A 51,113-nucleotide genomic window follows, 5' to 3' on the forward strand; every position below is an offset into this window, starting at 1 on the left:
TCCACCCCAGTGCCTGCTGCAGGTCCTGGCCCGATGAAGCCATCAGGACAACATCATCTGCAAACTGCAGAAAACATTTAAAAACATAAAATATATGCTGCTGCTTTTACTGATTTAAAAGAGAAATTACAATCAGAATTGAACCTGGGTTGCTAATTCCTTAACCTGCAGGTATAGGACATTCAACTTTTCATCATTCCAAGTATTTAGACATGTTTGAAATGTGAAAGCTCAGAACCTCCAGATTTCACTCGCTGAGCTGCAGAGGCTGCACTAGCATAATGATTGGCTACAGATGCTGGGGTTTAGATAATGAGGATTTTACCAAAAGTTAAAAAAAAATACCAATACCAATACCCAAATTGAATGGATGCATTTTTAATATTCCTTCAAATCCCACCTGCTGTGCCAAATAGCCTAAATCAAGTGGTTTTGGGCAATTTCTGGGTAAATCTTTGGGTAAATTCAAGGAGTTATTTTCAATGAGAACAGAAAGGAAAATATAAAGTATAGCACAACAGGGAAAAATCTTTGTTTACACTGTGGGGCAGCAATAATGAGCTTATCACAATAATCACAAAACTAACACAAAACAACACCAGATTAAGCAGTATATTAAATGAATTAAAGAAAGAAGTATCTTAATTAAATTATGAACAATTGCAGTTAGAAAATATTGTTTTTATTTTGGACAGGAAGTATGTAACGAATGACGTGAGGTTGGAGGAAACAGATCTGGCAAGCTAAGATGGCGGAGGAGCAGCAAGAATCATCACAGGGGGAGATGGAAGGTGAGACAAACTGTTCTCGCACAATCTACTCATCATTTAATCCCATTTTCCCCATGCATTTGTTCAGTCATCCATGCCCTTGGTTCAGAAATACCCCGAATCCCGTTTTATATAGTTTTAAACCTTGACATGCACCGATTAGGCAGCTGCATTTTGGCTAGTGCTCGTTAGCAAACAGGGCTACACAAAGGGAAACAACGTCAGTGAGGTTATTAAAATGAAAACAGCAGGTGACAGTCGTAGGTTTATACATTTAAGAGATGATTAATGTCTTTGCACTATCTCAAAACCAGATACGGACAAGTTAAATGCGTACCATAATTTTCATAGCCAAATTTTGTTTGTTTTCTTACTGGAGGGTTAGCAAAGTTCAGCAGTATGGAGTAAAATTTAGCAAGTTTAGTCGACAAGTCACTTTACCGTATTGTTGTTGCTTTTTTGTTTTGTTTTTTTAACCCTAAAATACAAAATAGGACACTTTAAATAATCTATTGTTAAATGACTTTGGATTGTCATAATCAGAAATGCATTCTATATTCACCAACATATATGGTGCCAGCTGTAAGCAATCTCATCCTTTTGTTTTGTAAAGAAAAAGCATGACAACAAGTTAAGTTTACTCCAGTTTTATATAGAAACATTAGCACAAATTGGTTGATCTGTATCCTGCATTCTTTTGTTGGCGTATCTAAAAATGGTTATATGTTCCTCAGTGATTTCTAGTTTTGAAGGAAAGACACAAAAGGCAAATGTTTTGTTTTGGGTTTTTTTTTTTGTTGTTGTTGTTGTTTTTTTGTTTTTCTGGTTGGTCCATATCAATTTTCTGAAGATGTTTTATTGTTTGTTCATGTGTGAAATAAATATAAGAAAATCTATATTTAAACTTAATACAAACCTCTAAATATAAACTAGTATATCATTACCTAAATTGCATATGACAACTAGTCATAGACTACTTTTTCACAAAAAACATAGTTATTATAATATTAATATTTAGTAAAATCTTAAATATTAATATTTAAGATTTTACTAAAATTGTTGCCTAGTTTTGTCTAGGTTTTTAATTCTGGCAAAGTTTATTATTTAAGTTTCTGATTGGACATGGGCAGCAATGTTATCTAGGGCTAAAAATGTCAAAATTACACAATAGTTATGATAAGACAAATAAAAATAGATGACACATTTATTTTGCAAAGTTAATGTTTAATCTGTCAGAAAAAAACCCCAAAACTTCCTTGTGTGTAAATTGTTCCTGCATTTTGGATGGAAATTCCTGTGTTGATGATATAGGTAGAGGTATTCTGTTTTAGAACACCTTGCTACTTGCTGTATTTTTGTACTTTAACTTTTATTTTCCACAAACTGCCACTTAATTGATGTAAAACTCTGATAAATATTTATCACAAGCACTATCCCACTAAACTAAGTCATAATTAGAACAACATGGAAATCTGTCATACACCCTTGGGAAAGTGTTATGGGTTTATTCAACAGTAGGGGACAATAGTGAGAAACTCCAAGTTCATAACCAGATGATAAGCTATTTTTATTTCAAGTGCCGTAAGCATTTATCTGGAATATTCCTCAAATATTATCTTGTATTTATGTGGCCTACTTTCTGTTGACAATTGTGATATTGTTTGTTTAGTAATTTTGAAGTTATCTTGAATGACAACAACATGACCCATTTTCTTGGGCATATGCTAACTGGCTCGTGCTGTCTGGAAAATCGGGTCACTTCAGTTAGATTTGTTGCCAACTTGCTCCATTGCTTTCACTACATTTGGCTTAATCAATGTTTCATGGTTGTCAGTGGTTCAATGCTTGTCATTTAGGTTTGGAAAATAACATCTATGTCTCTGTCTTGCAGGAGTCAATTGCCTTGCATATGACGAAGCTATAATAGCTCAACAGGACAGAATTCAGCAGGAAGTAAGTTGGCCTTCTTATAAAAAAACAAAAAAAACAAAACACTATTACTCTAAACCAAAACATTGATGTGTGATAGCTTTCTGTCTGGGACAACAGGAATAGCTAGTTTACAGTTGAAGCTATTACGCAATTTACTTTCAAATCAAATGTGCAGGAAAGACTTTGCATATCCTTCTGTCTGTCTTTCTGTTTGTCTCTCTCTCTGTAAATGCCTCCCAGGCAACCAAACGGCTACTGTGCCTTCTACAGACTTGGGCAGACTTTTGACACATGGGCCACAATGGGTTCTAAAATTTGAGAGAGGGGCCGGGCCTGGGTATATGTATGTATCCATGTATGTATGTATGTGCGTGCGTGCGTGTATGTATTTATGCATATGTGTGTATATATATATATATATATATATACACACACACATATACATACACACACACACACACAGTGCACAGTGAGGCAAATAAGTATTTGAACACCCTGTGATTTTGCAAGTTCTCCCACTTAGAAATCATGGAGGGGTCTGAAATTTTGATCTTAGGTGCATGTCCACTGTGATAGACATAATTTTAAAAAAAAATCTGGAAATCACATTGTATGATTTTTTTTTATAATTTATTTGTATGTTAGTGCTGCAAATAAGTATTTTTTAAGTATTTACAAATAAATTATTTTAAAAAATCATACAATGATTTACAGATTATTATGTCTCTCACAGTGGACATGCACCTAAGATGAACATTTCAAACCCCTCCATGATTTCTAAGTGGGAGAACTTGCAAAATCACAGGGTGTCCAAATACTTAATTGCCTCACTGTGTGTGTATGTATACATATATGTGTGTGTGTGTATGTATATATATGTGTGTGTGTGTATATATGTATATGTATATATATATATGTATGTGTGTATATATATGTATGTGTATATATATATATATATATATATATATATATATATATATATATATATATATATATATATATATATATGCATATATACATATATACATATGCACATATACATATGCACATATACATATGCACATATACATATGCACATATATATAAAAAAATATATTATATAGATTTGGCCTGTAACATGTAGCAAAGCATGAATATTTTTGTGTGTAGGCAGCACGGTAGCTGAGTGGCAACACTCATGCTTCACAGCAAGAAGGTTTGGTTTGATCCCCGGGTCGCCCAGGCCTTTCTGTGTGGAGTTTTGCATGTTACTCCCCCTGTCTGGATGGGTTTCCTCCGGGTACTCCGGTTTCCCCCATCAACCAAAACATTAACGCCCTTCAAGACAACTGTTGTTGTGATTTTGGGCGTTACAAAAATAAATGAATTGAATTGAATATGAATATGCAAGGCTCATTGTACAAATTGTTTTCCAAATGCACTAATTAAAGTAATAATAAATTTATTAAATTTCAGTTAAATAAACACAGCAAAAAAACTTTGAACGAGGTTTACCCTTACCTATTTTACTATAGTTTGGTCACGTTCAGCAGGCCGGATTAATAAGCCCAAAGGGCTATGTGTGGTCCCTGGACCGTAGTTTGCCCATGTCTGGTCTTGGGTATTTCTCTTGGTCAGAAAGTACTGCTAAACCTGATATTAATACCACTACTACTATTACAACAACATCAAATTTTGTCAAGTTTAATATGGATCTTAAAGGTGCACTATGTGAGTTTACAGGGGAAGGGTCTGCCAACTGCTTGTTTCCATGGAGATTCTATTGCATTGTTTAGAATGATCCACAGTATGCAGTGTTTTTGTGAGACATTAAAAAGTATTATTATTATTATTATTAAAAAGTAATTAATGGATTTTGCTGAAATGAAGGCCTTAAAAAGCATTAAAAACCATCCATCCATCCATTTTCTTCCGCTTATCCGGGGCCGGGTCGCGGGGGCAGCAGTCTAAGCAGGGACTCCCAGACTTCCCTCACCCCGGACACGTCCTCCAGCTCCTCCGGTGGGACCCCAAGGCGTTCCCAGGCCAGCCGAGAGACATAGTCCCTCCAGCGTGTCCTGGGTCTTCCCTGGGGACTCCTCCCGGTGGGACATGCCCAGAACACCTCCCTAGGGAGGCGTCCAGGAGGCATCCTGAGCAGATGCCCGAGCCACCTCAATTGGTTCCTCTCAACGTGTAGGAGCAGCGGCTCTACTCCGAGCTCCTCCCGTGTGACCGAGCTCCTCACCCTATCCCTAAGGGTGCGCCCAGCCACTCTGCGGAGGAAGCCCATTTCAGCCGCTTGTATCCGCGACCTTGTCCTTTCGGTCATTACCCAGAGCTCATGACCATAGGTGAGGGTAGGAACGTAGATTGACCGGTAAATCGAGAGCTTTGCCTTTGGGCTCAGCTCCTTCTTCACCACAACGGACAGATACAGCGACCGCATCACTGCAGACGCTGCACCGATCCGCCTGTCAATCTCCCGCTCCATCCTTCCCTCAGTCGTGAACAAGACCCCGAGATACTTGAACTCCTCCACTTGGGGCAGAGACTCACCACCCACCCGGAGAGGGCAAACCACCTTTTTCCGGTCGAGAACCATGGCCTCGGATTTGGAGGAGCTGATTCTCATCCCAGCTGCTTCACACTCGGCTGCAAACCGCCCCAGTGCCTGTTGCAGGTCCTGGCTCGAAGAAGCCATCAGGACAACATCATCTGCAAACAGCAGAGATGAAATCCTGTGGTTCCCAAACCAGACCCCCTCCGGCCCCTGGCTGCGCCTAGAAATTCTGTCCATAAATATAATGAACAGAACCGGTGACAAAGGGCAGCCCTGGCGGAGTCCAACATGCACCGGGAACAGGTCTGACTTACTGCCGGCAATGCGAACACCGCTCCTGCTCCGGTCATACAGGGACCGGACAGCCCTTAGCAAAGAGCCCCGGACCCCATACTCCGAGAGCACCCCCCCAAAGGACACCACGAGGGACACGGTCGAATGCCTTCTCCAGATCCACAAAACACATGTGAACTGGTTGGGCATACTCCCATGAGGACCCGATGGAGAGTATAGAGCTGGTCCAGTGTTCCACGACCAGGATGAAAACCACACTGCTCTTCCTGAATCCGAGGTTCGACTATCGGTCGGATTCTCCTCTCCAGTACCCTGGAATAGACCTTACCGGGAAGGCTGAGAAGTGTGATTCCCCTATAATTGGAACACACCCTCCGGTCCCCCTTCTTATACAGAGGGACCACCACCCCGGTCTGCCATTCCACAGGTACTGTCCCCGACCGCCACGCGATGTTGCAGAGACGTGTCAGCCAAGACATTGTTTGGCCCGTAGGCCGACACAACAGTGAGAGACCTGTCCCTGACCCGAAGGCGCAGGGACGCGACCCTCTCGTTCACCGGAGTGAACCCCAACATGCAGCGGCTGAGCTGCATGTTGGGGCTGAGCAAGCCCACACCAGCTCGCCGCCGCTCCCCGCGGGCAACGCCAGAGAAATGGGTTCCAAGTTGGGTTCCAGAGCCCAAGCTGTGCGTGGAGGTGAGGCCGACTATATCTAGCCGGTAATGCTCAACCTCCCGCACAAGCTCAGGCTCCTTCCCCCCCAGCGAGGTGACATTCCATGTCACCAGAGCTAGTCTCCATGTCCGGAGATCCGGTTGTCGAGGTCCCCGCCTTCGACTGCCGCCCGGATCTCTCTGCACCCGCCCCGCATGGCTCCTCCCGCAGGTGGTGGGTCCACAGGAGGACGGCCCCACGGCGTTCCTTCGGGCTGCCGAGCACCCACCCCAGGCCTGGCTCCAGGGTGGGGCCCCGGTAACACCAGTCCGGGCGACGTAACTGGCCTTGTTCTTTTTCTCTTCATGAAGGGCTAAAAACCATTAAGTTTAATTTCAAGCAACATTAAAAACATTAAAAATATCTCCATTTGTGCCAAAAATATTCCTAGTTTCCGAACTGGGGAGGTATGCTCTGAGTCAGGCAGGTGAGGTGAACAGGTGAGGTGAACAGGTGAGGTGAACAGGTGAGGTGAACAGGTGAGGTGAACAGGTGAGGTGAACAGGTGAGGTGAACAGGTGAGGTGAACAGGTGAGGTGAACAGGTGAGGTGAACAGGTTATTTAAAGCCCAAAAGCTTTAAAAATGATGCACATGCTTTGATATAATTACAAATTTTCTAACTATTAGCTATAACATAATGTGTTCAGAGTTAACAGACATTATCTTCAAGTGTGTCACAGTATTTGTGTATATCCCAACAACATTATAGTCACTCAGGGTCATTATAGCTTTGCCTATTAGAAAAAGTATTTGGGTGTTTTTGAGCCCAATTCCACCAATGTTTTGCATTATAATAATTGTCTATAGGTCATTCTACTAATAGAGTGCTTACAAAACTGTAACTTTGACAGGATAAAAGCTTAAATGTCTTTCTTTCTGTATTTGTTAATGGCACTAAAAAATACTGAACTGTGACATTAAAAAGTAATAAAAAAGCATTAAATAGCATTAAATCTGCATAAGCCCCGGTATGGCAGTTAACTATCTCCATGAAGAGAAATGGGAGTATGCTACTAGGCCAAGTTTCAGGTCAGACCTATAAAGAGTGTGCTTGCTAATAGAAAAAAAATGCATTTTTGCAATTACTCACCTGTAATGGGATAAATGCAATACTGTGGAACATTCAAGTCAAAGCAGTGACCTTTTTTGTTATTAGATCGAGCAAAGGGTCTATTATAAACAGCATTTTAATGCAGTTCTTAGCAAGCAGAATACTCCTTCTCCTAGTTACTAGATAAAAAGCTGTATGAGCAAAGTTTAATAAACTTTTAATGTTGTTCTTGATCATCTCCGCGAGTGCCTGGTATGGTGAACCTGAAAGTTGTTAAGTCTTGATTTAGTCCAACACATGCCTACAACCTCAATCATAAAAGTAGAGGATTGTCTGCAGCGTGTTGATGCCAAATGTAATTTTTGAAGATCTACAATAATAGAGATTTATCAGTATGTTTTGCACATTTCTGATCAATGGCAAAAATATGACTTTATTATGATAGAATTCCCAATAACCAATTTAAAAATCAATAACCCAATAATGAATCACTGTTGCCCATTCCTTTGCTACCCTGGATAAGCCCCCCCTGTCCCTAGTCTTGAGTGTATTCTGGCCCTACATAGGCCTGTCACGATAACAAATTTTGAAGCACGATATATCACTACAGAGAAATATTGCGATAAACGATAATATTGAAAGAACTTTATGCCACTGACACAGTTAAAATAAAGCAGGAAAATCCCAGTGAAGACATTTTTTAATGGACATTATCATTAGGAGGAATGAGCTGTGATCAATAAATAACACAATGAACCAGTAATTAACCAAAGAGGTTATCTATTCAACCCTCTACAACTCAAAACCTACCCTATTACTTAAAAATGGCAAAAATCTCCCCATTTTGCAAAGAAACTATACACAGGATAAATATTGAGCCCCCAAATGTATTGTTCCAGCTTTCATATATTGTATGATAAGTCCATATAGTAATTATTGTGACTGACTGACCCTACAGACTCAAATTTGATCTGCAAATCAATACGCATTAGTCCTGGACACATCTGCAGCCTGCCCATGGATCTCTCCTTCACAGTGGTTCTCTTCAAGGTTTCTCTATATCTTTTTTTTTTTTTTTTTTTTTTTTTTTTTTTAAGTTTTCTTTTGGTAGGTTTTACCTGCTGAGAAGGAGAGTCTAAGGACATGGGATGTTCTGGGGCAGTTATCCATTTGCTTGTTTTCTGTTGGTTAATCTGCTTGTCTCCTGTTGACCAATGTCTCAATTGTTGATTTTCTAACTTTCTGTTGTTTAAATCACAAAAACAGTTGCCTCTTAAGCCTAAAAGAAATTGCTTGAATTGTGTTTGTATTATTATTGCTAAGTATTAGGTATTCATAATTTCCTTGTGTTTTTCAGATAGCCAACAGTAACCCTTTAGTGTCTGAGCGGCAGGAGCTGTCGGTGCTGATGAGGGAGTACTCCGAAGATAAGGTCTATCAGCTCAAGATCAAGGTACACCCCAGCTCCCATTTCAGCTACACTAACCAAGGGCTATCTTATCTCATCACCCACACCTCTGTGCTCTGTCCCCAGGACCTCTATAAAAAATACATGCACATTCGGAAAACACGGCCAGATGGGAACTGTTTCTACAGAGCCTTTGGGTTCGCACATCTCGAGTCGCTGCTGGAAGACAGTAAAGAGCTACAGAAGTAAGTGCTCATCTACTGACTGAGGCCTGCCTAAAAGCTTTAAAAGTGATGGCCATGCTTTGATATAATTACAAATATTCCAATTATTAGCTATATTATAATGTGTTCAGAGTCAACAGACATTATCTTGAAGTATGTCGCAGTAGGGGGCACATGACAGGTCAATTGTCTATAGTCATTCTACTATCAGAATGGTTACAAAACTGTAACTCTGATAAAAGCATAAATGTCTTTTTTCCCACGTTTGTTAATGGCACTAAAAATACAGAACTGTGGCATTAAAGTAATTAAAAAGCATTAACCCTTTAAGGACTGAGCACACTATGGGCCAGTATAGGTCACCTAGACTTTTATATTTTGGTTAGCCATAAAAATCATATTAAAGGAAGTATCAGAATTTACTGCATTTTTTCACACATCTACTTCTATTTTACACATCCATCCATATTTTTTCTTTTACGCATCGAATAAATGACTGGGAAAATCCCCGCAGCACCCGCGCTCTCATTCGTCACCTTTGCGGAGCAACAGAGGCAGATTACCGTAATTTATGGAAAAATATTTAAATAGCCCTGTGCCTCCGCTTTGAGACGCCGTTTGAATTTACTTGAGAGCACGACTGGTTGCGGAGTTACGCTGCTGGAAAGTCTGCATTCGCGCTCTATCGGCGACGATAGCCTTCGACGCTATAGGGTTAAACCTGTATAAGCCCTGATATCTCCATGAAGAGAAGTGGGTGATGCCCCTTTTAACATTGTGCAAATGAAGTACCAGATAAAAATACCTGCTATTATTTTTCTTAGTTTCATGTTTTCTCCAGATATTTATTCATGATTGGCTTCCTCAGTCCTTTTACATGCATCAAATGCTTACATGTATTTTTTAAGAAAGACATATTGTGCTTGTGTCTGCTTTATAGTTATAGTCTACGGCACCCATAAAATTAGAGAACGAAATAAGTTCTGAGCATTGGGCATATGCTGGTGGCTTTGAAAACGGGAGTTGGTCAGCAATCTGATGCCTTGAAAATAAGCGATTTAAGGATTGCTCAAATATGCACAAATCACTCCAAATGTAACTTCAAAAGTGTAGATGGTGAGGGGAAATAAGGTAGGATTTGAACAAGTATTCTACCCAACTGCCCCATATTATATATTATGCTGTATATTTTCTTTTCATGTTGTTACACTTTTTCTTCTTTCAGATTTAAAGCAGTAGCAGCTAAAAGTAAACAAGATCTGGTTGATGGGGGCTTCACAGAATTCACTATTGAAGACTTCCACAACACTGTGAGTTGAACTTTGTAAGGGTGCACTATGTAAATTTTCTGATGGAGGTACTAGACTACTAGTAAGCTATGTCATAAAGCTTACTAGTAGTCTATCTGAACATGTTGTCTGTGAATTTAGGATTCCTTCTGCGTTTGATCCGAATTGCTTCTAGTGGTAAATGTGAAATATGAACACAGCGTTACGTGGGCCCACGGCGGTAAAAGTGATCCACATAAATAACACGAGTCTGCCTCATTCACTGCATGTTTTTCACAAAGGTTCAGTTTCTGCAGTCCCATAGCAGACAGGAGATTGACCCGCGCACTGTCGCAGTAGAGGAGGGGAGGAGAGACAGTGGGAGAGGAGCACTCAGAAAGGCTTGTGTATTTGCTGAGGCTCTGTGTTGTGCCAGTGGTTGCTCAAACCAATGAAAAATAGTTAGTCTGAGAAAAATTACAATTAAATTAATAAATAAATGGCATTGACAGCATACTGTCATACTATGTTAATGTAGGCATTTCTGTTGTGCAGTTTTATTTATTTTTACTCAGATAGGCATATAACACTCTTGAGGTTGTGGGGGAGCGGGGGTACTTTGTGTGCTACTTTGTGTGCTACTTTGTGTGCTACTTTGTGTGCTACTTTGTGTGCTACTTTGTGTGCTACTTTGTGTGCGTTGAGGGTGACAATTAATTTCTCTATAGCAATATTCAGACAATATTTTAACAATCCATCATAAATGTGCCCCTGAATGTCTTGGTTGAAGTTCAATTTTAGCACAAAATGTAAATGGACCATTAAATGAACTAAAAATGCAGAAATATTATATTATACCCTTGTTTGGAAATTATACTAGAAGCTTCTGTATCTTTTTGAGGTCATCTTTATAGACTATTATTTTATTTTTGCATATCTCCCACCTTTTATAGTGGATCTTTAATTTACAGTAAAAATAAGATATTGAACACTGATCATTGAATCTTCCTCTCATGTGTCCCCCAGTTCATGGACCTGATCGAGGTGTGTGAGAAGCAGCAGAGCCTTCAAGATCTGTGGAACTCCTTTAATGACCAGAACGTGTCAGATTATGTGGTGGTGTACCTGCGGCTGCTCACCTCTGGGTACCTCCAGAGGAAACATGGCTTCTTCCAGCACTTCATAGAAGGAGTCCGCTCCGTTAAAGAGTTCTGTCAGCAGGTCTGTCAATCAGTTGATCAATTGTACATTTTGACTTTTACTAAGAAATAATGATTGGTTAGTAATCACATCTTATGAAATGTCACTGCATACAAATTATTGTTACGTTATCAACTTAAGTTCTTTTTTGAGGCAATACATTAGGAGATGTATTAACCTTGTTGACATGTTTGGGCTGATACCTGCAAGCCATCTACAGATGTCCAACAGTTCTGACAGCAGAAAACAAAATATTTTTGAATCATTGTTATGTTGTAGAAGCCATATCATATGTTATTAAATAGCATAACAATACAACTGTATTTTTTGTAACAAACAGTACAAGAATAAAACTTTTTTCCCCATAGATGTCAAAAATAAAAAGTTTTTTAAAAATATATATATATTTAATGCAAAATGACATTATCTGGTTATGTTTACATTAAACACCTCTATAAAAAACCTGACCACAAATTGGGAGTACAAGTTTACAAAATAAATTGATCATAAAAAAAAAATTATTGATGACTGATGATTTATTTCTTATAATTTGTCAAATGAAATGTTAATTTACATTGGCAAATTATAATTTACATTATCTTGTTATTTCAAACTACTTTCCAAAAAAGTAAACATTAATGTAAAACATTTTTAATTTTTTTATTATTATTATTATTTTTTTAATTGGCTATTATGTCAAATAAATTAAAGTTTCAAAATTACATGATGTCAATCATAACCAATTGCTAAACTTTGAGATTGTGCCATACCTAGCTGCATCTCTCACATGTGTATCTTTTTGACCAGGAGGTGGAACCCATGTCCAGAGAGAGCGACCACATTCACATCATCGCCTTAGCCGAGGCCTTGGACGTGGCCATCCTGGTGGAGTACATGGACAGAGGAGAGGGAGGGACTGTCAATCACCACATCTTCCCTGAAGGAGGAGACCCGCGCATCTTCCTCCTCTACCGGCCCGGCCATTACGACATCCTCTACAAATAACATACACCCCCGCCTCCCATAGCCTTTCTCCAAAATGACTCAACTTGATCAGCTGCGATTGGAAAAAAAAATAAGCATATGTCAATTTAGTTACTCAAATAAAAAAGTGAAATTGATAAAAAAGATTACATTTCATGGCTCCTCTACACCTCCCGCCCCTCACATCAAAAAAGAAATTCTTAAAAATAGTGACTCCAAGCATTTCGAGTTGTACAGTTTTTTTTTTTCTTTTGTGGTTGTAAATGTATCTACTTGCTTATGTTGGATTCTATTCCTTTGTTACACTGCGATTCATTGAGTTTTATTAAAGGGATTTACATCTTAATGCTCTTGTGTATTGTTCACACAGGCAATAAGTCAGGCATTGACCTTATGCCCAAATGGATGTAATGTTACTTAATGTAATATTACACACTATCGTGTCATAAGAGGCCTGAAGGCAAGGCATTGATAGAAATAAAAAGTACTTGCTTGATTTACTGCACGTTAATAGAGATATTACTTATATAGCTTTAAGATTACTGATTAAAAGGTGCATTATGTAACTTTTGTGGTGAAGCTTCCACTACCTAGTTGTCTCCATGGATACGGCAATGCTTTGACTGGAATGTTCCACACTTTGACATTTAACTTTTCCATTGATGCAAGCAGGTAAAATCACGTCACTAGGCCAAATTACAGGTCAGATCAGTGGAAAGGTGACCCTGCTCACAGGCATAATTGTTGAAGGTATTTTTGAGTAACACAGTATTTTACAACTTAGTGCATGCAGGATTAATAAGTTTAATGCCATACAAAATTATATGCAAAGTAATAAATAGAGCTAGAAAGAAAGTCGAGAATGTTGTTGCTGATGCTGTACTTCTGACCCAGGTTGATGGTTGCATTAGGGACTAGCCAGAAGATGGCGGTGGTTTACTGTTTTGTACGGATACAGATAGTGATCAACAAAAGAAGAAGAAAGGAAGAAAGTAGCTCTAACATCCACGCTGGAGGACACTGCAAACATTTCAGCTCAGAGTAACTTAGATCAAGATGATTTGCATTTTAAAATCCTTATCTGCGAGAACAATACGTGCATGCTGTGCTCGGAAACACTCGTCTCTAACAAGTACGTGCAAATGAATAAACTACTCTGAGCTAATAGGCAGGTTAAATGCTAAGCTAGTCCATGTGAGATCTTTGAGCAGTATTATATTCACAAGTCTGCCAACACAAAAATCCTTATGACAACTAAATTAAATGATCTTGGAGTGAATCGATTATGTGCAATAATAATAAAAAAAAAGTAGCCATCTGCAATTTAAATAGCCACATCTTATGAAGTAAAGTGCATTTTTTTTATATTTAACTTTATTTGAACAGGGCGCCCATGAAAAGCAGAGTCTGTTCCTCTACAAATACAGAAAAATAATAATAAAAAACAAACGAGTACATAAATCCATTTGAAACATTAAAAACATGTGCAGGGGTGAGTATAAATGTTTGTCACAAGATTATCAGATTGCATTGGTAGCACCAAAGTATCTAGATTTGCGTGTCCTTGAAACAGATTCCATTTTCAGGAGGCAAAACAGCCAAAAACTCATCTCATTGACTCATGACTAATGTTAAACAATACACATTATTTGAACTACAAGCAAGTTAAGAAGCAGGTGTGGGTTCTTAGGATTTGTTTAAAAGCAAATTATGTGACTATTTAGGGAAAACTACTACTCAAGCAGGCCATTCTTAGGATAAAACATCTGATTTATAATTTGAAGTTAAAGGATGTGAAGGACATTTAACATTTTTATTTGAAATTTCTTAAACATTGTGTTTTGGTTCTCAAGATGATTCTCCAATTACTAAGCAGAAGGAGCCTTGCATGTCTCTCTCATTTGGGTTGCCAGCTTCAATGCTTTGCATTTTAAATTGTCAACATAAAGTTTTGTCACAAAATTTGCTCGCTGTAACCAAACCTTTTACTCATGTAGCAATGTCACGATAGCAGGATTTTATGTCATGATCTTTGTGAGAATAAACATCACAATTAACTATTCACTACAGTTATGAAAACTGACATAAAAGTACTATAAATTGTAATCCTGTTTTTTGCCCACAGCCGAACTTATCGAAAACATGGACAAGAAATCAACCTGGGACCGCTTCTACACTGAGAACAGCAGCCGGACTCCTACTTTCAAGAACTTTGAGTGGTTCTTTGGCTTTGACGCTGTTCGCCACATCATTCTAACCTTATTACTTCAACATAAACCTGACCCAGATCATGTTTTTCAAATACTGGATATTGGCTGTGGCACCTCTGCACTTGGCCCTTGCATTTATAAACACTCCACTACACCTGTCCAAATTACATGCGCTGACATCTCCCCTATTGCTGTAAAATTAATGCAAGAAAACATTAGAAGCAAACCGATTCAAGCTAACAATGTGTCTTCTTTGCTTAGATTTGTCGAAATGGATTGCACACAAGTACTCAGCCACTATAGTCCCAACAGCATTGATTTGATAGTGGACAAAGGTACTACAGATGCATTGTTGAGGTCTAAAGAAGGGAAAGGTAAGGCTAGGCTAATGCTAAACCAGTGCATGAAAGTTTTGCGAAATTCCGGGACGCTGTTGCAGTTCTCCGATGAAGATCCTGATGCCAGATTGCTGTGGTTGGAAACGGAAATGCAAAAACACAAAAGAGAAGGGGTTATTCGTAATGTAGTCATACAAGAAGTAGGGGAGTTAAGAGGAGTCGTGTACTTTTGTTATCAAGTGTCGCCAACTCTGCATTCATAACAAATAAATACATGATGGTGTATGAGTGTATTGAGTATCATTTATATTTTGGGGATGGATTGAAGCTAAAAACACTTACACATAATAGAATTTATTGAACTGCCTGCTCCAACTATAAAAAATATTACTGTTGCTACTACCATTAATGCAATCATTTCTATTTTAAAATACTTATAAAATATACTCAATAGCCTGTATTCTAATGAAGACACAACAGACAAAGTCCTCCAGCTAAGTTTGTCCTGACCAAGCCTAGCTAAAGAGTCTATTTTTTTGTTTGGTTTTTTATTATTATTTTGCAGAAGTTTATCATTTTAATTCTGGTTGGACGTGGACAGCTGATATGATATAAGTAGATGTAATTCTATAACTGTTACCTAGCAACCATAATGTTAACATGGGCCAAAGCTTGTTTAAATTGTGCAAAAGTTATGGTTAGACTAATAAAACTAGGTGACAGCACATTTATTTTATTAAATAAGGTTTAAACTCCCAGCGCTTTTGCTGGGAGGTAAATTACTAAATTGTTCCAGTAAATTGTTGTTTCAGTGTCTTTATGAAGGTTCTGTTTTAGAACTACTTCTCTACTTCTCGTATTTTTCTACTTTTCTTTACTTTTTCCCACAAATTCCCATTAACTGATATGAAACTATGATAAATATTTACAACAAACATTATCCAGTGGTGGAAGGTAACAAAGTAAATTTAGTATAGTATTACAATTAAGCAAAATTTTTAGGTATCTGCACTTTACTTAAGTATATTTTAAATTGGATACTTTTAACTTTTATTTCACTACATTTGGGAGCAGGTATCTACTTTCTACTACACTACATTTTCATCAGGCCAGAAAAGTAAACAGTGCTTTTACTATGTTTGTAGTAACATCCTGACTAAAGTTTTCAAGTTCGGCTTTGAGCAAACAAAATAAATACACAAAATGCATCTGAAAATTTTAGAAATTGACTTGTATTGCAACTGTTGACCAAAATATGTGTAATTTTTTTATCAATATTACTACAACTTAAATAATTTTACATAAGTAGATTTTTTCATGTGATACTTTTACTTTTACTTGAGTAACTTTTTACCTCTTTATCTGCATTTTTACTTCAGTAACAAAATTCATCCACCACTGGTACTATCCCACCAAACCAAGTCATAATTACAAGAACATGAAAACTTGTCATATGCACTTTAACATCTGGAAATGGGTGCCTGGGCGCATTGCTCAACAGGTTGCCCCAGCGGCATTGACGGATGGGTCAAATGCAGAGGACACATTTCCCTACGGCAAACATTAAGTGTACCTTATCCTCAACACATATGTAAGCACTGTTGTCCTTACAGTTGCTACTGGTGACACAGCATGATTGACCTGCTCTCCCTGGTGCATTAACCTCCTGAGACCTGAGCCTGAACACAGCAACATTTTCTGCATGTAAAAAAAACAAAATCAGAAACAATTGTGCCTCATGGAACAACATGTCTGATTTGAAGCGCTGCAAACAGGCGCAGGAAGATATATGCCTTTAAATAAATAAATAAATAAATAAATAAATAAATAAATAAATAAATAATAATAATAATAATAATAATGATAATAATAAATAAATAAATATTCTAACCTCTTAGAAATATTCAAAAATGAACATGTTCTTGTTGCTGTTCCTCTAAAAATTTGCATTGTGGCCTAGACAACCCAAAATGTATTGTCCACAGAAGAGGACGCCAGGTCTCAGGAGGTTAAAGTCAGTTGAGCTCCTTCTAGTTTTTGTCTTTTTGTGTGTAGCCACACAAGAAGTAGGGGAATTAAGAGGAGGTGTACTTTTGTTATCAAGTGTCGCCACAAATGACAAATAAATACATGTATGAGTACATTGAGTTTCATTTATATTTTGGGGTTGGATTGAAGCTAAAAACACTTGAACTGCCTGCTCCAACTACAAAAAAAATAAATAAAATAAAATAATAAATAAAAATAAATAAATAGTATTGTTGCTACTACCAATCATTTCTATTTTTAAATATTTCTAAAATATATTTATGAGCCTGTATTCTAAATGACACAGAAAAGGCAAAGTCTTCTAGCTAAGTTTGTCCTGACCAAGGCTAGCTAAGAGCCTAGTTTTTTGTTTTGTTTTGTTTTGCTGTTTATCATTTTAATTTTGGTTGAACATGGACAGCTGGCATAAGTAGATGTAATTCCATAACTGTTACGTAGCAAATGTAATGTTAACAAGGCCCAAAGCTTGTCTAAATTGCATAATAGTTATGGTTAGACTAATAAAAATAGATGACAGCACCTTTATTTTATTAAGTGAAAGTTTAAACTACCAACAAAATGCCTACCTTGCAGGTAAATTGTCCCTGCAGTTTGGATGGACTTTTGGGTGTTGATGACATAGTTTGAGGTCTTTATGGAAGTTTTGTTTTAGAACTTGGCGCTACTTCCTGCATTTTTGTACTTTTCTTCTCAAATATTTTCCCCCACAACTGCCACTTAATTTTATTATTGTAAAGTATTTTCTAGCAGTGCAGCGCTACATCAAACTTAGTAAATCAAGCTTCATTTACTAACGCGAAGGTAAATGACACATGCCACCAGGGGGCGCACACCTATGGAATGCACCTGAACTCATGAAGATGTTGTGCAGACCTCCCACCCACACACACCCACACACCCACACACCCACATACCCACACACCCACACACACACACCCCGGTACACCCCCACTGATACACACGCACTGATACACACACACACACACACCCACACCCCGATACACACACACACACACACACACACAGAGAGAGAGAGAGAGAGAGGACACACACACAAACACACACACACAACCCCAACCCTCCCACCACCACCCAGGGTCCCGCTCCATTTGGGTATTATTATATTTTTATTTATTTTTAAAAATATCCCATAGGACCCCCCACCCTCCCACCCCAACCCAACCCTCCACCTACCCTGTCATCCCTCCCAACCCCGCCCCCCAGAGTCCTCCTCCATTTTTTTATTTTTTATTTTTATTTTATTGTCATCAATGGGACTGGGGGCTCCACATCCCCCCCTCACCCCCCCCCCTCCCCATCCCATCCTATCCCATAGGACCCCCCCACCCTCCCACCCCAACCCAACCCTCCAACCTACCCTGTCATCCCTCCCAACCCCGCCCCCCAGAGTCCGCCTCCATTTTGTATTTTTTTAATTTATTTTATTGTCATCAATGGGATGACAATAATTGCCATCCCATCCCATCCCATAGGACCCCAAGTTGTGCTCCCCAAGGACCCCCCGAGTCGCAGCATGAACCTACGGTGGAGTGCCGGGGGCAGTGGGGGGGGGGGGGGGGGGGGGGGGGGGGGGGGGGGGGGGGGGGTGTCCAGGAGACCCCGTGAGCCTGTTCAAGAAAAAATAAATACATAAACGAAGAAGAGCCGTGATGGGGTCCTACAGACCCCGAGTTCCTTCATGAAACAAAAACAAAATTGAGGACTCTGGGGGCGGTGTTTTTTGGTTTTTTTTTGGGTTTTTTTTTTTTTTGGGGGGGGGGGGGGGGCGGTGTTTTGGGGGGGTAGGTGGGAGGGTTGGGGTTGGAGGATGGGAGGGTTGGGGTTGGAGGGTGGGAGGGTGGTTGGTCCTATGGGATGGGATGGCAATTATTGTCATCCCATTGATGACAATAAAATAAATTTAAAAATTACAAAATGGAGGAGGACTCTGGGGGGGCGGGGTTGGGAGGGATGACAGGGTAGGTTGGAGGGTTGGGTTGGGTTGGGGTGGGAGGGTGGGGGGTCCTATGGGATAGGATGGGATGGGGAGGGGGGGGGGTGAGGGGGGATGTGGAGACCCCAGTCCCATTGATGACAATAAAATAAATAAAAAAAAAACAAAATGGAGGAGGACTCTGGGGGGCGTGGTTGGGAGGGATGACAGGGTAGGTGGAGGGTTGGGTTGGGGTGGGAGGGTGGGGGGTCCTATGGGATATTTTTTAAAATAAATAAAAATATAATAATACCCAAATGGAGCGGGACCCTGGGTGGTGGTGGGAGGGTTGGGGTTGTGTGTGTGTGTTTGTGTGTGTGTCCTCTCTCTCTCTGTGTGTGTGTGTGTGTGTCTCCTCTGTGTGTGTGTGCGTGCGCGCGTGTGTGCGTGCGTGTGGGGGAGACGTCCCGTCGGAGGGGTTGGGTGGGGAGAGCCTTAGGTCTTGTCCCAATTCGCTGCCATTCGCATACCTTTCTAAGTAAGTTACGTACGTTAGGTAAGTTATATAAGTTATGTAATTTACGTAACTTACGCAAATTACGTAAGTTATTTTTAATTATTTATTGTAGAACGTGAAAAATCAAGGTGTAGTCGTTGCAGCCCTTTATTTTTCTTTAGATTGAATGGAGTAAGGAGGGGGGGGGGGGGGTGTACACCTTGTTAAAAATGTAATAACAGAGACAGAGGTAATGAAAAAAAAGTAGTTTTTTTTTTTTTTTGTTTAGTTCATTTATTTATGGATACATTCATAGTCTATAAACCAGAGAACACAGCTATTTGGTATTTGAGCCAGGTTAAATCTGATCTTTTGCTAAACCACTTTAATACCACTAGAGGGCGTGGATACAAAACAAAACAAATAAAACAAAGGGATGAATGATGAGAACCATAACCCTACAAAAAAAAATGTAAAAAAAAATAAAAATAAAAATAAAAATAAAAAACAAAATCCAAATAAATGAATAAAATAAAATAGATAAAAATAAAATAATATAAAATCAGACCAGAGCACAAGCGGGGCAGAAGGATAGAGCGCACTTTCCGCACACGTGCACACCGCACCCCCGGCACACATTTGTAGTTTTAATGTCTTTGCTTCTGGGGCACGTTCGACACCTCTTCCTCTTCGCCGGTACAGGCGCGTGTCGGGTTCGTCCTCTCCGTCCTCCTCCTCCTCCTCCTCCTCCTCATCTCCATCCTGCTCATCTCCGTCGCCGCGGCCCCCGCCTCCGTCGCCGTGGTCCCGGGTTCCTCCTCCTCCTCCTCCTCCGCCGCCGCGGCCCCTCTCCCCTCTGCACGTACGCCTCCTGATTACGCTAGGGCCCACGAGCGCCTGCCCAGCTGCTCCAAGAACAGCCTGCGTCTGTTGCGTTTGCCAGGCATCCACGTCGGGTTCAGCTCTCTCCAGAGAACGAACGCGTTGTACGCGGACACGTCGATCATGTTGTGAAACAGGACCATGGGCCAGCGGCAGGTTTTCCTCCTACAGCTGTACGTACCCGTGACTTTATCCAGGTTGTCCACTCCTCCCTTGGTACGATTGTAATGGAGCACAGTGGCAGGTTTGTGTTGTTGTTGTTGTTCTTGTTCGTCACTAATACTACGGTCTCTTTCTCGGCTTCGTCCACCTCTTCCTCCTCTTCCTCCTTCTGCTCCTCCTCCTCCTCTTCCTCCTCCTCCCGCTCCCTCTCTCGCTTCTCCCGGCTCTCCGCGCAGGTGCTGTGGCACGGTGGTGAGGATCAGCACGTTCCTGGTCTTTTTGGCCAGATAGGAGATTAGGGCGACCGAGGGGCCTCCCCCCTCCCCGGTGGCGAACGCGAACGCGAAGGACCCGACCCGTCTGCTGTTCCCGCGGGTAGGCGGGCAGGCCAGTTCGCGCGGGACCTCCGTCCTGTTGGCGCGCAGCGTACCTAATAGGGTGAGTCCCCTCTCGAAGAACAGCCTCCGGGCGAGCTCGAACGAGGTGAAAAAGTTGTCGCACGTCACGGTGCGGCCCGGTCCCAGTCCCTCGGTGAGGTCCAGCGCGACTCGCGCGGCCAGGTTCTTCTCCGCGGGCGCTCCTTGCCGAGGTTTACCGGTGTACACCTGCATTTTCCACGCGTAACTGGACCGCGCGTAGCACGCGGCCCACAGCTTGATGCCGTATTTTGCGGGTTTGGAGGGCATGTACTGGCGGAAGGGGCAACGGCCTGGAATTTATTTATTTAAAAAAAAAAAAATAATAATAATAAATGACTATTATTATTATTATTATTATTATTATTATTATTATTATTATTATTATTATTATTATTATCATTATTAGGGGTGGAAAGCTGCTAACTGGTCCTTTGGCACAATCTCTCTCTCTCTCTCTCTCTCTCTCTCTCTCTCTCTCTGTGTGTGTGTGTGTGTGTGTCCTCTCTCTGTGTGTGTCTCCTCTTTCTGTCTCAGATAGAGAGAAGAGAGACAGGTGCCTTTCCTCCTTCTCTTCCTCTTCCTCACGCTCTCACACCCCCTCCTTTTTTTTTTGAATTGATTGATTGATTTATTGATTACCTTTAAAGGCAACCAGCCTCTCGTCCACGGTGACCTCCGGTCCGGGATCGTACAGGAGCGGCAGCCGCTCGCACCACGCGTCCCACATCTCCCTGACGGGTGCCAGCTTGTCTCCGGAAGAAGAAGAAGAAGACGACCCTGCGCGTCTCGCCTCTCTGGTCTCGCGATCGTCGAAGCGCAAGACGCTGGAGTAGGATCGGAAGGTCTTCAGAGGCATGGTGGCGCGGAATACGCCGCGCCCGCTCTCCGGATCCCAGAGGCTCTCGCAGGCCTCGCCTCTCGACCTGTAGACTCCGGCCAGGATCAGCAGCCCCACGTAGGCGCGTAACTCGGTGCGATCCACGGGCTTCCACCGGCTTCTCGCCGGCTCTGCTCTGCCCTCTCCTCCTCCTCCTCCGCTGCCGCCGCCGCCTTCTTCGCCTCCTTCACCCTGTTCGCCCTCTGCGTCTCGCCCCCGACGCCTCCGCGTCGTCCTCCTGACCCCTTCCAGGTTGGTCATCTCGATCACTATGTCCTCTAGCTCGGGGGGAAAGTACGCCAGGAAAGTGGATAACACGTCCCTGGAGGCCGCGATCGACTGAGGGCCCCTGAGCGACGTCCGCGGAGGCGGCTTCGAGCTCCACGTGATGTCCCCGTGTTTTGAGAACATTTGTACTTCTTCTTCTTCTTCTTCTTCTTCTTCTTCTTCTTCTTCTTCTTCTTCTTCTTCTTCTTCTTCTTCTTCTTCTTCTTCTTCTTCTTCATCACCTTCTGACAGGTTATAGCCCTGTGTAGTGTGTCCTCGTTTGGCCTCTTCCCTGACCTTGTGCTGTTTAAACACTGAGTGTTGGGATTGTTATGAATGTTTTGGGCGCCAGTAGGACCCCTTTCACTATCTGTTTATGAAACTGGTAGTGAAACGGGAAAATCTTATCCGGGGAATGCCTGGGAGAAGAGCTTGGCCCGCTCCTCTTCCCACGCAGGCCTTGTTTGTTTCATGTTATAAAGACGGGGTAGCCCCTGGTTCGGTAGAGTCTGCTGTGGGATACGTACGGTCGCCCAACTTTGTTTTCGGACAGCGCAGCGCTCTACTGGACTGTTGGCTCTCCAGTCCTGTGTCAAGGTAAGGCGCTGGTTGATTAAAGTTGCTGTCTGATGAAGTGATTTTGTATGCTGCTTTTGTGTGGGGAATAAAAGACACATTATTCTAGCACTAAGTGGTTTCTGTGTTTTGTTGCTCCGCCGATCCTCTAACGATCCTGCATAAATATATGAATTAAATGTTATAAAACACCTTCATCTTCTCCTTCATCATCTTCATTTTCTCCTTCATCATCTTCATCTTCTCCTTCATCATCTTCATCTTCTCCTTCATCATCTTCATCTTCTCCTTCATCATCTTCGTCTCCATCATCTTCGTCTCCTTCATCTTCATCATGCCGCTGCTTGTGATAATTGTGGTCATCTTCAGGAGAATGACGACGAAGACAGCGATCATCACCGCCATCATCTTCATCATCATCTTCATCATCATCATCGTCATCTTCATCACGGCGCTGCTTGTGATAATTGTGGTCTAAGCCACGATGGTCATCTTCAGGAGAATGAGGACGAAGACGACGACGACGAGGAGGAGGAGATTCGCGGGACCCGAGGCCTTCGATCCAGACCCGTGTCTGGCTGGCGTGTCCCGGAAGCCCGGGCGAGGAGCCTGTCGCGTACCGAGGTGTAAATTCGAGCCCGTGTCTCCTGCGGGACATGACCGCTCGAGTTGGAGGGATTTCTTAATTTTATGTAGTTCTTTTTATTTGTTCTTGATGTTGTTGTTTTTTTTTTTTTTCTTATTTCATCGTCAACCTAGCGATGCCACGGGATGCTTAGTAGTGAGACATTCTGTTTTTGTTTGTTTTGTTTCTTTGTGTGTGTGTGCTGTGTGTGTGTGGGGGGGGGGTTGTGTGTGCAGGGGTGCGTGTGTGTGTGTATCACTGCGTGTGTGTATCAGTGCGTGTGTGTAGGGGTGCGTGTGTGCAGGGGTGCGTGTGGGGGTGTGTAGGGGTGTGTGTGTGTATCAGTGCGTGTGTGGATCAGTGCGTGTGTATCTGTGTGTGTGCATCAGTGTGTGTGTGTGTATCAGTGTGTGTGTATCAGTGCGTGTGTGGATTAGTGCGTGTGTGCGTGAATCAGTGCGTGTGTGGATCAGTGCGTGTGTGGATCAGTGCGTGTGTGGATCATTGTGTGTGTGGATCAGTGCGTGTGTGAATCAGTGCGTGTGTGGATCAGTGTGTGTGTGTGTGAATCAGTGCGTGTGTGGATCAGTGCGTGTGTGGATCATTGTGTGTGTGGATCAGTGTGTGTGTGTGGATCATTGTGTGTGTGTGAATCAGTGCGTGTGTGGATCAGTGTGTGTGTATCAGTGTGTGTGGATCAGTGCGTGTGTATCAGTGTGTGTGTGTGGATCATTGTGTGTGTGTGTGTGTGTGTGTGTGAATCAGTGCGTGTGTGGATCAGTGTGTGTGTATCAGTGCGTGTGTGGATCAGTGCGTGTGTGAATCAGTGTGTGGGGGTGTGTGTGTGTTTGTATCAGTGCGTGTGTGGATCAGTGTATGTGTGTGTATCAGTGCGTTTGTGTATCAGTGCGTGTGTGTATCAGTGTGTGTGTGGATCAGTGTGTGTGTGTGGATCATTGTGTGTGTGTGAATTAGTGCGTGTGTGGTTCAGTGCGTGTGTGGATAGGTGTGTGTGGATCATTGTGTGCATGTGTGTGTGGATCAGTGCGTGTGTGGATCAGTGCGTGTGTGGATCAGTATGTGTGTTGATCAGTGTGTGTTTGGATCTATGTGGGTGTGTGTGTGTGTGTGTGTATGTTTCAACTGTACGTGTGTGTGTATGTTTCACCTATACATGTTTATGTGTGTGTGTGTGCGTTTTACCTGTATGTGTGTGTGTATGTTTCACCTGTACGTGTGTGTGTACATTTCACCTGTACACATTTCTCTGTGTGTGTATGTTTCTTTTTTCACCAGTACGTGTGTGTGTACGTTTCACCTGTACACATTTCTCTGTGTGTGTATGTTTCACTTTTCACCAGTAAATGTGTGTACGTTTCACCTGTGCGTGTGTGTGTTTCACCCGTACATGTGTATGTCTCACCTGTTCGTGTGTGTGTTTCACTTGTATGTGTGTGTACATTTCACCTGTACATGTGTGTATGTTTCACCTGCACGTATGTGTGTGTACGTTTCACCTGTGCGTGTGTGTGTGTACGTTTCACCTGTACGTGTGTGTACGTTTCACCTGTACATGTGTATGTCTCACCTGTTCGTGTGTGTGTGTTTCACTTGTATGTGTGTGTGTGTGTGTGTACATTTCACCTGTACATGTGTGTACGTTTCACCTGCACATATGTGTGTGTACGTTTCACCTGTGCGTGTGTGTGTTTCACCTGTACGTGTGTGCACGTTTCACCTGTACATGTGTGTTTCAGGGTCAGACCCAAACGCCAGGTCGATGCATGAGGAGTCAGTGGAAGATTGTTTATGTGACAATATCAGAAACAGGTGAGGCCCATTGTACAATATTACATGATTATAAATGAATATAGTGTGTAGGGATGCAACGATCTGATACTGGTTATCCAATATTGGCACTGATACTGAAAAATTTGCTAGATTCCAAATATTAGTTCAGTCGATACATGATTGGGCATGTACAGTTGAAACCAGAAGTTTACATACACTATTTAAAAAGATACATGTTTTTTTTTCCACGCTGAGATGAAATCAGACTAAACTTTTCCTGTTTTAGGTCATTTAGGATGACCGAAATCATTTCTATTTGCTATATGCCAAAAATAATGAGAGAAGGATTTGGTACCATTGCCTTTAAATCTGACTTGGGTCAAATGTTTTGGATATCCTTCCACAAGTTTCTCACAATAGTTTGCAGAAATTTTGGCCTATTCCTCCTGACAGAACTGGTGTCACTGCATAAGTCTGTTGGCCGCCTTGCTCGCACAGGCCTTTTCAGGTCTGACCATACATTTTCAATAGGATTAAGATCAGGGCTCTGTGATGGCCACTCCAAAATATTGACTTTGTTATCCTTTAGGCACGCAAGGCAAGTTTATTTGTATAGCACAATTCATACACAAAGTAATTCAAAATGCTTTGCAGAATAAGAAGGACATTAAAATCACACAAATCAAAACATAAATAATCACAATCATCATAAAATTAACATTAAAACAGAAGAGTGCATAATAAAAACCTTTCAGTGCACAGCTGAACAGAACCGTTTTGAGCCTGGATTTAAACATGGTCAACGTAGAGGCCTGTCTCACATCTTCAGGAAGACTGTTCCAAGTTTTAGCTGCATAAAACTGAGATGCCGATTCCCTATGTTTAGTCCTGACTGTCCCTGAAGTCTTCAAATTGCGAGATGGTTCATATGGCACTAACATTTCAGAGATGTACTTTGGTGCTAGGCCATGGAGAGACTTATACACAAGCAGAGCTGCTTTAAAGTATTCTTTGAGCTACAGTGCTCATACTTATGTGCTCGTACTTCCTGGTTCTAGTCAGGACCTGAGCAGCAGCGTTCTTTAGCCACTTTGTAACCAGTTTAGCAGTATGCTTCAGGTCATTTTCCATTTGGAAGACTCATTTGTGCCCAAGCTTTAACTTCCTGGTTGATGTCTTGAGATGTTACTTCAGTATTTCCACATAATGTTCTTTCCTCATGATGGGGTGAGTGGTTCCTTTGATGTAAAACAGTTTGAGTGCCTTGAAGGTGAAAAAACACTATATAAAAATGTGACCATACCTAGAGCGCTCTGATAACCCAGTAATGAGATCTGATTTGTGGTGTGTGTTTTCAGCACAAGAGAAATCAGATCATCAAAAACACCTGGTGACACATGTCAGTGAATCAGTGGATTTTTAGAATAACTGTTTTATTTGAAAGACCAAGTACAATTAATTTAACATGTCTTAGCCACATGACTTTGACCTTTTTGCATCATTTCTTTGTCAAAACCTGCATAGATGGGAACAGTCTGAAAGAGATCAGATTACTCACATCAGACCAGACTGTTTACATGACATCTGAAAAATCTTCAGAAATCAGATATTGATCAGATTTTTCTGTGCATGTGAACAAAGCCAGTGTGAAATCTAGGGCTAATTGTGACTAGTTGACTATAAAAAGTAATCTTAGTCGTATTTTTATCATTGTAATCATTATGTAGACTATACAGACTCTAAAACACATATGAAAAGACCTTGAAACAAATAAATAAAAATACAAAAGCAGACCTACCTTCTCCTCGCCATTTACTCTTTACTCTTAATCTTTGTTCGCTTATTTTCAAGACGCCATTTTGCCAATCAACCCCCGTCACTGACACTGGTACATGCCCACTGCTCTGTATATTCTTCATTCTCCAATTTTATTTTCTTAATCTGTGATACACGTAGGATACAGCAGCATCATATAGTTATTTTCATACAAATGCAAAAAAAAAAAACTTCTGCCATTTATTTATTTATTTATTTTATTAGTTTATTTGAAGGGACAGTGTGCAAAAAAAACATTAATAGATGCTTTGCACCAGATTGTAGCCGAAGCTAATTTCCATCTGTAGTCCCTGAACAGGTGAAAAATACAATACAATATAAAATATAAGCGATATAATACAATACAGGAACTACAGTGCAGAACATAAACAATACAATATAAAATATATACAATATAATACAGTACAGGAGCTAAAGTGCAGGACATAAACAACAAATAACAGAATAAATACAGTGTAGTCGCTATCAGATGATACCCACGAGGGTAGCATCTGATAGCACTGTACCTTATTGGTATTGTGAATGTAAACAAGACAGTAGTATGACACTCAAACAGTACAATAACACTCATGATATGGTAATCTAGTGGCCATCAGATGGTACCCACGAGGGTAACATCTGATGGCCGAATACCCGTCTGGTATAGTTAGTGTGAGCAGGAGTGATGGTCAAGAAGCCAGTTTTTAACAGCCCCTGAAAAACTGTGATAATCTGCTATGTTCTTAAGATTTTCTGGAAGCCCGTTCCATTCCTTGATGGCTTTAAAAGAGAAGGCAGATTGAGAAAAAGCGGACTTTCTTATGGGAACATTGCAGTCACCCCTAGACACGGACCTTAACACTCTACTTGTTAGTTGAGAGCGAGACTGTACATAGGTCTTTAGTGGGGGTGGGGCTGCATCATGCAAGATTTTATGTACCAGGCGAATATCAGAGAACCTGATCAAGTTGTCAAAGCTTAATATTTTAAATTTGTCCAATATATAGCAATGATGATAACGTCTGGGCTTTTTATGGCTAGTAGTTCCATTTCATTTTTTGCAGGTATCAACACTAAAAAAGTCCCATTCACAGGACAGAAATAATCCTTTCCTGAATATCTTGAGCTGTATCAGAACAAGTATAAGACACATAGACTAGTATACACCCATGGACCACTATGGAACCTACCTGGACCACTGAATGTTGAAAATCACATTCTGTTGGCAGAAGAAAGTGTGTTTTTATTATAATTGTGGTAGTCGAATCAGTATTGAATATCAAGTCTATTCCTTAGTATTGAAATTTTAATATCATGACAACACTACAATAGCAATAATGGCTTGAGTAGTTGACTACTAAAATAATGGTTAGTTGCAGCCCCAGTGGGATCCTTATTTGTTTTTTGTCTCAGGTTTGTGCTAACGGAGGAGGAAGAGGAGGACTCTGAGGACGCTGGTTTCTTCTGGGATAAGCAGCGGCGTTTTGACCTTGTAGCATTTGTGGAGATGGTGTCTCTGTTACTGCGCTCGAGCCTGGTTCTGCGCTGCTGTGTGGAAAACACTGCTTCAGGCTCTCTGTTAAAGCTCTCCCTGGAACATTTCCCCTCTCTGCTGCCTCTGAGTGTTCTGCTCCTGGACAGTGGCGCCCCCTTCTGCCCCCAGGACCACGACTGCTGGTCCCGGTATGAGGAGGAGAGGAAGAGATAGCCAAAAATAGATCATATCTCTATTGTAACTAACTTTGTTAGATGAAGCTAATGCTAACTGAAATGAAAATGAATTACTGATGTTAAAATAGTGTTAATATCTGAATTATCTTGTGATTATATTTGTTTTATATGTTCTATTGTCTAGATTAGTTTAGCTTCAGTGGTGGATGAAGTACTCAATTTTGTTACTTAAATAAAGAGGTAAAAAGTTACTCAAGTAAAAGTAAAACAATCTACTTAAGTAAAAGTATTTAAGTACCTGTTTAAAAATGTGTTAAAGTGTTAAATGTAGTGATACTGATTAACAAAGTCAGGATGTTACCACAAACATAGTAAAAATAACCCCTCAAATCATATGAAAAGTACTTTTTATTTTTCAGTTCAGTTCAAAAATGTAGTGGAGTAGAAAGTATCCACTGTAAAATGTAGTAAAAGACAAAGTTTAAATCTGTCAACAGGAGTGAAGATGTTTTGCTGCTCATTTAAACTTTTGCTATGATCAGACCTGGACGACTGAGGGATTACACAGGCACTGTAAAATGTACTTACGTACAGTACAGATGCCTAAAAATTCTACAGTACTTTACTACTTTGTTACCTTCCACAAATATGTACTTTTATAAGTTATACATTTCCTGTGGTGAAGTATTTACATTGTTGTAAGGCTCTACGCTGTCTGTGATCATCCATCTGTAACTTGCTGTCTGCGTTCTGGGATTTAAATAATGATTTATTTTAGCGGGAAGTGTGGACTCACTTTAGAGAGAATCAGAACTAGCCGACTAGACGACAGCATGAAAAGGACCTTACAGCACATTCTCTGAAGTCTGGCCAATTAGAGCAGGCCATGTGAGTTTGTCACTTTAGCAAGGAGCAGATACAGCCGTGGATTGGGACAATGTATAAAATATGATCTGAATATCATTTTTAAGATGGTTAAAACAATGTGAGGTTTCTTTGTGTCACTGTCGCCCCCTGTAGGTACGACGTGCTGTTCAAGGCGGTGGGGTCGTACGTGGAGAGGCGTTGGGAACCTTATGGTTCTTGTTTGGAGCAGGCCCGAGCACTGCTGGAGCTGGCTAAAGCAGACAAGCCGCTGATGTGTGTGACTGGTACAGATACATATCATATCAAACTTTAGTGTTACTAATACTGTGAAAAAAACACCACGATTTAAAGGATTCATATCAGGCTGCTTTCTGATCTATGTTCTAATGTTGTTTCCTGATCACAAACAGACCTGGAGTTGTGCTTTGTTTCATTCACACATGTTTAACACACAAACCCTGCATATTTAGACTTCTTTTTCATATTTAGACTTCTTTTTCATATTTAGACTTCTTTTCTCAAACTGAGCATTTTGAGCTTTGGAAATGTAGACAGACTAATAATGCAAGGTTATTCAAACGTGGGAATGAAACAAAAAATGGGTATGTTTTTGAGGAGGTAACAGCATTATGACATGGCTTAAAGATCAGAAGAGTCTTTTTTTATATAGGGCCTTTAATGAAAAATTAAATCCTTAATGTTCTTTTGTGTTACCAGAAATGTTACAGTATGTGACCTGGTTTATGAAATAAAACTGTATGAGTGAAGTAAAGTAAAGACAATAGAATGTAATTTTCCTGATTAAATGGTAGTGTTTTCTTTTCTATTCCCATGTGGCCTTATATCTGTGTAATCCCTCAGCGGTCCAGGTAGGTACCATAGTGGTCCATGGGCGAATACTAGTCTGTGTGTCTTATACTTGTTCTGATACAGCTCAAGAAAAAAAAGCTATTCAGGAAAGGTTATTTCTGTCCTGTGAATGTGACTTTTTAGTATCGATTTCTGATCTGGTTTTTGAATTAACTTAATAATCTGGACATCCTCAGGGACTGGCCCCTCTCCTCCTCTGGACTACAGCGGGCGTCATGTCTCTGCTCTCCGGGACTTCCACAGCAGCTCCAGGGCCCAGGAGCTAAGTGCGGCTCCATTGCAGAGCCTCTGTCGGGGGGTGATCCGCAGAGCACTGAGACCCTCTCCTCTGGAGCCTAAGGTCTGGACACTGGACTTACCCCTCGCCCTCAAGGACTACCTCCTGCTGAGCGAGCTGTGGCCCATCCTAACTGTGCACTAAGGCTGTATGTCACAAACAAGTCTAAACACTCAAGTAAATATAACGGAGTACTACCCTCCTCTGTTCTGGGATCTCTTACCTAACCTTCCTTATTACTTATTAATAGTAGTGTTGTCACGACACTAAAATTTTATACCAATACCAATTCCGATTCCAGTTTTTATTTAGACAATAGAATATCTACTTTCAATACTAGTTTTAGTATCGATCAGTATCTGTGACAGTAGGTGAACAGACTGAGAGGAGCGTGTCACCGGAGCTCACACCTCATCATGTGTGTTCACAAATATGTTCTGTCCTCTGCACTTTTACTCTTTGGATCAAAATGGTTGAATCTGCAGAAACCAGCGTCTGCAGCTGAAACTGAAACGGGCCAAATATGAAGTGCAAAGGTGACTGCTTTCACATCTACAGCTCAGAGTCATCCAGGTTTAATGCTGGGTTTCAGGAGACATCACAACATTCTATAGGCCAGACAAACAATTACTTCCCAATTTGAAGGACTTTGAAAAGTCCTCACCAGGTACTCACAAAGATATAATATTTTGATTTGAATTGCTTAATTGGTATGACCACAGAGGGCGGTTGCCATAGCTTGAAACCCATGATTTGGCTGTTTCTGCTTGGAAATACAAGAATGAGCAGGTCCAAGGAGCATAAATTGTGACGAGGGAGCCTACTTCTTATCACACACGGGATAAAACGCCAGGCACTAGATGGTGTACGCTTCAGACTTTCTTTGCAGTGCCTGACTTGCATTTATGGATATATGTATATAAAATCTATATATGTGTAAAAAACATATTTTATGTTTGTGATCTGAATTTGTGGATCACCTAATTTGTGCATTCTTCACCAACATTTGTGAAACAAACTTTACACATTCCATGAAAAATCTATGCATAGCATTGGACTCAAAATTGTGATTTATTTTCTGATGTGGAGTTACCACACGTGGCACATATATACATATACAAATTATGCATTGTGGAAAAATCTCAGATTTTGAATTAATTGTTTTTGCTGCATCAATAACTTAATATGACACATTTTCTCCCCCACAGGGTGGGTACCCTACTCCGCTGTTAAGTGCCTTATCCCATGTGTGTGATACGCTCCTTGAACCAGTTTGTTTTTCATTTTCAAATAGAAACAGCCAACAGACAAACAAGACTGCTGTGGGATGCAGTAGGGGGCGTATGCTTCCCCTACTGTCTGACAAAACCATGTAAACTGCCTACAAAACAGGTCACTACACCGTCACGTTACCCTTCTGAAAATGTCCCTAAAATACATATATACATATATGTATTAGTTATTATTCTGGCGTTTTGTTGTAAATAGTGTAGTTCTTGTGTCTTAGTGTGAAACCAAAAAAAAAAAGAAAAAAAAAATGAAAGAAATCTGCAAAAATATGCCTGATGTTAAGTATAGTGCTGTATGTATTAGTGATCATTCTGTTATTTCTGTTGTAAATAGCACGAAAATAGTGTGGTTCTTGTGCTTTAGTGTTAAGCAAACAAACAAAAAAACATATAAATAAAATGTTAGGGATCAGATATTTATTTATTTAAAAAAGGGACAATGCACATTAATCAACATTACAAAAAAAATGTAAATGTGCCCGAGTTAGTTGACTAGAGCTAGTTTTCATCAGGTTGTCCCCAGGCCAGATGTAACAAGGCAACCTACAATTAAGAGAACATTCAAAGATAAGAATTAAACATATTGAACGACAATATAATGTGGACATAATTCAAAATATGTATGTAATATGTATATTGTTTTCTGCTCCCCCTCTTCTTGTGTCTTGTGTGTCCCCCCCCTCCCCCCATGAAAAAAATAAATAAACATCAAATGAATAAATTTAAATTAAATAAATACCAAAATAATACATTAAAATTAAATATAAAATGAAAATTGTAAAATTAAATATTAAAAATTCACCCCCCCCCCAAACGTATTCAAAAGAATATGTTCAGATGATTCACTAACCAAGCAAAAAAGAACAAACAAAACATCTTTCAAATAAAATTCTTGAAACATACATGTTGTTTTGTGATTCTTGCCAAATGCCAATTGAGTGAATAAATAAAATAAAGTTACTTAAAATACAGTTCACAGTTTTTGTCCTTTGTGTTCAATGCACTTTGTTCAGTGAAATAGTTCTTGTGAAATACATAGAACAGTTACAAACTAATAACACATTAACTTCCAGTACCTGGTTTTCCTGATTAAGAGGTCACTATAGTAGCATTTCTGTACACTGCACACAGAGCTGTTTTGTGTGGAGTTTGGTTCGGTGGGTTTCAATGAGCAACACACTAAACTTTGAGGTGAGAGAATTTTGACCAATGAGCAGCTACCAGTTTGATGTAGCGCTGCACTGCTAGAAAATAACTTACAATAATAAAATGAAATGAACTGGCGTGGCATAGAAGGTAAACAGCGCCCGCTACTGGTATTAAAGTGGTTTAGCCATACATGAAATAACGAATCGTTAAACTCCAATATTCCACTTTATGTACAACTAATCAGTGTTCTCTGGTTTATAGACTATGAATGTAAACATGATATTGGAACACGGCCAGAGTCAGAAGTGGGACGAGCTTGAGAGAACACTGGTATGAGGCGAATGTAGCCTACGCGATGTGATATCTTTTATAAATACTGAGCGCAAAATAGGGTCTCCAATGGAACGAACAGTTTCAGTAAAGGGAGTACTTTTATGACACAATAAACAGTGAAGATTTGGGTAGAAACTTACCCCGTTTCGTGACATTGTCTCTTTTTCCAGTAGAAAAAGAGACCTGATTGGTCCAGCCGTTGCCACAGGAACCCTGATCCCCTCTAGCCCCGCCCACTGCTGTCTTCAGGTCCGCTGCGCTCACAAACCTTTTTGAGACAAACTCAGCGCAACGAATGTCTCAAAACTCATGAGAGCATAATTTTCAGATTTGTATGTATGTATATTTGCAATGGTAAAATGAAATTTGCAAGCGCAAAAACGATATTTGTAAGTCTAAAACAAAATTTGTGAGTATTAAAAAAAAATTAATAAAAAATAATTATTTGCCAGTGTACAAATCAACATTTCTGCATTGAAACTTTTTGGAACAAATGAACCTTCATAATGGAACGCCAAAGGAACGCGGTATGCATTCTTTTACCATGGCAATTACCATGGCAATTACCATGGCAATTGAACAGCCATCTTCTGAGTGGAGCCAGAGCTAATTTGTGATTAAAAAATATTTTAAAAATGTATTTTCTACACTTTCAAATATCGTTTTACGCTTCCATTTCAAAAGACCTACTTTCACTGGTTGATTTTTTTTGTCATTTGTTTCATGGAAAACCTACATTGCCTAGTCCCGTCATCATCAGCACACTGAAGTGGCAGAATGACTGGTGGATCAAAAATGAACAGGCTGGGTGCTGAGTATGAAGGTACATTTACCTCATGCCGCTGTTCTCTCAAGCTTGTCCCACTTCTGACTCTGGCGTTTGTCAAGATCAGGTGACAAATCAGTACTGACGATCAATATAGTAATTATATAAAAGTTGTAGGGTGAAACAGGAAGGATGTGACTTTATTTATCCTACATGCAGTGCTTGGAACTAACAGAATAGACTACATTAGCCTAAAGTTTCTCGCTGCCATCAAGTAGTATTTATTTTGAGACGTCCAAAGCGTTTTTGATGCCCCAGTCTGAACGAGGCATAAAATTGAAGGACAAAATGCTATTGTTGCTATTGTATTCTATGGGATTTCATTCTTTCTTTTTCCTAGGAGCAGAATGCTGATCTGGAGAGGGCTGTCAGGAATCTGATCACTTGTCTACAGACATACAACTCATCAACAGAGTAAGAATATATGAACCAATAGATGACAACACATTGCTTTTTTGACATATTGAAGTAATTAATAAATTCAGTCTATTTTGTTGATCTAGGTCCCCACAACCTACCACATCTACTGCCATTCAGGAAATGACAAGGTGATAAAATGATATATATATTTTTATAAATAAGTACGTACCAAAAAATTGTATTAATAATTAATTAAAATTACAAGATTTAAATCTGTCAACCTGCACAAAACTGAATACATTTGGTCACTGATCCAAGTGGCTTTTTCAGTTTTTTGTTTTTTTTTCAGTTCATGACTAGGCTCTAGTAAGACTTCTTTTTATATTGACGCTACCTGGACGACTAAAGGATTACACAGACATGCTATTGCTTGTAAACATAATATGGACCTGCCTCTTACACACTGCCTCTTGGACTGTTTTGCCCAGTAGACATGATCAATAGCAATTCTGTAGCTGCAGTGATTTAAGAAAGAATATCTATCTACAGCCTCCATGTTTAAAAGTTCAAAGCAGTCTTTACATGCATGTTCAGTAGAATGCGATTAGCTTTTATTATTATTATTATTATTATTAATAATAATAATAATCATAATCATAATCATAATACATGTATTATCCATATTGTCATAGGACCTCATAGTAAGTCAGTTTTATTTTTGGGAAGTAATAATTTCCATGTTTATATGTCCATGCCTTCTTATATCTACATGCATACAGCTTCCAGGGACATACAGAGCACTTGTGTATCCATAGTCCAGGCTCTCCAGAAATCCACAGCCTGGGCCAGTGACCCTGAACCAGGAGATGTAGAGGTAAGGGAATATTGTCAACTTTATGTGCTTGCAAAATCACACTCAGTTATATTCCGTGGTTACTAATGCATTTGTGGTAACATTAGTCTCCATTTTCAAAAATGTTCTCATTCTTTCAGGATCATTCCCAGCTATATTTGCTGGGAACCAGAGGAAACAAAAGGCACCAGCTCCACTTTGCAAACCAGCTGGTGTTCTGGATTTTCTTTTTTTGCCTGGAGAGTGAGAATTCCCCAAGAACATCGAGTGATGAAGCCACTCTACTTCAGGTGGGGTTAGGGAGAAGAGTCATTCAACTTCAAGAGAGTGCAGACCACCTAGAGGTATGTACTTTTATAGCACAGCGCTTTGCATACGGCATGGCAAATCACCTTACAGTTTGTATCTAAACAGGGGCACAGGTCAAATCATTTGGAGCAGTTCTCATCAGTTCAGTTTTCAGGCTCTTTTCAGAACACAACTGCAATTTACAAATGTATATGATCAGTGAATTTTGAGGTTCAGTCATCAGATTTATAAACTTTAATTTGATGACTAAATTTTATAAACTGTGACCATCATCCAGAATACTCCCACACTTTTAAACGTGTAGTGTGAGGGAGTCACAGACCAGTAGGACCAGTATCATGGTTTGAGACTGATGTAAATGCTGTAAATATGTGTCAAATGTAACAAAACCATTCAGGGAACAAAAAACTTCAAATCTGTGCTTTTTAGCAGTTGGTATCTGAAATGTGTCATTCTCAGACCTCCGCCAGTGTTATGATGGTTAGATAAGTTTGTGAATCTGATCTGTACAAAATATTTACAAGATTTAGGAAAAGTTTCAGTAAATATGCCAAAGCAATTGATGACAGGTCCAGTCTGACAAAATCAAGTGTAAGCAGACAAACAGGAAATTGACTTAATCATTTGCAGTAAGTGGATTGTTTGCAGGTTAAACAATGATTGACATTTTCTGTTTTAATCAGAAAAATGTGCCAAAGCAGCTGGGGAAAACTGCTAACATTTTGTAAAAAATATAATTGAAATTTCACACTGAATTTACAGTATTTTATTCAAATACCTATGCTGAACATTAAAAAAATAAAAATATATATATATATATATGTTAATGATATGTCCCTTAAGCCCTCTCTGTTGCTCAAACTGTGCAACAACACCAGAATGTTTTATCACCGGAGTGCTTGAGGAAGCATACCCAAGATTAAGAGAACTGTCTGGAAGACAGCTTCTTCAAAAAGCCTCAGGTAGGAAGACAGTCGTACAACTACACTTTCAATCTTTCCTCTTATTTTCAGGACTACATTGTCAGTTTTAGAGTAATGCACTCGGTTCTGCATTGATAATTTCACATTGAAATGTTTATAAAGCCTTTTGGTATTTTGTTTTTATAAAAAAATAAATACAGCAGTTGTCAATCATTTTTGTCAATATCAATAATTTATATGCAAATGATTTATGTCAATGCTAATAATTTGTCAATCATTATTATTTACAACATTCATTTTGGTGCTTTATTGTGTTTTGCACAGCAGTAAATTCATTCTTATACCATTTAGTGCCACACTGCTTTTATTTTAATAGTACATTCATCAACATGTGAATTTAAAACAAATTCATTTGTGAATTGATTTTCTAATGAATTAGTAGCACCTTGAACAGGCAATCAAACAGTGTTTGAACACGTCTTGAGGAGATCCTCAGCATGTCCTTATGGGGCAGGGAGATCGTTACAGGGCCTATTAGGAATTAGTTCTTGTGAGGAATAGTCACTTTACGACTTTTCAAACAAATATTTTTGTTGTTTTAAACAAAGATTAAGCTATTCAAAGTACATTTCAATTCAAAGTTAGCATTTTAGAGAAAACTGAAATAGAAATTCTGAAACTAATACAATATATACTTTTCATATTCTTTTCGAAACATGTTAAAATGTTTCACTATTTATAGAGAATTTGTAGTTTACATAAAGAACTAACTTATGATTTATTGTGTTCTGTCTGAACTGAATTGCCCTGCAACCAGCTGATATACATAATACAGCATTACAGATCTGAGGAGTAGATTTTACTTTATGAAATATATTTGTTAGTGACTGGGGGGGAAAAAAAACCTACTATGGCACATTTTTGTCATCAAATAGGAACACATCACAACTCAACTAAATAGACGTTCGCACCAAGACATTCAGATTGCAGCGGATCCACTGCAGATCTCAGTCCTTCAAACTCATGTGGTTCAACTGGATTTTCAACATGAGGTACTTGTATGCCTGTCTCGCTTGAAAGGCCGTTACTATCCCAATATGTGTTGGATTTGTAGAACCTGGAATACACAACCACACCAAATTGTAATGAATTAAAAAAAAAAAAAAATTATGTCTGAATGAAGATAGCCAGCCAAACCTCATTCCAGTCTTCAAACTGGTAGTATTGTCCTAGATGCAACAGCTGATTTGGTGAGCGATTTCCCCCTGTAGAAAGGGGATGGCAATCCCACCCATCCCTGAATACATCCAGATGAGCTTGAATGAGTGGGACAAGGGCATAATGGCAGCAAAACAGGTGTAGACTGTTGGATATGTCAAGATTCCCTTCCTCTTCAAGCTGGTGCAGGACATCATAGAAGCGGCTTGTAACTGCTGTGAACACATCTCACCACAATCTTTCAATCCTGTGACAAAAAGCAACAAGTAGCATATTCCATTGCTCCTAACTCCGCTCAAAGCCTGAGATTTTGACTTATGAGTTCCCCACAAATACAACTAGAATAAACTTCTTGACTTCATGAAGGTGTACTACAGCCCTGTCGCAAATAAAGATCAACAATCAGAAAAGTGTGCACAAACCCATCTACATCTGACGGGCTGGGGCAGAGGTGTGAAAACACTAATGAGCCTCTGCAAGGGTAGAAGTGAGGACATGCAGCTGTGTGGAGGGAGAGGCAGGTGACTGATCAAATCTCAAGAAGTGAGGTATCATATCATTCACTCCTTCCATCTTGACAATGAAATGAAATTGTCCAGATGGAAGAAGACCATCTGCGTGTTTTACCTTTGGTTGTGAACACTTGCCTGCAGTGTAGCTACTTCTCCCTGTTCCTTGGACAGAAAACATCAAATGAGCATTCTCCACTCCATGGTCTGCTCTGACCCTACAAAAGACAGTACACATTATGTATGTAATATGGCTATAAGTTAATTCTTTGGTTTTTCCTAGTCTTCACACATTTTTCGGGTTTTCTTCTTAAAGAAAAAAATACAGAAAAACTATATAGGCTACAGACAATTTATGACTCTCAATCCGGCATTGCTCTTAAAACAGTGTCCAGACTGAGCGAGACTGACAGAAGAGATTCTGCTGCGAGTCCGCTTTTTTTTTTTTTGCTTTCTTGAATTTGGATTCAAAATTGAAAAAAAAAATACATGTACATTGACAGAGTATAGGCTTCTTTTCTTTCTAGCTTGAGGATTTGACCTATTGTGCGTGCTTTAAGTTAATGGAGAAACATGCAAACTCACACAAAAAGGCCTGGTGACCTGGGAGTCAAGCACAAACTGGCACCTGTGGAACGGTTAGGTTGGCAAAGTCAAAAGCAGACACAGTGACCTACCTACTTGGTCACCTGAATCTTGCACAGAGAAGAGGTAGATTTTACACTGAAGCAACCCGCTCCATTTGTCCAGGCTGGGGACTGGCACAAAGGGGACACACAGCGCCCCTTTGTGGCTGGATTAAACCCACCTCCCAGTGCTTGTGCAAGGTTAGTGAGTGATATTAGTAGTTAGTAGTTAGTCAGAACATGCAGAGAAAATGCAATGAAAGAGGGACTGTTAGTCAAAATATAGTACACAAAATCTGCAAAGAACGTTCATACATGAGTTTTGATCAGCTGTACCATCACATACAAATTAAAAGCTGCAAAACCTGTGAAATCAAAAGGTTGCTCACATATGAAAGTTGTTAAATACCATACAGCTGATCTTAAATTTGGTTTAATAAACAATTTACCTTTTCCCTGCTAAGCTGAAATTAATTACACAGACAAGCAACCTGCAAAATCAAAAGGTTAGTAAAGCTGTAAAAACTCAAACATTGGGACAAAAGACATTTTAGGCAGTACAGTGGTGCAACAGTTAGCAGAACCTTGTCCATCTAGATAGTTGACCATCTTGATAGTCGAACTATGAGCCTGTCTGACCTTTACATCTTAGTAGTACTAGCAGTAGTAGCAGCAGCAGCCATAATATTTCAGGCTATCTGTGTAAACCCTCAGTGATCCAGGTCTGATCCTTAGCAAAAGATGTTAAAATATGTCAACTGGACAAATCGTAAGAGTGAAGACATTTCACTGCTCATCCAAGCCGCTTCTTCAGTTCTGGTCAGATTGCTGGTGGCCACTGCCTTACATCTATCTGAAGGGAGGGGCCAACTACAATGAAGCTGTAAACATCTATTGTCTCCAGTTTCAGCTGGAACTACCCTATTCAGCTCTTAATGAGCCTGCTATTGTTCTCTCCCGCATGTCTCACTCCATCCTCATACCCAGAACAATGAGGTTACGTCAACCCTCGTCCGTCTTCAAGAAACCCCTTTAACTGACCTTACCTGGTCATGTAAATGAGTTGTGTTTGTTTTTGTGTGCCAGCAGTTAGGAAGAAAATAAAAATAAACAAAGCACACACTGTAAAAATTGAAACAGGATTAGTCATTATTAATAAAAGTTGGATTTTACCTCAAACAGGGACTGAAGGTGAGCAGGGCTGTCTCTGTGTCCATGGCCCTTGTCCATCTTGATAGGGTCAGACTGCCTCAACTAAGTTGTACCCTTAGAAAAAAAAAAAAAAAAAAAAAAACAACCTTTGCCCTATAGTACTATTACTAGTATCACCAATGCTACTACTCATAGTAATCCTATGGCTCTCAATAGTGACACTCAACCCTTGTCAATCTTAAAGACTCTCTCCCCACCTTTAAACATGTACATGCACAATCACAACTCACTTGTATAGTAGGGTCAGACAGCTAGCAGACAAAACAAAAACAAATCACACACTGTAAACATTGAAACATGGTTAATCATTATACAAGTTGAATTTTACCTCAAACAGAAACAGAAGATAGGCAGGGCTGTCTCCTCCATGTTCTTGGCTGTCGTCCATCTTAGACCCTTGTCCATCTTGATAGTTGATCTGTAAGCTTCTCTGACCCTACTTCATACCCTAAGAAAATAATACTCCTAATGCCATGGCTGCTACTACTCCTCCTACCAAACAATCCTAATCCATCTTGAAGACCCCGGTCCATCTTGTAGCCCCCCCTTCACCTGAACTGTGAAACTGTTTTGACCTACTTCTGACCCTATGATTCAAGTGATTTGCGTGGGTGCTCCTACCAAACAACCCTAATCCATCTTGAAGACCCCGGTCCATCTTGTAGCCCCCCCTTGACCTAACTGTGAAACTGTTTTGACCTAATTCTGACCCTACGATATAAGTGAGATGTGTAGGTGCTCCTACTATAAAGCCCTATTCCACATTGAAGACCCCGGTCCATCTTGACGCCCCCCCTTCACCTGACCTGAGTGAGAACCTGCCTGACCCTGTTGCACTAATGTTACTGACTGATATTACTAGTTCTTCTCCTATTACTACTGCTATTGGTACTATTATTCCTAGTCCTTCCCTTTAACCTGACAACTGAACCTCTCTCTCCCCACCTTTAACCCAACTATACAAGTGAGTTGTGATTGTGCGTGTACATGTTTAGACAGCTAGCAGACAAAACAAAAACAAATCACACACTGTAAACATTGAAACATGGTTAATCATTATACGAGTTGAATTTTACCTCAAATAGAAACAGAAGATAGGCAGGGCTGTCTCCTCCGTGTTCTTGGCTGTCGTCCATCTTAGACCCTTGTCCATCTTGATAGTTGATCTGTAAGCCTCTCTGACCCTACATCATACCCTAAGAAAATACTACTACTAATGCTATGGCTGCTACTACTACTCCTACCAAACAACCCTAATCCATCTTGAAGACCCCGGTCCATCTTGTAGCCCCCCCTTCACCTGAACTGTGAAACTGTTTTGACCTACTTCTGACCCTATGATTCAAGTGATTTGCGTGGGTGCTCCTACCAAACAACCCTAATCCATCTTGAAGACCCCGGTCCATCTTGTAGCCCCCCCTTGACCTAACTGTGAAACTGTTTTGACCTAATTCTGACCCTACGATATAAGTGAGATGTGTAGGTGCTCCTACTATAAAGCCCTATTCCATATTGAAGACCCCGGTCCATCTTGACGCCCCCCCTTCACCTGACCTGAGTGAGAACCTGCCTGACCCTGTTGCACTAATGTTACTGACTGATATTACTAGTTCTTCTCCTATTACTACCTATGCTATTGGTACTATTATTCCTAGTCCTTCCCTTTAACCTGACAACTGAACCTCTCTCTCCCCACCTTTAACCCTACTATACAAGTGAGTTGTGATTGTGCAGTGTACATGTTTAGACAGCTAGCAGACAAAACAAAAACAAATCACACACTGTAAACATTGAAACATGGTTAATCATTATACGAGTTGAATTTTACCTCAAATAGAAACAGAAGATAGGCAGGGCTGTCTCCTCCATGTTCTTGGCTGTCGTCCATCTTAGACCCTTGTCCATCTTGATAGTTGATCTGTAAGCCTCTCTGACCCTACATCATACCCTAAGAAAATACTACTCCTAATGCCATGGCTGCTACTACTACTCCTACCAAACAACCCTAATCCATCTTGAAGACCCCGGTCCATCTTGTAGCCCCCCCTTCACCTGAACTGTGAAACTGTTTTGACCTACTTCTGACCCTACGATTCAAGTGACTTGTGTGGGTGCTCCTACCAAACAACCCTAATCCATCTTGAAGACCCCGGTCCATCTTGTAGCCCCCCCTTGACCTGAACTGTGAAACTGTTTTGACCTACTTCTGACCCTACGACATCTAGTGACTTGTGTGGGTGCTCTTACTATAAAGCCCTATTCCATCTTGAAGACCCCGGTCCATCTTGAAGCCCCCCCTTCACCTGACCTGAGTGAGAACCTGCCTGACCCTGTTGCACTAATGTTACTGACTGATATTACTAGTTCTTCTCCTATTACTACTGCTATTGGTACTATTATTCCTAGTCCTTCCCTTTAACCTGACAACTGAACCTCTCTCTCCCCACCTTTAACCCTACTATACAAGTGAGTTGTGATTGTGCATGTACATGTTTAGACAGCTAGCAGACAAAACAAAAACAAATCACACACTGTAAACATTGAAACATGGTTAATCATTATACGAGTTGAATTTTACCTCAAATAGAAACAGAAGATAGGCAGGGCTGTCTCCTCCATGTTCTTGGCTGTCATCCATCTTAGACCCTTGTCCATCTTGATAGCTGATCTGTAAGCCTCTCTGACCCTACATCATACCCTAAGAAAATACTACTCCTAATGCCATGGCTGCTACTACTACTCCTACCAAACAACCCTAATCCATCTTGAAGACCCCGGTCCATCTTGTAGCCCCCCCTTCACCTGAGCTGTGAAACTGTTTTGACCTACTTCTGACCCTATGATTCAAGTGATTTGCGTGGGTGCTCCTACCAAACAACCCTAATCCATCTTGAAGACCCCGGTCCATCTTGTAGCCCCCCCTTGACCTAACTGTGAAACTGTTTTGACCTAATTCTGACCCTACAATATAAGTGAGATGTGTGGGTGCTCTTACTATAAAGCCCTATTCCATCTTGAAGACCCCGGTCCATCTTGAAGCCCCCCCTTCACCTGACCTGAGTGAGAACCTGCCTGACCCTGTTGCACTAATGTTACTGACTGATATTACTAGTTCTTCTCCTATTACTACTGCTATTGGTACTATTATTCCTAGTCCTTCCCTTTAACCTGACAATTGAACCTCTCTCTCCCCACCTTTAACCCTACTATACAAGTGAGTTGTGATTGTGCATGTACATGTTTAGACAGCTAGCAGACAAAACAAAAACAAATCACACACTGTAAACATTGAAACATGGTTAATCATTATACGAGTTGAATTTTACCTCAAATAGAAACAGAAGATAGGCAGGGCTGTCTCCTCCATGTTCTTGGCTGTCATCCATCTTAGACCCTTGTCCATCTTGATAGCTGATCTGTAAGCCTCTCTGACCCTACATCATACCCTAAGAAAATACTACTCCTAATGCCATGGCTGCTACTACTACTCCTACCAAACAACCCTAATCCATCTTGAAGACCCCGGTCCATCTTGAAGCCCCCCCTTCACCTGAGCTGTGAAACTGTTTTGACCTACTTCTGACCCTATGATTCAAGTGATTTGCGTGGGTGCTCCTACCAAACAACCCTAATCCATCTTGAAGACCCCGGTCCATCTTGTAGCCCCCCCTTGACCTAACTGTGAAACTGTTTTGACCTAATTCTGACCCTACGATATAAGTGAGATGTGCAGGTGCTCCTACTATAAAGCCCTATTCCATATTGAAGACCCCGGTCCATCTTGAAGCCCCCCCTTCACCTGACCTGAGTGAGAACCTGCCTGACCCTGTTGCACTAATGTTACTGACTGATATTACTAGTTCTTCTATTACTACCACTACCATTACAAATGCTACTATTATTCCTAGTCCTTCCCTTTAACCTGACAATTGAACCTCTCTCTCCCCACCTTTAACCCTACTATACAAGTGAGTTGTGATTGTGCATGTACATGTTTAGACAGCTAGCAGACAAAACAAAAACAAATCACACACTGTAAACATTGAAACATGGTTAATCATTATACGAGTTGAATTTTACCTCAAATAGAAACAGAAGATAGGCAGGGCTGTCTCCTCCATGTTCTTGGCTGTCATCCATCTTGATAGCTGATCTGTAAGCCTCTCTGACCCTACATCATACCCTAAGAAAATACTACTCCTAATGCCATGGCTGCTACTACTACTCCTACCAAACAACCCTAATCCATCTTGAAGACCCCGGTCCATCTTGAAGCCCCCCCTTGACCTGAGCTGTGAAACTGTTTTGACCTACTTCTGACCCTACGATTCAAGTGACTTGTGTGGGTGCTCCTACCAAACAACCCTAATCCATCTTGAAGACCCCGGTCCATCTTGTAGCCCCCCCTTGACCTGAACTGTGAAACTGTTTTGACCTAATTCTGACCCTACGATACAAGTGACTTGTGTAGGTGCTCCTACTATAAAGCCCTATTCCATCTTGAAGACCCCGGTCCATCTTGAAGCCCCCCCTTCACCTGACCTGAGTGAGAACCTGCCTGACCCTGTTGCACTAATGTTACTCACTGATATTACTAGTTCTTCTCCTATTACTACCTACATGCTATTGGTACTATTATTCCTAGTCCTTCCCTTTAACCTGACAATTGAACCTCTCTCTCCCCACCTTTAACCCTACTATACAAGTGAGTTGTGATTGTGCATGTACATGTTTAGACAGCTAGCAGACAAAACAAAAACAAATCACACACTGTAAACATTGAAACATGGTTAATCATTATACGAGTTGAATTTTACCTCAAATAGAAACAGAAGATAGGCAGGGCTGTCTCCTCCATGTTCTTGGCTGTCATCCATCTTAGACCCTTGTCCATCTTGATAGCTGATCTGTAAGCCTCTCTGACCCTACATCATACCCTAAGAAAATACTACTCCTAATGCCATGGCTGCTACTACTACTCCTACCAAACAACCCTAATCCATCTTGAAGACCCCGGTCCATCTTGAAGCCCCCCCTTCACCTGAGCTGTGAAACTGTTTTGACCTACTTCTGACCCTACGATTCAAGTGATTTGTGTGGGTGCTCCTACCAAACAACCCTAATCCATCTTGAAGACCCCGGTCCATCTTGTAGCCCCCCCTTGACCTGAACTGTGAAACTGTTTTGACCTAATTCTGACCCTACGATATCAAGTGAGATTGTGTAGGTGCTCCTACTATAAAGCCCTATTCCATATTGAAGACCCCGGTCCATCTTGAAGCCCCCCCTTCACCTGACCTGAGTGAGAACCTGCCTGACCCTGTTGCACTAATGTTACTGACTGATATTACTAGTTCTTCTCCTATTACTACTCTGCTAATTGGTACTATTATTCCTAGTCCTTCCCTTTAACCTGACAATTGAACCTCTCTCTCCCCACCTTTAACCCTACTATACAAGTGAGTTGTGATTGTGCATGTACATGTTTAGACAGCTAGCAGACAAAACAAAAACAAATCACACACTGTAAACATTGAAACATGGTTAATCATTATACGAGTTGAATTTTACCTCAAATAGAAACAGAAGATAGGCAGGGCTGTCTCCTCCATGTTCTTGGCTGTCATCCATCTTAGACCCTTGTCCATCTTGATAGCTGATCTGTAAGCCTCTCTGACCCTACATCATACCCTAAGAAAATACTACTCCTAATGCCATGGCTGCTACTACTACTCCTACCAAACAACCCTAATCCATCTTGAAGACCCCGGTCCATCTTGTAGCCCCCCCTTGACCTGAACTGTGAAACTGTTTTGACCTACTTCTGACCCTACGATTCAAGTGACTTGTGTGGGTGCTCCTACCAAACAACCCTAATCCATCTTGAAGACCCCGGTCCATCTTGTAGCCCCCCCTTGACCTGAACTGTGAAACTGTTTTGACCTACTTCTGACCCTACGATTCAAGTGACTTGTGTGGGTGCTCTTACTATAAAGCCCTATTCCATCTTGAAGACCCCGGTCCATCTTGAAGCCCCCCCTTCACCTGACCTGAGTGAGAACCTGCCTGACCCTGTTGCACTAATGTTACTGACTGATATTACTAGTTCTTCTCCTATTACTACCACTACCATTATTGCTACTATTATTCCTAGTCCTTCCCTTTAACCTGACAATTGAACCTCTCTCTCCCCACCTTTAACCCTACTATACAAGTGAGTTGTGATTGTGCATGTACATGTTTAGACAGCTAGCAGACAAAACAAAAACAAATCACACACTGTAAACATTGAAACATGGTTAATCATTATACGAGTTGAATTTTACCTCAAATAGAAACAGAAGATAGGCAGGGCTGTCTCCTCCATGTTCTTGGCTGTCATCCATCTTAGACCCTTGTCCATCTTGATAGCTGATCTGTAAGCCTCTCTGACCCTACATCATACCCTAAGAAAATACTACTCCTAATGCCATGGCTGCTACTACTACTCCTACCAAACAACCCTAATCCATCTTGAAGACCCCGGTCCATCTTGAAGCCCCCCCTTCACCTGAACTGTGAAACTGTTTTGACCTACTTCTGACCCTACGATTCAAGTGACTTGTGTGGGTGCTCCTACCAAACAACCCTAATCCAACTTGAAGACCCCGGTCCATCTTGTAGCCCCCCCTTGACCTGAACTGTGAAACTGTTTTGACCTACTTCTGACCCTACGATTCAAGTGACTTGTGTGGGTGCTCTTACTATAAAGCCCTATTCCATCTTGAAGACCCCGGTCCATCTTGAAGCCCCCCCTTCACCTGACCTGAGTGAGAACCTGCCTGACCCTGTTGCACTAATGTTACTGACTGATATTACTAGTTCTTCTATTACTACCACTACCATTACAAATGCTACTATTATTCCTAGTCCTTCCCTTTAACCTGACAATTGAACCTCTCTCTCCCCACCTTTAACCCTACTATACAAGTGAGTTGTGATTGTGCATGTACATGTTTAGACAGCTAGCAGACAAAACAAAAACAAATCACACACTGTAAACATTGAAACATGGTTAATCATTATACGAGTTGAATTTTACCTCAAATAGAAACAGAAGATAGGCAGGGCTGTCTCCTCCATGTTCTTGGCTGTCATCCATCTTAGACCCTTGTCCATCTTGATAGCTGATCTGTAAGCCTCTCTGACCCTACATCATACCCTAAGAAAATACTACTCCTAATGCCATGGCTGCTACTACTACTCCTACCAAACAACCCTAATCCATCTTGAAGACCCCGGTCCATCTTGAAGCCCCCCCTTCACCTGAACTGTGAAACTGTTTTGACCTACTTCTGACCCTACGATTCAAGTGACTTGTGTGGGTGCTCCTACCAAACAACCCTAATCCAACTTGAAGACCCCGGTCCATCTTGTAGCCCCCCCTTGACCTGAACTGTGAAACTGTTTTGACCTACTTCTGACCCTACGATTCAAGTGACTTGTGTGGGTGCTCTTACTATAAAGCCCTATTCCATCTTGAAGACCCCGGTCCATCTTGAAGCCCCCCCTTCACCTGACCTGAGTGAGAACCTGCCTGACCCTGTTGCACTAATGTTACTGACTGATATTACTAGTTCTTCTCCTATTACTACACTACCATTACAAATTGGTACTATTATTCCTAGTCCTTCCCTTTAACCTGACAACTGAACCTCTCTCTCCCCACCTTTAACCCTACTATACAAGTGAGTTGTGATTGTGCATGTACATGTTTAGACAGCTAGCAGACAAAACAAAAACAAATCACACACTGTAAACATTGAAACATGGTTAATCATTATACGAGTTGAATTTTACCTCAAATAGAAACAGAAGATAGGCAGGGCTGTCTCCTCCATGTTCTTGGCTGTCATCCATCTTAGACCCTTGTCCATCTTGATAGCTGATCTGTAAGCCTCTCTGACCCTACATCATACCCTAAGAAAATACTACTCCTAATGCCATGGCTGCTACTACTACTCCTACCAAACAACCCTAATCCATCTTGAAGACCCCGGTCCATCTTGAAGCCCCCCCTTGACCTGAACTGTGAAACTGTTTTGACCTACTTCTGACCCTACGATTCAAGTGACTTGTGTGGGTGCTCCTACCAAACAACCCTAATCCAATTTGAAGACCCCGGTCCATCTTGTAGCCCCCCCTTGACCTGAACTGTGAAACTGTTTTGACCTACTTCTGACCCTACGATTCAAGTGACTTGTGTGGGTGCTCCTACTATAAAGCCCTATTCCATCTTGAAGACCCCGGTCCATCTTGAAGCCCCCCCTTCACCTGACCTGAGTGAGAACCTGCCTGACCCTGTTGCACTAATGTTACTGACTGATATTACTAGTTCTTCTCCTATTACTACTGCTATTGGTACTATTATTCCTAGTCCTTCCCTTTAACCTGACAATTGAACCTCTCTCTCCCCACCTTTAACCCTACTATACAAGTGAGTTGTGATTGTGCATGTACATGTTTAGACAGCTAGCAGACAAAACAAAAACAAATCACACACTGTAAACATTGAAACATGGTTAATCATTATACGAGTTGAATTTTACCTCAAATAGAAACAGAAGATAGGCAGGGCTGTCTCCTCCATGTTCTTGGCTGTCATCCATCTTAGACCCTTGTCCATCTTGATAGCTGATCTGTAAGCCTCTCTGACCCTACATCATACCCTAAGAAAATACTACTCCTAATGCCATGGCTGCTACTACTACTCCTACCAAACAACCCTAATCCATCTTGAAGACCCCGGTCCATCTTGAAGCCCCCCCTTGACCTGAACTGTGAAACTGTTTTGACCTACTTCTGACCCTACGATTCAAGTGACTTGTGTGGGTGCTCCTACCAAACAACCCTAATCCAACTTGAAGACCCCGGTCCATCTTGTAGCCCCCCCTTGACCTGAACTGTGAAACTGTTTTGACCTACTTCTGACCCTACGATTCAAGTGACTTGTGTGGGTGCTCTTACTATAAAGCCCTATTCCATCTTGAAGACCCCGGTCCATCTTGAAGCCCCCCCTTCACCTGACCTGAGTGAGAACCTGCCTGACCCTGTTGCACTAATGTTACTGACTGATATTACTAGTTCTTCTATTACTACCACTACCATGCTAATTGCTACTATTATTCCTAGTCCTTCCCTTTAACCTGACAACTTGAACCTCTCTCTCCCCACCTTTAACCCTACTATACAAGTGAGTTGTGATTGTGCATGTACATGTTTAGACAGCTAGCAGACAAAACAAAAACAAATCACACACTGTAAACATTGAAACATGGTTAATCATTATACGAGTTGAATTTTACCTCAAATAGAAACAGAAGATAGGCAGGGCTGTCTCCTCCATGTTCTTGGCTGTCGTCCATCTTAGACCCTTGTCCATCTTGATAGTTGATCTGTAAGCCTCTCTGACCCTACATCATACCCTAAGAAAATACTACTCCTAATGCCATGGCTGCTACTACTACTCCTACCAAACAACCCTAATCCATCTTGAAGACCCCGGTCCATCTTGAAGCCCCCCCTTGACCTGAACTGTGAAACTGTTTTGACCTACTTCTGACCCTACGATTCAAGTGACTTGTGTGGGTGCTCCTACCAAACAACCCTAATCCATCTTGAAGACCCCGGTCCATCTTGTAGCCCCCCCTTGACCTGAACTGTGAAACTGTTTTGACCTACTTCTGACCCTACGATTCAAGTGACTTGTGTAGGTGCTCCTACTATAAAGCCCTATTCCATCTTGAAGACCCCGGTCCATCTTGAAGCCCCCCCTTCACCTGACCTGAGTGAGAACCTGCCTGACCCTGTTGCACTAATGTTACTGACTGATATTACTAGTTCTTCTCCTATTACTACCACTACAATGCTATTGGTACTATTATTCCTAGTCCTTCCCTTTAACCTGACAACTGAACCTCTCTCTCCCCACCTTTAACCCTACTATACAAGTGAGTCGTGATTGTGCATGTACATGTTTAGACAGCTAGCAGACAAAACAAAAACAAATCACACACTGTAAACATTGAAACATGGTTAATCATTATACGAGTTGAATTTTACCTCAAATAGAAACAGAAGATAGGCAGGGCTGTCTCCTCCATGTTCTTGGCTGTCGTCCATCTTAGACCCTTGTCCATCTTGATAGTTGATCTGTAAGCCTCTCTGACCCTACGTCATACCCTAAGAAAATACTACTCCTAATGCCATGGCTGCTACTACTACTCCTACCAAACAACCCTAATCCATCTTGAAGACCCCGGTCCATCTTGAAGCCCCCCCTTGACCTGAACTGTGAAACTGTTTTGACCTACTTCTGACCCTACGATTCAAGTGACTTGTGTGGGTGCTCCTACCAAACAACCCTAATCCATCTTGAAGACCCCGGTCCATCTTGTAGCCCCCCCTTGACCTGAACTGTGAAACTGTTTTGACCTACTTCTGACCCTACGATTCAAGTGACTTGTGTGGGTGCTCCTACTATAAAGCCCTATTCCATCTTGAAGACCCCGGTCCATCTTGAAGCCCCCCCTTCACCTGACCTGAGTGAGAACCTGCCTGACCCTGTTGCACTAATGTTACTGACTGATATTACTAGTTCTTCTCTATTACTACCACTACCATTACAAATGCTACTATTATTCCTAGTCCTTCCCTTTAACCTGACAATTGAACCTCTCTCTCCCCACCTTTAACCCTACTATACAAGTGAGTTGTGATTGTGCATGTACATGTTTAGACAGCTAGCAGACAAAACAAAAACAAATCACACACTGTAAACATTGAAACATGGTTAATCATTATACGAGTTGAATTTTACCTCAAATAGAAACAGAAGATAGGCAGGGCTGTCTCCTCCGTGTTCTTGGCTGTCGTCCATCTTAGACCCTTGTCCATCTTGATAGTTGATCTGTAAGCCTCTCTGACCCTACGTCATACCCTAAGAAAATACT

The 51,113-nt window shown here is 41.0% G+C and overlaps 2 protein-coding genes across 2 annotated transcripts; both read left to right on the plus strand.

The window, feature by feature from the left end:
- The first annotated feature begins 692 nt into the window (after positions 1-692).
- On the plus strand, positions 693-12,736 carry LOC117386458 (ubiquitin thioesterase OTUB1-like). Its single transcript, XM_033983816.2, has 7 exons — positions 693-791; positions 2,662-2,723; positions 8,664-8,759; positions 8,841-8,959; positions 10,164-10,248; positions 11,233-11,427; positions 12,214-12,736. Exons 1-7 carry the CDS (start codon positions 749-751, stop codon positions 12,409-12,411), a joined length of 798 nt encoding a protein of 265 aa, XP_033839707.1. The 5' UTR covers positions 693-748; the 3' UTR covers positions 12,412-12,736.
- Positions 12,737-13,381: 645 nt separating this feature from the next.
- On the plus strand, positions 13,382-15,209 carry cskmt (citrate synthase lysine methyltransferase). The gene is made up of 2 exons (XM_033983730.2): positions 13,382-13,522; positions 14,516-15,209. Exons 1-2 carry the CDS (start codon positions 13,447-13,449, stop codon positions 15,199-15,201), a joined length of 762 nt encoding a protein of 253 aa, XP_033839621.1. The 5' UTR covers positions 13,382-13,446; the 3' UTR covers positions 15,202-15,209.
- Positions 15,210-51,113: the final 35,904 nt, after the last annotated feature.

The sequence above is a fragment of the Periophthalmus magnuspinnatus genome, chromosome 18 (assembly GCF_009829125.3).
Source record: "Periophthalmus magnuspinnatus isolate fPerMag1 chromosome 18, fPerMag1.2.pri, whole genome shotgun sequence".
NCBI lineage: Eukaryota > Metazoa > Chordata > Actinopteri > Gobiiformes > Gobiidae > Periophthalmus > Periophthalmus magnuspinnatus.

Coding starts and splice junctions, on each gene's coding strand:
- LOC117386458 (XM_033983816.2), top strand. CDS start 749: ATGGCGGAGGAGCAGCAAGAATCATCACAGGGGGAGATGGAAG. Junction 8,760..8,840: donor TCTATCAGCTCAAGATCAAG/GTACACCCCAGC, acceptor CTCTGTCCCCAG/GACCTCTATAAAAAATACAT. Junction 8,960..10,163: donor GACAGTAAAGAGCTACAGAA/GTAAGTGCTCAT, acceptor TTCTTCTTTCAG/ATTTAAAGCAGTAGCAGCTA.
- cskmt (XM_033983730.2), top strand. CDS start 13,447: ATGATTTGCATTTTAAAATCCTTATCTGCGAGAACAATACGTGCATGC. Junction 13,523..14,515: donor GAAACACTCGTCTCTAACAA/GTACGTGCAAAT, acceptor TTTTGCCCACAG/CCGAACTTATCGAAAACATG.